The following is a 72,089-nucleotide window of genomic DNA, read 5'->3' as shown; positions in this document are numbered from 1 at the left end:
AGTGCCAAGCCTCCAACGGTGGTGATAGGGCTGCTTACACACACTCTTGGGAACCTTGCTGACCTACTCACTGCTTAGCAACTGGAGACGGCCCTGCTTGCATTTCAGGCTGATTCTTTTTAAAAGATTTAGCTTCGTTGCTGACTGTACTTCTACTGACAGCAGAGCCCTGCTCCTAGACCTGATCCCTACTGTTACTGTCTTTGGCTCTGTGCCTTCTACCGAGGAGCAGCCACCAGTTTAGTGAGTGCAGTTAGTCAGATATCCAGGTCCTATTCTCTTCACTAGTTATTTTTTGTGGGTCCTAGTCTATATGAGTTAGCTGTCTTTGAAGGCTGATTTGAATTTCAGGTTCAGTCTCGTAGAACACAGTCTACTTTCTCTGGTCCTCTGTCCCAAGGTGCTTTGATTTTATTAAAACAGCTAAATAAACACCACAATTACCTTTGAGCTTTTCTACACTTGACGTAGAGTTACATTTAAAAACCATTCAAAATATGTACCTGAACCTGTCTGTGGTAGCCTGTTAACCCCCTGATTCTGTGATGTTCCCTCTGTTCCTTGTCCTAGCCTTGGCCACTCCTTCAGTTTCTCCCTATTTCCTCCTGTACCCCAACCCTGCCCAGGGACCACCCTTGAGTTCCTGACAAAAGCACCCTGACCCCGGTGTCTCTCTCTGCCACCGAGGGCACTGGCACAATATGTGAATAAAGCCATCTTACCACCTTCATGAGAGACCCTTCTCTACCTCCTTTGCCATCCACTGCGTTGTAACGCTGCTGGCTGCCGGAGCCAGATCGAGGGGCTGTCCGAAATGGACTCCGGGATGTGACTGATCGCACAGCCCTAGGAAACCCCGCTGTGCTCTCAGGGAGCTGCAGCCTGCTAGGCAGAGTCCAGCAGTTACAACACCTCTTCTGAAGATCTAGCACAGCTGGTTTCCAAACTGAGCTAAAGAAATCAGTGTGGTATCTTTGTGGGTAGGACCACAGCATAACTGCTTAAATAAACACAAAGACAGTTTATGTCATCTAAACAAACAAGCATTTCTAAAGCTCCAGAAAACTAAATATATAATGTTTTAACCTGACTCAGAAGTCATCCTTTAAATACTATGGATCAAAGCCTCATTGTAAGAATTTCTCCAGCTTTGCCTAATGTGAAATCCTGTTTGAGGAAAAAAAAAAAAAGGCTTTTGTATTACCTTATCATATTTTTTGTCTTTTTCAGGTAAGTAAAGTGACTATGTGCATACAGTTTAAAATAATATTACCATGTAAAAAAACATTCAATCTGTAACTGAGGTAATCCAAGTTTTTAAAACCTAAATTTAGCACCTATAAGGTAGAGAAAAATGATACATTATTAAGAAATAAGTGTATATCATGTAGCAGTCTTCAGGCTCCACCAGACCCTATGCTTGTTTTAGGCACTGTACAAATACCAAGGATTTCCCCCTCTCTCTCTAGGAGCTTACAGTCAAAACCTATAGTGCTGCTGGTTATTTTCTAGAGGAAGCCTCTAAACCTGCACAGATACTGACTACAACACAACTCAGTGTGCACAAAAATGTGCTGGGAATCTCTCGCTCCTGGGGCAGGGCCATGCAGGGCCAGACCACACAGAGATGAGATGAGCTGAGCTGAGCTGAGCTGAGATGAGATATGAGATGAGACAGGCAGACACATTAGGTTGAGGAATACCCATAACAGCTACATCAGCATCTTCTTTTCTTTTCCAAGGGCATCAGAGAACTGGGAATTGCCTGAAGAGAGGGCAAAGGCTGGATGTCTTTTCAGAAAAGACACCATATTCTCAGAGGCATCAGGCAGAAGGAAGCAAGGTGGTGTTCACTACTCTACAGACTAGGCAAGAACAAGTAGCTGAGCAATAAATAAAGCAATTTGCACATGTAAATGAGATATACAGTAAGTCACTTACCTTTCATGGAACTATCCAGAAACAGAAGTTGAGAATTTAATATTAAAGTAATTTTTTTAATAATATTAATCAAACAATTTTAAGTACCACAACAAAGCATTTAGCTTCAGAGGAAAAGGCATTTCCACAGAACTCTTTTAGGATTATGTCAGTTTATGAGTCCTTACCCAGACACACAGGATGCCTTCACAAATTTTGTTTAAAAGTTATGCCCTCTCAAGTGGGATTGTGTTCCTTTTTTATCCCATTAGTTATGAAAAACACAGGCAAGTATGAATACAGAGACACGAACTTTTAGATCAAGTTCATGATGCAGGTTTCTGAACCTTTTAATGCTTTTCTGAATGGATGGGGTTTTTTGTCCAGTCAGTATTGATCCTTTCTGTGCTTTCTCTGAGGCATCTGATGCACTGCCTTCTTTCTGTAACTGATCCTCAGTTCCTAATGCCTGAAACAAAACACAGTATAATGCTAAAATTTGTTTGCAGCCATCCAGAGGGACCTTGATGGGCTCAAGGTGGGCCCCTGCAAACCTCATGGAGTTCACCAAGGCCAAGTGCACCTGCACTGATGTAATCCAACACAGACAAGGGCTGGGAAGAGAATAGATTGAGAGCAGCCCTGTTGAGAAGGACTTGGAGACGTTGGTTGATAAGAAGCTTGGTATGACCCAGCAATGTGCCCTTGCAGCTCAGAAAGCCAAACACACCCTGGGCTGCCCCAAAAGCAGCGTGGGCAGCAGGGCGAGGGAGGGGATTCTGCCCCTCTGCTCTGCCCTAGTGAGACCCCACCTGGAACACTGCATCCAGCTCTGGGGGCCCAACATAAAGACATGGACCTGTTGGATAAATCCAAAGAAGGCCGCAAACATGATCAGAGGGCTGAAACGCCTCTCTTATGAGGAAAGACTTGAGAAAACCTGAGTTTGTTCAGCTTGGAGAAGACAAAGCTCCAGAAAGACCTTACAGGAGCCTTCCAGTATCTAAAAGGGGCTACAAGAAAGCTAGAGAGGCCCTTTTTAACAGGGAGTGTAGTGATGGGATAAGCAGTAACAGTTTTTAAATGGATGAGAGTAGACTTAGATTAGATATTAGGAAGAAAATTTGTGCAGATGGTGAGGCACTGGAGTAGGTTGTCCAGAGAAGCTGTGGATGCTCCATCCCTGGAAGTGTTCAAGTCCAAGTTGGAGGGGGCTTTGAGCAACCTGGCCTAGTGGAGGGTGTCCCTACCCATGACAGGGGGGTTAGAACTGGATGGTCTTTAAGGTCCCTTCAAACCCAAACCATTCTGTGATTCTATGATTCTATCTGATCCTGTACTTTCAAATGATGAACAATTCTGAATAAAAACTACAATTCCTGTCAAGTAGAAGAAAGATTGATAAGAGCTGAGTATTTTTGCAAAGCCCAATTAAGTACTGAGTTTCATTAAGTCTTCTCTACATTCACTGAAAACCTAGACATTACGCTAACACACATAAGCAGGGTGTGGGGGTGTGGGTGTGTGGGTGTGTGGGTGTGTGGGTGTGTGGGTGTGTGGGTGTGTTTTAGCCACATATTTTTTTTTTTCATTATTTTATTATGTTAAACTGTTATGAAAATATACAGAACTAAGTTAACTGAAGAGACCTGCCAGAAAGTCATTTTAAAATGCAAAAATTATATTAAAAGTCTTAAATTAAAGGAGGATCAGAAAGTCACTGAGAGGGACTTTCAGTGCAAGGAGGGAGCTAAGAAGAATAGGAAACAAAATTTATAGCTATTTCCAAGTGTAGGCCTGAGAGAAACTGCTTGAGAAGTTCAGGAGATAGCTTGGGAGATAATAAAAATATTCAAGATAATGACTCAGACTTCTGAAGTTTCGTAATTCAGACATGACTTAAGATGCTGTGGATTTGTAAAGGTACTTGCATAAAAGATTTTGAATTTTCACAATGAGAGTGGGAGGCATTGGAGCAGAGGGCTTGAGGAGGGTGTGGAGTCTCCATTTTTGGAAGTATTTCAAAGCCAATTGTACAAAGCTCTGAGCACCTCTGCCCTGACCTCAAAGTGCACCCTGCCTTCAGCAGGGGTTGGATTAGATGGCCATCTCTAACCTGAGTGATTTTATAATCCTATGACTTAGTTAACGTTTCTTCAGAACCAAATTCAGGAATGTCTCAGGATTTCATTTGGCAGATCAAAGTGAGAGCTGATTCAGGTACCGATGCCACTTTTAACCACACAGCCTCTAGATCTGGTAATTTTGGACAAGTACAGTGCAGTTCTCAACCATTCTATCAGTGAATTCAAGAACAGGGTGCCGAGGATCTCAGTTTTGTCTCCATTCCTGAAATGACTTAAACAACTGATGCATCTTTTCCTAATAAAGAGGTGGGGATTGTTTTTCAGGATAGGGAGAATTTTGGCGCTGCTAAATTATCGTTGAAAGGGATTATAACTTTAATTCTCATCTTATATTGATGCGCACTTGTTGCCACACAAGTCTTGGATAAGGAACTTCTTCTCTCCAGTTGCATCTCTACCAGTGTACAACAAGGAAGGGGACCTTTTCTGGATGTGAGTGAATGAATCAAGGGGCAATTAATCTACAGTAGATTACCTAGCAAAGGTAGGACTTTAGGTGCCAGCAAGTGGGTTTTGATTTTAGTCTGGTGACTATGACGTAGTCTGGAAAAGTAGTCTGAGAGGCAATCAACTCCACATCTTCCTTTTTTCCACAATCTTAATTTTTACCTTCACATATACTTTATTTTTAATGTCATACTTCTGAAAAAAAATTGTTTAGAACTCCTGTAATTTACAGCTTTGAATTAAACTTGAACATTTTACTTAATATGAATTTTTCCTTATCTGAAGTTTAGCAGTCTTCAAGGGAGCTTTTTTCCCCTGGAGTTTCTTCACTGAAAAAATACTGCAAAGCTGGAAGTACCTTTGGGAGCAATTCAATCCAGTTAGGTCAATGGTGCACCCTATGATAAAATCTATGAGAAAAGCTACCTGCATATTGACAAGCTTGTAGTAAATTCCATTCTGTTCCATTAATTCATTATCAACTTGTTCTGTGATGACACCATTTTCAAGTGCAGCTGTAAGATCTGCATTTTGAGCCACTGAGCTATGTGTAGCATCTTTTCCTGACCTGGAAGCAGTGGAATTGTGGCTCCAGATGAACATTTTCAGGCACATATAACATTTCCTCTCTTCATATTAGAGTTGAACAATAGATTTTAAAATGGTGTTCTAGTAAAGATCAAAATGGACAGCTGAGGAATTTGAACTTCACAATATTTTTAAGTTTCTTCAAGGTAAACTAAAGCAAAAATGTAACTTAAATCAGATACTGCAAAATATAGTTTCAATGAAAATATATGTTAAGGTACTTAAAATCATACTTGTATTACTCATACAGTTTTTTCCATTTTTTAAATTACTCATAAACAAATTTTAGAAGTATGTAGTTTGTCATGACAGATGTATTTACAGGCACATTGTGACAGTGTCTGCTGGGATAACTTTGTATTAATATCGAATGATCCAAGAAATGACTACAAACTTCATATAATTCAGTTTAAAAATCTTCACTAAACATTTTGAACTGCCAGAATATAAGTGGATTACTATGTTTTCCAATTATGAAATAAAAGATAAAATTGTAATATATGGCATGTTGTCCATGAAATTCTAGATAAACCTGATATCTTTATATTGTAATATGATTTTAAGAACTGGAAATGACAGCCATTCAAACAGCCTATAAAAATATGTATGATTTTTCTTGGTAGACTGAGAGATTCACTGTATCTGAGGTGATACTAAAAAGCTAAAATCACATCAAAATACAGAAGAAAATCGAGTTAACATCCTTCATTATAAAAAGCAGAACGTCCCATCCACAAAAACAATAAATAGAGATTCATCAGAAGTTGGGTAAAGCCTGCAGGGAAAAGAGTCTAGTCTACATTGGATGTAAACCTTCTGTGGAGGTACATGTTGAGCACAGTGAGGAAGAGAAAAATTAGGCAAGAGGAGGACAAATGAATGCTTGGCAGACAACAGGTTAGCTTTGTCTTGCTCAACATCAGCAATCAGAGCTAGTCTAGTCCGAGCAAGCCTTTCTGTCATGCTCTGCCAGAAATGTCAATAGGAGGACATATTTCAAAGCCGTGTGGGGGAGGTAAGAGGCTAAGTAGCTTGTTTAAACAAGCTCTGTAAGTTTTATATTGCAGCACTTGCTTGGCAATCCCACCAAATGAGTCAACCAGCAGTTCTCTGCCCTGCTGTCTCTGGGATTCACTTTACAGGTCACGGGTTGGGAGGAAGATCACTGTGTGTGCCAGTGAGCATAGCTTCACAAAATAGTGTGAATTATGAGGAATTAGAACTCCTGGACAAAGAGTCCAATTCTTGCTGAAATTAGTGGCAATTAATTGTCAAGTAATTAATTGTTCAAGTAAACACTAGGAATTAAAAGATTTTTGATAATGAGAAGGCAGATTAAGTACTTCTCCTGTGACAGTATCTGTTGAAAAAATGTTCCCTGAACATTTTGTCCATAGAGAAACTGCAATCATTACTGAAACTGTTTATGCAATGGTGAGAATTTGTCTTCATCCAGACCATAAGCATAGATGCGTAGTAAGGTAGAGAAACAGAGGGGGGAAAAAATCAGCAAATACGATTGATTCAGACTGGGCTATAGGTGGAATTGTTCTGTAAATGGTTCATAGACATGCTTAGAGCAGACAGCAAGGTTGGCTATTGCTTTGAATTGTCTGTGTGGTTTATAAGTTAGGTCTAGACAGCAGTCAACATGTAGCAGCTGCTCTAGAAGAAACCCCCAAGCTGTTTTTCAATTACTTTGCTGGGACCACAGGGCTCCCCAAAACTGCTTGGGAATATTTAGGTCTCAGCACACATTGAGCTCTGCAGTGCTCTAAAGACTAAAGTTTGTTTGGGGAGCCTGCTGCTGTTCAGTTCTACCCATAACATCATTAACTGAATTCCATGGGCACTGACAAAAACACTTCAACACTGACCAATACTTACCTGGCCCAGTGCTGCCTTCACTGCTGATTCACTCTCAGTATCCTAAGCTGATGTTGCCTCATCAAGCAGAAGAATTTTAGGATTGTGAACTCTATGAAAATTGGGAAGTATCACAATGATACCATACCAGAAGGCCAAGGCATATGAGGTATATATCAAAAAGAAAGCAGTTCCTGTAGAAATGTTGGCTGAAATAGCCTGTTTGATAGCAATGCATTTGACATTTTCTATTTTTTTGGTATCTGATGTCAGCATTTCTGTCGACAAACAGAACAGGGAGCCCGGACAGACGTTCCAGGAGCCTTTTATTACTTATTCTGTTATCAGTCTCACATACAGAGTTGAGACAGAGATGGTACAAAGTTCATGCTGTCGCAGACATCCAAAGGCTTCCTGGTTACAGAGCATTCTTAAAAGCTTCTCAGCCAATAGCATGCTTCTAAAAGTTACAGACAACTGTTTTAACCAACCCACAATAGTGCACGTACACCTGTTGTACACAATAGTTGCTTGTTATGCCTCATATAATAATACACAATATTCCATTATTAAGCTTAAACTTATCTATCTTACTAAGCATATTTTTTGCAACTTCAAAACCTATCTCAGCCAAACCTAAAAACTCTAACCATTGTTTTAATGTCCTTGCTTGCTGTATAACTGTATCTTCTTCAAGTTTTTGCAGCCAAAGCTGATCCCTAAATTCTTCTGCTTTATTCCTATAACCTGCTTTTTTCTCACACCTAAAAGCTTTTTCCACCTTTTGTGTTTCCCCACAGTTCCCCCTCTCAGTACAACCATAAAGAAACCCTCTTAACTTTGTCGCTTATCAACTACCTTGAGTTTCATAGCTCCTCTACATAAAGGCACTTCTTCTGCTTGCTCTAAGTGGTGCTATTTTACACCACTGTGATTTTAATGCTGTGAAAGGTTTGGGTCTATTTCAAGAACGTAGGTCAAATCCAGCGTTAGTTGTTTTGTATCGTTTGAATAGGTCTCGTCCATTCCAAGGCCTTAATTCAAAGCCTTCATCCATAACGGCCTGTGTAAGATTCTGAGAACTTTCTGTGATCCCTTTTCCTACATCATTCTCTTGTATGACAAAAACTTCCTTAACAGTTTTGTCTGTCATTCATCGCACACACTGAAGTATACAAGGCACAACTACCAATATCACCACTACAATCATCAACACATATAAACCTGCTTTGCAGAGCTCCTTCAACCAAGGTGAAGAGCTCCATCCCTCAAACAAACCGTCTAGCCATGATCCACTGTCTCTTTGAATTTGAGACTTAGATCTTTCAGCTTTTGTATACTTTTGTGGATGGATTCAGAGTGATCAGACAAGTTCATACAACACAATCCTTCAAATTCTTTGCAACCATGTCCATGTGCCAGTAAAAGGAAATCAATTGCTGCTCTGTTTTGAAGGGTAGCATGTCTAACACTGTTGATGTCAGTCAGCATATCACTGATGGCAATGGATGTGGCATTGGTTTGTTTACTCAGCCAACATCCTACTTGATCCAATTGCTTCAATCCCATTGCTGAGGCAAGTTGGGGTACTAACAAACCTGCTGAAACCCTTGCCACAGTTTTCCAGGGTCTAAACTCACTGTTACAATTCTCACCATATGGATGAGCAGATCTTTTCCTTCTATGTTTTTCCCTGACGACTGTTTTAGCATTGGGTGCTAGCACAGTAAGTTGTCCAATGCTGCATGGACCACCTTCAAGGTGTGATGGAATGCCTTGCCAAGCCTTACCTCTGCCAATGGACCAATATCCTTTTGGTAATTGCCATGGATATTGGTTAACTCCAGAGCATCCACCCCAACTGCCTGAGTAATTACACCAAAAACTTGAGTTTTTGTAGACAGGGTGATTAGGAGTGACATTGTGTCTGGGAGGATCTTTCTTTTGCTGATTGTTATCTGAAAAGGTAAGGTATAAGTCCATTGTCAAGGAGCCCAGAATTTCCAATTCCTGGGGTTCAGCAGTTGCTTTGGGGAGTTTTATGGTCCAAAGGTCCCAATCCCTTACGGGATTGCTCCCGCTAGCAACTTCTCCTGGTTTGCTGTTAAGTTGCTTTTTGGTGAAGGGATCATGATAGATGGGTATTGGCCAATCTTTAACTGGCACACCAACTAAACAGGTTGCAAAAGGCATTTCTGGGTTCAAATTAGGCAGACATATGGTATCTGAGCCTGCTGCTTTGGCTAAGGTGACCCAAACATTTGTTTTTGGTTGTACCACAGGAAAATCTGTGTTGCAAAAAAGCAAGCAAAGCTAACAAACTCCAATAAAACACTTGATTTTCCTCCATTCTTTTTGAGAGCTACTTTTTGGCAAAAGACTTTCCCATATATTGCAATTCATAAATTCTGTTTATATTTCTTCCCCAAATGGCAATGGTAAAAGGTGGCAATGGCAAAGGTGAAATTTCCCCTTGCACAACCAATGAGGGGACACACTTTTACTGAACACAATGGATACCAAGCTTTTGCCAAAGAGCTCTACGAAAGCAACAGTTCACTCATTTATTATTGACATGAAATCAAGGTTTGCAAATTCCACGGGTGAGCTAGGGATGTCGGGCGTGACTCGCAATCTCCCTGTTCGGCTCACGTCTGCGTGCCTGCTTCTTCACTCATAGAGTTGTCAGAGGATTCTCGTGTGCAATATGGTTTGACATTCCTTGCAGGGACCCACTTAGGTCCTGCACCTGTGGAAACACAAGTACACCATTTGCCCCAAGGTCCAAAAGGACCTTCAATGTGCTGTGTCTCAGGATTTCTAATTAAAACTGGGAATTTCTCTCAATTTTGCTTGTGTGTTATTTGAAAAATGCCTAAAAATTGGTGGATCAGGTTCTGCAAAAGAGCTGTTGAAAAATTAAAAACATATAAAGCTTTACTCGACTTCATCTGTAGTGTCGCCTCCACTCCCCCCTTCTGTTGATCTAAAATATGTTTTAGGGTGTGATGTGTCCTTTCAGTGATTGCTTGACCTGTGGGAGAGTGGGAAATACCAAAGGTGTGGTGAACACCCCGATCCATTAAAAGTGTGGCCAATTTTTGGGATATGTATGCAGGGCCATTGTCTGTTTTGATTTCTTGGGGTATGCCTAGTGAAGCAAATGCTTGCAAAAAATGTTGGCAGGCATGATTGGCAGTTTCTCCAGTATGAACAGAGGCAAATACCGCTCCTGAGAACATGTCCACTGACACATGGATGTTTTTAAATTTCCAAAAGGAGGGGTGTTTGGTGATGTCTGTTTGCCATAACTGCAAGCTTTGCAAACCCCGTGGGTTGACAGCTCCTGTAGAAACGGGGTTGCACAAGCTGACAGTCAGAGCAAGTACTAATGATGGTTTTGGCTTGACTTTTAGAAATGTGAAACATCCTCACAAATGCTTGTGCGTTTTGGTGGAAAAAGGCATGACTCAGTTTTGCTTGTTCAAAGATGTTTGGCAAAGTGTTTGAAACAACCATTGTCAGGTTATCTGCTTGTGCGTTCCCTTCTGCCAGGAATCCAGGAAGTGAGGAATGACCTCTAATATGAGCGACAAAATATTGGTTAGTTCTGTGTTGCAAAATTGTATAAAGACAAAAAAAAGCCCCAGAACATACAAGAAATTACCCTTTCTTCATTGTGTATATGCATAAATTTCTCATGAAATACATTGAAGATGTATAAAATATTTTTGTAGACAGTAATCCAAGCCCAAGAAAGACGTTGCTAAGAGTAGAAGAAAATGTATTGACTGCCTTTCTACTTGTGATATACTGAGCAATTTTATCTTACTGTAATTACAGATGAACACACAGAGAAAAGGTCTGCAACAATGGGTTTTCATTTCATGTGTCTTAGAAATTAAAAAGCATTGAGATGAAAATTGCACCAGGGATGGCCTTGAAACTGTCACTCAGCCTCAACCTTCAGTTAAAAAACCCACAAAAGTGCATGGTGCCAAAAGCAGGATGACAATGTGAATTGGGGTATCTTAATTACCACATCTGACCTGAAAGGGAAAATGATAAGGAGGGAGTGTGCTTCTCATGGTGATCATGAACTCTTTATTCCAGAGTATTGAATAACCTGGCCAACAAAATACCAGTTCAGTATCCAAGATTTTTAGTGATTATTTTCAAATTGTGGATAGAGACACGGGGCTGAAGAGTTACAACAGAGACAGTAAGCTGAGAAATTGCACTTTTATCTTGACAAAATTAGCACAGGAAGCTTGCAAGCAAATCCTAACAAAAATAATAAAATCTGAAATAAATGACAATAAAGTATGTTATGAGTTAGGGAAGCAAAGAATTAACCAAAGAATTAAGCAAAAATTACTTTTCTTTGGTACTTTTTTTTAGACTAGACCCAGTAAAACTAATCCATTGGGACTTCATTAATGCCTAATAATGCCAATTTATCTTAGAGCCATGAGATGAATTATTAAACACTAGTCGTGAAATAATAAAAGAACAGTAAGGTAAAAAAGAGTTTGAAGGAAGACAGAGGTGTTCAGCATGGAGATGTAATACCCAAGGGAGCTGACAACATTAATTCTTCAGTCTTGGGATTTATTGCTCTTACTTAAATTAATGACCTGGGCATGCAAACGATACTCATGATAATGACATTTTCTGATGGTACAAAACTGAGAGGATCAGTACAGAAAACCAGTGAGAAGACCAGGACAAAAGAATACCACAATATCTTACAGAATTAGATAAATTATATTGGAGAGTAGCAGTAAGAGAAGCAGATGAACCATAATTATGTGAAATACAATATGACAAAATCAAAGAAAAATATGACCAGTGAAAACCTATGCTGTATGAGAAAACTAAAATGACTTAATTTGGTTGGCCTCACAAAATGTTGTCTGAGAGAATCTAAGATTTATTTCTATAAACAGCACAGGAGTGTAAACCCACAGGAGGGAACTACTGAGCAAAGGCTCAGTGCTGGTCCAGGAAGAAATTAATATACAGGAACTGTGCATCTATTTTGTTGGAAAGAGATGTTCAGTCTTAAAACTAGTAGAATACTCTTCCTGAAGCAGTAGAGTTAAAAAGTTCCAGTCATACATTAGTTTTCTACAAAAACAAGACCTGGTCTCAATAACAGGGAAGGTCCTTCCCACTTCCGAACCCTGAGGGAAGACCTACGTCAGGTGTAGTGCACTCATGGCAGGAAGTGGCTAGCAAAGAGTGCCTTGAATGAGCAGGAAAAAGAGATAATGAGAGTTATGAGAGTAGTGAACAGCACTGGGTGATCAAAGAGAGATGTGTTGAACTGGGAAGCCAAGTGAAGGTGCCCAAAGATCTTCCTTAGCCACCTGAGCTGGGTAACAGTGGCAGCTGGAGCATAAAGGGATATGCAGGTCAGGGGATGGAACATGTTTTCTGTGGGTGGCACAGTTGTTACTGAATTTTGAGTTTCAAAACTTGCTGGGTTTTGTGGTCACACTGTTTATATTTAGTTAAAATATCAAAACAATGGCAAGACTGGTATTTCGTAATATAATACAAATAAATACATGTGAATGCCCTTGGTTAGTTAGTGTTATACTTGGGGATTTTTTGCCATGTGACTTTCTTTTTGTTTTGCAACTCTCATTGGGTTTATGAGGTCTGTAAGACCATATTCTCTTCAGGAAAGAGACTGCATCTCTGCATGATTTGTGATGCTTTTTTAAACTACTAAAAAGAATGTAAAGACAAAAAATCTACAGCAAAAATATATTAGAAAAATGAAAGGTCTCTTTAGCCACCGTTATAAAAACAGCCAACATATGGAAACTTTGGAGCATTTTATCTGAGTCCATGCTGGAGGGACTGCTCTTCTTCAGCTGCACCAGTGGTATCATGCAGCTATTCACACCTTTCTGTATATGGACAAGGTCTAAATTCACTGAGAGACAGATTGTATTTTTAAATCTTACAGACACCAAATGGGATTACAGAAGATATGGCTCACTAGTTTATTGAAAACTCATATGTTTTTCATATCTTTGCATGGAGAGCTGATGAGAATTCCATAACAGGACTGAAGGACAGAATCACAAGTGTCAATTTCCAGGTTTTTGTAAAACCAACTCTAAATTCAATGTAGAAGGTAGCCACCACCTGAATTAACATTGCATTTCCCCCCCTCTTCCTTCTTTAATCTTGGAGATGTGACTAAGAAAACCCAGCTGTGAGAGATCTCTCCCCCAGGGCCTCTCTCAGAACCAAATGCGTGGCAGTGATTTGTGCATTGGACTATACCTTACTCTCCTGTGGTCATCACCCACTGACAGAAGAGGGAAAGCATCAGAGGAAAGGAAGAAGGATGAACAGGAAAGTTGCGTCAGGAAGAAGAGAAACCAGGTTGCAAATCAGGCAAGGCTGGTGGCAAAATGGGAACAGGGGAGTGCAATGGGACAATGAGGAGTGAAAGACATGGGCACAGAAGAAGAGTAAGAGTAGGAACACACACAAGCCATCTGGCACAGACTGGGATTAGAGTGGAAAAATGCAAGGTGCTCCCTCACTCATAAAATGAGGTTAGCTCAAAGACATAATAAAAGTTGAATTCCTACAGTTCTGTGAAATATTTATAATAAGATTAACCAAATATTGGAATAATCTTTAGAGAACATTCACTTAAGATCTCTATTACAAGAAAAGAATAGCCATGGCTTGAATGAAAACTTTCCTATTACCTGGTCATTTCTTCCTTCAGCTTTCCCATCAGAGTGTAAGAAAAATTTCTTAGAAAAATTCACTGATGTACCAATACAGAAAAATTTGCCACAGAGTTTTACAATAAGGATTGAACTATGCTATATTTTATCTCTAGAAATAGTCTTATGGCTGGCTGTATTTATATTTAGAAAATCAGTGTTGTCTTTTCAGAGTTTGATAGTGTTGGTTGAGGAAGGGAGGAAAAGCTTAAAAAATTAAAAAAATTTCAACAATCAGAATGAGGTTTGGTAACATGAGAGCTCTTAGAAACTTGGAGGAACTCAGTGTTTTCCTTTCATTATGAGTTCTCAGGGTGGCCTTTGAGGGTCTTACAGCAATGCAGTAGCAGGAGGAGGTGGCAGAGGAGAAGGGGAAAGCTGCTCTCAGAAAAGCAGGGAGAAGAAACCATGGCAGTACCTGAGCATCCACTCTCCAGCTGCCTGTGGCTGTCCTGTAATTAACTATCTGCAATTCCTAACAACAAAGGGTTGCCAGTCCCTGGCTTTCACCGAGTAAAGACATGGCTTACTGTCATGATGTCAAAACAATGTTCTGTTAGAAACGATGGCTTGTTGGTAAGAGTGAAAAATCAACCCTCTTTTTCCCTTGGCAGACAAACCCCAAATCTGATTCTTTCCCTCAGGCTGCCACCAGAGGTCATAAGGATTCCTGTAACATTCCTTTTGTCGTGTTATTGTCATCTTCGAGGCATGGGAGACTTCTACATACTCGTTGTACAAAAGTTTATGAAGTTATGTTCAAGCATTTTTTTATAATTATTTACTTCTTAATACAGCTTGTGATGTATTCAAAGGTATTGAAATTGGACCCATCGCTGCTGCTTCTGCTACTGGACACAACAAAGAGTAGTGTTTGTGCACATACATATTCACCCACAATGAGAAGTTCATGGGTGTGTTATCGGGAATTATTTTCTTCTTGTGAATCAGTCTTATCCTAGAAACAGAATTTTCTCAGTGTAAAGCAACAAACCATCTCTGTGTTCTCCTTGCAGCCAGCTAAACCAATTACACAGTTAAATTATTTTTAAATTATTATTTTCATTTAGGTAATATGAAAGTGCATTGTACATATTTTTTAAAGTCTGTGGTATATTAAATTGAACCAAACTCTGAATTTCTTGTCCACAGCTGCAAAATCAAGCAACTAGGAAATGCTTTTATTTTTTATTAACAGGAAAGACTGAATTCACCTAGTATAAAATACTGATGTTGGTGGTAAGATGCCTGTTGTCACAGGTGAACAGTTTCACTTTAATATATATGTGGCATTTTAATACTCTATTTTTAAAAAATTCTTTATCGGTTCTGTAAAATTTAGAAGTCGTGAAATTCAATGTAGAATGATAGTGGTGTTGAATGTAATTTCTCTTAAAGAAGCAAGTCACTCAGAAAAATGGAACTCAAACTCTGTATCTGGAATCAAATTACCCAGACTAAATGAAAAGCTCTTTGCTCTTGTAATACTCTGAAATATTTTTAATACATGGGAAGATTCTTCTTTATCCTTCTCCTTTATCTTAATAGATTTTGTGACAGATTAAATTAGGAAGAAATAAATGAAAGGCCTTTGACTTGAATGCAGAGATAAACATTATCTACCATCATGGATTGCCTCCAGCAGGTCTGCTTGACATAGTAGAAGCTGGGAAGAGCAGTTAGTGTCTACTGCCTTAGTCTAGGTCTTAGGAATTGTGACTTTAGAAGACGTGGCAGCAATGCTGGCAGGACTGTAAATTGATGTGCTAATCCCTTAGGCAGGAAAGAGAATATTGCTGTTTAGGTTAGAAGAATACTGCATACATTGAGTTGAACAAGACAGACATGAAGAAGTAAAAAGAAAAAAGACAATGCAGATCAGTGTAGCCATTTTCTGAACAAATGAGGCCATCATGTGGCAAATTAAAGACATGGCCATAGGAAGAAAAACTTGATATACAGAATAGAGTAATAAAGAAGAAAATACACACCTTTCATCATGAAATCAAAGGAAACTGGTGTTAAAGATCAAACACAGAAATTACTTTGAGCATTTCAATTTTTCACAAGCAATTATAGAGAAATTTTGAAAGATATTTTGAAATTTTAGAAATTATTTTTCAATGAAATATCCTTAGATGGAAATCACATATTTTTTTTCTACAGCTAAAATCTCATAGGTAATAGTGGGAAAACATGAGCTAGGAGGAATAATCATATCTTCAGAGGAAAGATTTCAAAAGTCTTCATATGAGCACCAAGTGAGCAACCAAGCTTCTGATTATTCATCAAGATCCTCAGGAAATTGCAGGAAACAAAATTATAAACATCTGCAAAACTAGATTGCTGTATGCTTCATTGAATGTACCATTAACAAGCTGAACAGGGAAATATTAGCATCCTGAACTGTAATTCACAACTCTAATATACATGAAGAGTAGTGTCTAAGTTGTTTTTGATTCAGCAGATATGCAAATAACTCTGATCTTTAATAAGTCGTCTTCTTTTACCGTGAAGAATAGACAGATACATGTAGATAAATCTTCTGTAGACCTACCCAAAAGAAAATCCTGGGAAAACTTAATTTAGATTAGGAATTCATCTTATGGATGGAGAAATGTGTCATAATTCCGTAGTGCCTTTTCTTACCTGTCCCTTGGAAAGTGTGCAAAAATTGTGTCGTTTTTTGTTTGTTGAACAACATGGAAATGATGTATTGCTTTACAACACTATTAAATACATGCATATCAAAGAATGATCAAAGAGTTTCTACAACAAGCAAGCACACTGATTAATCCAAAATGAAAGCTATACAAAATGTCATATATGTAGAAGGGAAGGTAAGAAGAAGTTAATCTTGGGGAAAGATGAGAGTGCCTAGGAAGAAAAAAGTGTGTTGCCAGTGTTAACCAAACAGATTTTCACAGCCCCAGCAGTAAAGAGAGTAGATAAAGCTGGTGGTCACTGTGCAGCTATACTACTCACAAGGGCATGTAGTGACAGGACAAGGGGAAATGGCTTCAAGCTGAAAGAGAGCAGGCGTAGATTAGGTACTAGGAACAAATTCCTTACTCTGGGTGTGGTGAGGCGCTGGAACAGGTTGCCCAAAATAGTTGTGGGAAGTCCCATCCCTGGAAGTGTTCAAGGCCAGGTTGGATGGGACTCTGGTCTAGTGGAAAGTGCTCCTGCCCACAACAGAGGGGTTGGAACTAGCTGTTCTTTAAGGTCCCCTCCAACCCAAGTCATTCTATGATTCTATAGTAGCTTCATTCTTTTGAAGTTCTGCTCTGGCTTTTTTATATATTGCTGTAGTGAAAGCTGTCCTAATTATTGACATTTGAAATGTAAGTGGGAACCCACAGTTCCCGTGTCATACAAATATACATTCCTTCTCCCTCAACATTGCTTCATTGTAACATCTTGCAAATAATGAGATAACATAGAAATAAAACTATTCCTGTTTGTTAGATGATGTAAGGACCACACTTTTTTATCTTAGAACAATTGTTTGCTGTATTAAAAAAATTCTTAACATATTTGTCTCCTTTACTAAGCAAATGAATGACACCATTTCTACTCAGAGATTATATACGTTGACACAATACTTACATTTAAGTTATCTAAAACATCAATGACTTTAAATGTCAGGACATTTTAAAACAGCCCCATACGATTTCTAGTTTTTCCGTAAAAATTTTCTCTGGCTTGGTGAATGTAAGGCTGCAGCCAGTTTTTATGGATCTACTTTTATGAAACATTATGTAATGCAGGATCTAAGATGCTTATTTTAGTAGAGCACTCATTCAAGGTGTGATTCATTTACTCTACACCAAGACATTAACAATGTAGGTATTTATGATAATCATGCTCACACTCTCTTACGTAGAGATACAAGGTTGTTGCTAATCTGACCTGCTAGTGACAGCAACTCTAGAACAGGATGAACTTCATTGGCCAGACCTTTGTTAACCCTGTAGAGGACAGACTTGATTAGAGAAATGACTTAGATTTGAATGCTCACTATGTCCTGCCCTAGATTTCTACAGCAACAGTGTTATGATACTGATCTCCCTCTTTAATGGAGTACACCCAGAATGAAATGTTTACAGGAATAAGCATGCAAAGACAAAATGAAATGTACTCACCTTTCAATAACCTCTTGTGTTCTGCTATTTTCCTTCTTGTTCTCTACTTTTGATAGCTCTGCAGTCCATGAAATCCACAGCAAAGAATTTGAAGTTGCTGCTGGTCCTGTTTCTTACTTTTTACTTTCAATTTACTGGATTAAAATAACTAGAATAATGATACCATCCTCTCTTGGAAATTGTCCTGGGGTGACTGTATGGTACTGTATGTTGTCTACCCTATGCCAGACCTGAATCCTGTGCCTTCCTGTGTCTTTAAGCTGTTTCTCAGAAGAGGGGGGAGAGAAGCCAGGCTAATTTTTCAGAGCGGTTTGTATCTCAAGGACATGTACACTCCCCTGTGTTTTCTCACCAGTGTGGCAGAGCAGAGCAAAGAACTCTTCCTGCTTTTCCCAGCCCTCAGTTCCTTTTCTCAGCAGAGAGACCGAGAATTAAATTCCTTCGCTTTTTAGCTAGTCTGCTAGCTGAGGCAAGAAAGTTTTTCCCTGGGACTTCGGTTTCTTCTTCTCTTCTGGACTGTTCAGCAACACCAGAACATCACCAGAAGGCCCTACACCGTGGCCTGGAGGGGCCCACACCAAACCCCAGCTCCAGAAAGAGAGAGCTGAGCCACACATACAAAGGAATTTGAATTTTACCAGGTTCTCTCCACAGCAAGAGGTTTTATTATTTAGCATTATTCTTTTTTTCCCATGCCTGCATGCACTCTGCTTGTTAAGTAAATAACTTCTTTTTCACTTTCCTCTGAGGAATTTCTTCCCAAACCTGTGGAGGAGGGGCAGCTGAAACCTGCTTTCTTTGGAGGAGACGTTCCTTCCAGAGCATTTCCCTTAATTTGTCTCAAACCGGGACAGAAATACAGAATGAATTTATGATTAAACTACATTGTTCTAGACAATTTTTCTAGAAGACTGAGTACTTAACAATAACAGATATTTAGACTGTCCATAGATACATTTACAATGTAGCTCTTTCTGCACAAGAATTGCTAATTGAATGGTTTTGCCCTGTGTTCACAAGCAGTATGTCAAGTTTCTTCTTTCCTCCCAGTTGTCTTCTTTCCTTTCAATGACAAAATCTACGAGTTAGACTGGATTTTGAGGGAGGAGTTACAAAGGTACAAATAGACTATACACCTTGAGAGATTAACTTTATGTCTCTTTGTGCTGTGAATGATTACAAGGATAACTCATTAACAAATGTTTAAAGGAGATTTTAGTGTCTTACAGAAATTAATGCTTACAGTGCTTTCTGTTTCCCCACAGTCAGTGGCATTTGCTTGCAGAGTCGTTAGGATTGCCAAGGTGGTGTCAATGCTGACACCTCTCTAAAGACTCGTCCCAAAGATAATGGGTCTAGAGGCACAGGAAATGTGTGGGAAAACATTAAATTACCTCCCTTCAAAACAGTGAGTGCTCTCAAAAGAACAAGACAGAGGAAAAAAGGCCTATTACTTCAGAATAACAGCACATACATATCATCCTGTGTTTAGAGTGCTTATGGGCAAAGACAAGAGCTGACTACTCCAACAAGGAGGACCTAAGAGTTCAGACAAGTGTCTTGTGACATCAAGGGGAGCCAGAATGATCAGAGCCCAACTGAAAAGGCGGAGCTAATGAGTAAGACCTCTTATGCCCCTTGGAAAGGTATGGTAGAATTATGGTCCTTACAGCAGAATTGTCCTAGTTCAGTCAATCCTTCCTTTGGGTAAAGCATTGCAATTTAAAGCTGTATGAATACAGTATGATGAAGGACACATTTTTGTAGGTGTCTTTGTCTGTTCTTTTGGCTTTGTGCCTATAAATTACATGATGAGGTATTGAATGGTAGCTCAATTGTAGTACTATGGCTGTTGTGGTGTTCTGAAAAAAATTCTGAACAGGATGTAATTGTGAGCAGCAGCAAAGCTCTTCAAACATTTAGAGTGGATTTGAAATTATTATGCAAAGTTTTGTATAAGTCTCAGCAGATACTTCTTTAAAAATGTAGAAGAAAAGAATGGGGAAAAATAGATTGTTTTCGAAAGTTTCTACATTTGACATGAATTTCTGAAATATATTTTAAACTATATGACCAAAATTTTTAAAATTGGTTTTCAGATGTTTGTGGTAAAGTATTTACAGTGCTATCTTTATTTTCTTGAAGAGCTAAATTGGTCTAGTAAATAAAGCATCTTTTAAATGAGTTGGGGAAATAATCCAGTAATTACTAACCCAATAAGTAGAAACTGTATAATCAACAATTTAAAATTCTGGTTTAAAAACTAAATACTAACATCCAGAATTTAAAAAAAATCAGTTTAGGTATGTTCTTAGTTAAATCTTCAGACTATAATGTTGAAGAGTTTAATTCTTTTTGAATTAAAAGAATTTAAAGAAATTGAAGAATGTTTAATTCTTACAGTTGCAAGTATAACTCATTTATATTATTATGCAGAGTAATAACCTTATTGATGGACAAGAACCTTATTGCATCAAGCAACGCATAAATAGGAAACAAACAAATTTGCCAGTCAAATTGGTTTTCCATCTAAGACAGAAACAAAAGAAAATAGGTATGTGATTCAAGAGGAATACAATGAGACTGCATCAATCAACATTCTGCAGAGTGTTATTACTACATGGTTGAGCCTAACTGATGAGCCTATCTGCCTGCAGACTGGCTCTGTGTGTATAAATATCTAGGTGTAGGTAAGACAGACCATATGTATAAATCTCAGGGAATCAGAAATTGGTATGATGGGAGTGTGGACAATTGATTAATCAAGACAGTTTTAAACTTAAAATCAAAACTTTACTGCATAAATATTCACTAACAAAATACATTTCTAATGTTTAGTTATTAATAATTATTAATGAATATTACTCCATAGTCAAAGCAGTTAGCCTTTAACAGCCATCCTATATTAGCAAATAATATACAATATCCCAGAGCCGATGCCAAGAATTCAGCACCAATGGTTACAGTCCTTGCGAGTCTCAGTCACGGCAGTGATCGGGTTCAAGAGCTCTTCAACCAAGGACACTAACACTGAAAAGGATGCCTTCCTTCCCCCTCCTCCAAGTCCAAATCCAGGATTTTCACCTTGTATAAAATATTGCAGTCTTTAGAGAGTTCTTAGTCCTTGACCTCTGACCCCTAGGATGCTGAGAGACTTGCAGATAGTACTTTCCCAGGCTGCAGCAGGTGCCTTGTCTTGCCCATCAGTTGTGGTCTTGGGTTTTTTTCTTATCTGCTGTTTCATTCCTGTTTCATTTCAAGCAGTCTTTCTCCATCTCTTAAGGTTGCAACTCTTCAACAATCAATAACCATCAGTAAGGTACTTACAGTTCTGGGACCTTTGTTTTCAGCCTGTGCCCATATTTTCAAGGCCCTTGCTGACATCCCAGGCTAAAACTCCACATCATAATAAGAGACATCTGGCATCAAGCTTCAGCTGACTGCAAGTTCTCGTAACAATTGGTAACAAGCCTAATAGGCCAGGACTGACTGTGTCTTACACAGGCAAAGTGAGGATAAGGCTTGAGGTTTATGTCTGACAAGAGCAAAACTATTTTTACTGAGCATGAAAATATTTCCAAATTGCTTACCAGATACACTGGATTAGTGTGACTTTTTTGTAAGAGTTCAAAGCAAGCTAATATTAATTACAATTGGCTTAGCATGCTTCTACTTTCATGAGTGCAATGGGCATCTGCTTTGGCCACACAGAAAAGAGGTTTGAATAATGAAAACTAGTAGTGAGAAACTGATACACATTTACTTAGTATTTCTTGTGTTTATATGACTTATGAAAGGAAGAAAGAAAACCATAAGTATCAAGACTGTTGATATTGAAATAATTACAATGATAAAAGTAGCCACAGTGACAGTTCAGAGATAAGTACTGCCTTTAATTGAGATGTTGCATTACCCACTTTGAACATTGACCAGGGAATAGTAGATGCCTTTTTCAGCCAGAAGCTGCTGATGGGTGCCCTGCTCTACCACCTTGCCATTCTGGACCACTGCAATCTTGTCAGCGTTTTGGATGGTGGAGAGGCGGTGAGCTATCACGATGCACGTACGACCTTCTCGAGCTTTATCCAGAGCTTCCTGGACAATCTGCACAATGAACAAACCAAAAGGTGAACTATTTGGGCTGCTCTTGCGAGATATACCTCAATTGCTGTCTGTAAACATGTATGACAGTGAGGGAAAGGGAGTATCTGTTTCTCAAGCTTCTTGATTTAGAATTAGCCTGTGTTGGCAAAGAGTCCGAACTGTTAGAGTGGATGATGCTGTGATAGTTAAGAGAGTCAGAAGGAACCAGGCTCATTACTGAGATGCATGGCAGGAAAACAAGAGAAAATGGTCTTAAATTGTAACAGGAGATGTTCTGGTGGGATATTAGAAAAGGATTCACTGCAAGGATAATTAAGCATTGAAACAGGGACAAAAACATCTCTAATTGAATCCCTTCGAGATTTTCAAGTACCCTACCAGACACAGCATAAAGCAATCTAAATTTGAGTTCAGTATTGGCCTTTGTGTGAAGAGGAGGTTTAAATGGGGACCTCCACAGCTTCCTTTCATGACTGATTAATTATATATGGAAGTTAAGTCAATATTCTTGTGTCAGCTGCTGTCATACTAGTTCTCATGACTTCACAGGGAGTCTCATGAATCACATTTCTCTTAAAGCTAGCACTGTCAGAAAAATACCAAAAATAATCTCTGCTTTCTTCTATTTATTCCTTAAGTTTATTAATGCAGAATAAAATATTAAATTTCAATATGTAACCGGCACATAATCAAGAAAACGATAAATCATGGCATTATTTAATGACATTTTCCCCTTAAACCTCATCTTTTCATGCCTAAAATTGATCAAAATTTAGTAGAAAGATTTTAACTTTCCAGATTATAATATATGATAAGATATTTGCCTCATTAATAGCAAGTATTTTTGTAGAGTCCCTGTTAATTTTCTACAGCTAGATTGTACTTCCGTTGTACCAAGATTACAGCTTTGGGCTTAAAAAAAGAAGCAAATGTTTTAGCAATTTTCACTTGAACTTTTCATTTTAGCCATTAATATGTAAAGGACCAGAGAGCAATGGGAGAAGAAAGAAAACTTATCAAAGCCAGATTTCACAGTTTCACAGAAAAAAAAGTTCTCTGGCAGAATCTTCCATCTTTTTGGCTTCTGCAGTTTGTGTGTCCTGATTCAATTTTGATAGAACTTTCTCAGTTGAAGCCTGAAGACTCCTAGGCTAAGGAATGCATTCTTCATAGCAACTTCAATCTGCCTACTGCCATACAGATGTAAAAAATACTTTTTTTTTCCCAAGGAGGGGTAAGACATTTATATTTGTCTATTATTAGCCTAAATATGTAATTTGCATAAGATACCTTATTTCCAGCTTTTGGCTTTAAACTGTGGGAGTAAAAACAGTAATCATAGTACAAAAAAAAAAAAAAAATTAGATTCCAGATTTAGATTCAGATTTAAGTTACCTTTTCACTCTCTGTGTCTAAGGCAGAAGTAGCTTCATCCAGTAGCAGAATGTGGGGCTTACGTACAAGGGCTCGGGCAATAGCAATACGTTGCTTCTGGCCACCAGAAAGCTGGGTTCCCTTGTCTCCTACACGGGTGTTGTATTTCTGGAAACAAAATACTAAGTTCAGGCTATGAATGAAAATCATTTCTGATGTATATTGAAGCATATAAACTCTGACACCAGACACCCATAATCTGCATATTCCATGCCAGTAGCTGTCTGAAAACAACTAGCCAGAATTTCTATCTGCCACAGATCTAGAGATCTTTTACTAGTAGACTTCTTTATAACATCAAGTGTTTAATAAATTCAAAGCAATGAGGCCCTCTAAGGTTGAAATAGGTTATTCTCAATCAGAAGACACAACACCAGAGGTCAGTGAAAGTTTGTGACAATACTGGGGTTCAAACTCAGACAAATCATGTCAAGTGAGATAAGAATTTAGGGGAAATGTGATTAAATTTTTAGCCTTTCTGAATACTGGTAATTACATCTTCCTGGTTGCTGCATGGGACAAAATTTTGTGATGGCAGACCCTTCATCTGACCCAAGATGTTCAGTCTTACATTATTATATGTTTGTCATATATATATATATATATATATATATATAGGTGAAAAAAATTCTTAGTAATTTTCAGACCATAGGAATACTAGAAATTTAAATTCTGACTAGGTGTAACTGGAAGAAAAATGTAAACTCATCAGTCTAGCGGAATCTTTTACATATGCTTGAGACAGACAGGAGCTTAAAAAGAAATGTTCTACTTTAAAAACCCCAACCCTTACTACCAGCTCTCAGTTAGTTATAATTGTGTGTTTTCTTCCCTGGGACCTTAAATGTTCCACTCTCCACCTGACCGTGGAATCTCCCAGAGTGAAAATAAGTATGGTAAACACAATTAAGTAAGGAAAATATTTAAACAATAGTTTCAGGTCTATTTTAATCTCAGAGAATTATTGTACCCCAGTTAATTATAAGGAGACACAATTTTCCCTACCACTGTAGGTCATGTCCAGTTCTGAGAAGGAGAGAAAGGGAATTACTTACATTTGGCAGTGAGTCAATGAAGGAATGAATATTGGCTTCTTTTGCTGCACTAACAATTTCCTCAAAGGACACCTGCCGACTGTTATCTCCATAGGCAATATTTTCAGCAATAGTGAAATCAAACAGGATTGGTTCTTGTGAGACTATACCAATCTGAGCTCTCAACCACTGGATATTCAGTGCCTTTGCATTTTTACCATCAAAAAGCTGAGAAAGCAAACATTTTAAATTTTAGTCACATGGCTATATATATGAATTTGAGACCTGCTGTAAATTCATACACAGAAGCCATGTAATTGCAGATCTTTCCTTAGTTCTTTCTTACCAATTACAAGCCCACATAATCTCTTCCCCTCCTTCTCATCTGTTCCAAAATTTTCTAATTCATAAATGTGAGAACAGTCCCTTATGCTGCCTCAGTCCTTTTCTTTACTTCAATATTTAATTAGGATTTTGAAGACAGTGGAAGATAGGATATATAAGCTAACTTCAAAGAACTTTGGGTAAAGTTCTTTCAATGGTTTCTTCAGCAGGAAAATATTCCTCTATTTTGCATCTATAAAGAAGAAATTTACTTCTGTGTTCCTTAAGATGTCATTTGCACCCAGTTTTCTTTATTGGCAACTCTCTCATACTTCTGCAAAATTTGCCTGCTGAATTGCTACCATTAGATAAATGAAAACAGAATTTTTTATTATTTCTTTTATGTATCAGTTTAATAATTACATAAGTCACCTTAACTTGGACACAAATATACCAGGACATTGAAAGGGCTGTTACATCTCCACTGGAGTGACCCAGTGCAGCGCTCACGCTCTGTGTTGGGTGACGTGATCAGCTGTCTAGTTGAAGAATTGCCCCCTTCATAGCATGGCTATTGGAGGAGATTAATCTAACTTCACAGTTTGTGCTAGAACAGTCAATTGTCAGCCAATATAACTTTTTCTTCAAAGGAAAAGGTGTTATAATGAACCTTAAGTGGATTCAAAATCCACTGAAATAAGGGAACTTTTGTGAGCAGCTGTTTGGACAGTTACTGCTTTAAGTTAAACCCCTTTCACTCAGTTCACAGAGCAACTCAGCTTGAGAATTAGTCCAACGCTTTTGTGGTTTCTATGGTTTCTGTGCTTCACCCTTCAGTAAACTGTTGTTGGTTATTTATGGACACAAGGTCAAAAACATTGGTAAGGAAGTTGTACTTTGTTAAACACACTTTTGTGGCACCTATGCTGCTTCTTCCCACATATCATTTTGCTACACTGGACCTTTTGGGGCACTTTTAACTTCAAAAAAAAATCTTTTCCATTGCATCTAGGCTTTATTTAAGTATTGGTTTATCTTCTGTGAGTATCTCTGCAGAGACAAGTACTAAAATCCTTCTTATTCTCACCTCATTCAGGCCAAAATGTGTGTTCTTTTTCAGACAAGACCTCTGAGCACATTTACTTCAAAGAGCAAAAGCAATTAACAGTACCATTATGTGAAAAAAATTGTAAAGTTGCTGTATAACTAGTATAGGAAATCCTACATATATTTTAAACCAAAATGACTGAAAGTATTTACAATCTATCACTTGATAAGCAGACATACTCATAAAGATTTCATACTCATAAAGTTTCTAACAAGTAAAAATTTTGAAAAAAAATACTTTTGTCAATGTTCACTGGTTTTTTTTGAAAGAACATAGATGGCAAATTCTATTACTAGATTATACAGAAGTCGGTACAGAAATCGATACTAGATATAGAAAAGTCGAAAGTTTATCAGCTTTTAAACTGTTCTTATTATAAAAACCTCAGGAAATTTGCCCTGAATTCAAAGCCATCATTAGACTGTGGATCAGGCATATTTTTATCACACAGATCTTTGTTAATTCATTGTAATGTGGGAAACCAGGACTTATATACATCTCATTTAATTAAGGAGACCCAATAAGTCACTGCTGATCTTTAACATTAAAATACTTAAAAAATAAAACTAGAAATATCTATTGTACTTATCACATCACATCAAACCAATTAAGAACAGCCTCACTTAACCTGTTGACATGTTCTTGCAAAAATACTTACCATTTCTCCATCAAGTGGATCATAAAATCTCTCAAGCAGCTGAACAACTGTGCTCTTTCCACAGCCACTGCTACCAACAAGAGCCAGGGTTTGTCCCTTTTCTACTTTCAGATTCAAACCTTGAAGGATTTTGACCTCTGGTCGGTTTGGGTAGTTAAATGCCACATCTTTGATTGTTATATTTCCCTCAAATGTTTCCTATAATTAAAATAGTTACATCTGTTACATCTTTAAGACGATTTCACAGATGATTAAAACAGAATTGCAGAAGTATCCCCACACCCCCAGAAATCAAGAGAGAATTTCAAAACAAATACCCTTTTGGCTCTATGTGCAAAAGCTGGACTCACAGTAGAGAACTTGGTCCATGTTGTGTTCAGTTAGTGTCAAGAACGTGTTGTGATAAGGATGTAGTCAGAAGGAGAGGAGGAATCAGTCTGAAGAAAGTGAGGAGGGTGCTGTCCATATTACCAATAAATAATCACCCATCACACATGGCTTACTTACAGGCTTGTCTCCTTCCTCACTGTAACTATCTATTGAGGGCACTCTTTCAAACAGCCGAAACAAGTGGGCTGCTGATATCTTGGCTTTGGCATAGTCTGGAGCAAAAGAACTGGTTTGTCCTAATGCCATTGCACCAAATACAACAGCTGAAAACACTCTATAAGAGAAATCAGGAAAAAATCAGCAGACAATGAAGAAAAGTACAGTGGAAATGTGGCTGCAGTCAACTTTTTCTTTTACTCAGAGAAAAAGAGGGCTAAATTTAGTAAGAATGAAGTAGTAATCAACTATTATTGCTTTAATTATTAATTTAGCTCCAGAAATTTCTTTTTACCCTCTTTTAATGACATAAGATAAACATGCCTGCAACCCAAGTTCAGTGTTTTCATACCTTATTAGCAGTAATTTCTTTAATTGTTAATTCTGGTTAGTATGTTAACTCTCAGCTGGGGTATGAGGAAAGGGGTCAATGGATGGCAAAATTGTTACTCTAATCCTGTTCTATCATCACTGTGGTTTCCTCTCTACGGTTCAATGATCTTTGGGAATCAGTGATCAATTTTTAAGGCACCAATGAAAATAAGAATTCAAGCCTGTAACAAGGTGACAGTAAAGTTTTAGTTTTCTACTACATCTCTGCTGGAAATAAATTGCAGGGTTTACAATACCAATAAAGGTTGAAAACTATGCTGTTATTGGTTTGCGGTGATTTTTATATCATTTTATGGAACTTTATGTAATTTTACAGGCTACATTAGAATAGTTTAAGAACCTGTTGTCTTCAGCTATTCCTTATTGCCACACACTATAGAAACAAAATCATCACCAAGAAATGGTATTTGACATATGACACCTCTTAGCCTGTTTTAAGGCAAAGTAAAATAGATCCATTTCTATTAATTTTGTCCTTTCTCTTCAGAGCTACATAAAGTGATCTGTTTTATTCTGCATTTGAACAGCCTAAAAGGGCTCACAGTTTTTGCTCAAACCTCCCCTTTCAAATTTAACTGGAAAATCACTCAGCTGGCTAGAGATGTTCAGCTAGCACATGGAATGCAGAAACTTTCCAATATCTTCTGGTCAAAATCAGCTGTGTTAACTATCTCTAATGAGGTTGACAACAAAAAATCAGTATGTTTGACCTTCTTGGGTATTCAGGTCACTGATAATCCACACTGGTAGGATCTCAGTCTGTCATACTTGTTTCCATAGCCCTGTCTTGAGCTATTACCTCTTAAATTATAAATTATTTTTCTGGACAGACAGAAAAAAGATTGCAAAAGAGATACTTACAAAAATACACTTGTAGACTCCATGTGTTCATTTACCACTAGATAGGCACCAAACCGGAAACAGCCAGCATAGGTAAAGAACATCATTGCTTGTGAAAGGGCAAAACAAAAACCAAATATATGTGCCTTCTTCACAGAATTTCTGTATAGAAAGAATGCATATTTTCATCAAAGTGTGCAATCATACTGAAGTCCTAGTATGCAAGCAACAACTGACTTCAATTGATACTTTTAGGAATGGAAAGTTTACGTACACTGAAACATTAAATAAAAACACGTCTTCTCTCTCATAGGGCAATAAGTTCCTATTTATACTAGAACAACAGAAAGATTAAAGTCTTGGAGCAACCCCATCAATGTCAACCCTCTGAATGGTTAGGAACTGTTCAGCAAATTGTGAGATATGAATGCAAAACCCAGCAGCCTGAGAAAAAAGCTAAGTAATATCTTTTATGTCCTGCACTGTGCTCTAACCACTCAATTATTATGGTAGATGTGTCAGTGGCACCCCTGCTTCTTTCCCATTATGTCTGTGTACATATACTTTCATTTCCTTTACTTGTCTCATGGATGTTTGAAAAGGAAACATTCCATTCTGGAATAAACAATACTTTAATTGGCAGAATCTTTTTAGTTGTTTACTTTAAGACTTTTAAATTTTGATTTAGTCCAGACAGATTTATATTACTTTATTTTCTACCCCAAACCAGTGAGTAATTATTCAAATGCTTTCAATCTTACTAACACTTTAAAAAATGGCTTAATGGAATATCCAATTTACATGAAAAAGGTTTTAATTAAATATCCAAAACAATTCAGGTGGAAATTTAGATTAGACGACTTCGAAGGCTCACTTAAAACTAAGATTTTTCCAAACCAAGTGACACTGTAATAGAAGATACCAATATTATAACAGAAAATTAATTAAATAAAATTATAAAAAATATTGACTGGTGATGGTTGCATTTGTCAATAAAAATATGCAAAATATTGACATTATTTCTGAGATAATTAAATTATACATTAAATCATACACTCTACAAAAAAATCTATTTCTGTTGAAGTAAGTGTTTGCAATTTATTACAGGTATTTTTTTAGCTTAGTTATTTTTATTATACCTGTATGGTACAATCAAATGTTCTCCATACATCGACTCGAATTTTCTTTCTCGGGTCAAGCTAACAACAGTTCTAATATTTTCTATTGCTTCTGTGGCAATCTGCAATAGTAAAACAAATGTTTTAATCAAAAGCTAAGATTATGTTGCAATTCCTTATTTTAAATTAATAAAAATATTCTGTTGGAATACAATTCTATATTTTTATACTGGTTATTTAAATCATAGACTGTTGATATAAAAATAAGCATTTTATATTTTTCTTTTTATGACAATGAGATTTTCTTACAATGCTCAGAATTTTCTGATAAGACCTCTTTAATGTTCAACACATAACTAGTGAAAAACCATTTGACAGCAATGACAGTTATGGAGAAAATACTCAACAAGAAAAATGGCATATTAGCATTCAACTTCCAGTCCACTGAGTTTGGGCTAAAATCAAAATGTGCAGGTTACTTAGGTGCCTTAGTGCTAACTAAGTGCTAACTTAGATCTCAGCAGTAAATATTTGCTCTGATACATTCTTTAAGCTTGCAGATTCTTTAGACATGAGTCATTTGTATACACAAAAAGGCCAGGGGAGATTCCGATTAGATATTAAAAAAAATTCACTGGTAGGGTGGTCAGGCATTCAAATAGATTGCCCAGGGAGATGGTGGAGTCTGCAAATGTTCAAGAGATGGATGTGGCACTTGGGGATGTGGTTTAGGGGTGATTATGGTGGTGCTGGCTTGATGGTTGATGATATTGAAGGTCTCTTCCAACCTTGATGCTTCTGTGAAAAGACCCTCAAGGCTTTAATGCATTTTGTTAAAATATACATTTCATGCAATATTAGTTTAATAAAGACCATAATGTAAGTTTTTTCAGTAACCTAAGTTCAGCAACTCTTTGCAGAAAACAAATTTTCCAGGTGGAACACTATTTTTAGTGAAAAAAAAAAAATTTGAAAAAATATTTTTTAAAAATGAAAATTGAATAAAATGCCTGTAGACCAGTGCTTTCTTAGGTGGCCTTGAGAAGGGAAACTCACATTACCATGAAAAGAAAATATTCTTTAGGTTTTGAAAAAAAATATCATAGATGTTTGGAACATCTGTGTTAATTCTTCACAATATGCTGCACTAATAAAGTCTTTAGTGTCTATTCCAAGAATTGTCAATTATTTTCTGTCACATTTTAAAAAAAAAACAACATGAAATATATGTTCATCCCTTAGAGAGCAGCAGAAGAAATGTACCCAGTTGAAAGGAATGGAACAGAATTGCATGTCCTTAGATAAATGATTTTCTTTTCAGCAGCTTTTAAAAACAGTACGACATAGGAAGAGATTTTAGAAAAGTTTTACCTTGAAGAAAGCAATATCTGGAAAGTGATGAGATAATTGTTCCCAAAAGGATTTTTGGAATGAAGTGACATTAAATGTCTTCATTTAATTTGTTAAACAAAAGTCTAGCCTTCTTGCTTTTCAGTTTTCATCTCTCTCTTCCACTCCAGAAACAAAGGAATGGCAAACAGAAACCAGTGGAGATATATATATTATCACCACAAACATTAATAAGATGAAGGAGGGAAGAGAAAAAAAGAGCAGTGTAATAAGAGAGATGACATGCCAAAGAGGGTTGACCAAAAAAAAAAAAAGTCAAAATGGAGATGGTTCCAAAATAAGGAAAACAAAGATGAATAGAAAAGGAATGAGAAGAGAATATGCCTGAATAGTGTTTAGCACATTCTGAGATTTATCAACTACAAAAATATTAATAGCTTAATAACATAAGTCTTTGATTTTTATTGAAGAGGTGTGATGCTCTGTAGGTCTAGTAGTGTAACTGGCTGTCTTTGGAACTTACATATTGTGAAATGTTCTGTATTTGGAGTAATACATCCATTAACAGTGCTTTGTAAATATGACCGTATACATTATACAGAAGTAGATTAATTTCTCTAGACCCACCTTTCCTGCAGCTTCCAGCTCTTGTTTATCTTTCTTAGCATGCCCAGCCAACATTTTCATTTCAATCATTCCTGCCACTGCAATGATGGGCACAACAGCTAAAAGTAGCAGGGTCAGCTGCCAGCCATAAACTAATGATATAATAATTCCAGTCCCCAGGTTGGCTATGTTTTGGGCAATTAATGCTAGTCTGACACCAGTTGCCTGGAGAAAGAAAAAAGGCATCTATTACTAACATAACTGCATTTTAAATAAGGAAAGCATTTTAACCCACAAAATTCCTGATTCTCAAAACACTGCTTTGAAAATCTTAACTCAGTTTTGCTATTTTTCAAAATGAGAGTTTCTTAAATGCTTTTGTAAAAAATTATCTAGATAATATTTATTTCTTCTTTCCCCATATTCTGATTAGTTAAGTTTACTCTGCAATTTCTAAATTCTGCTCTTGAAACTGAACAAACATACTCATATTTACATCTAAACATTAAAAATCTGTCATATTTTGTAGATCATAGAGCTAGCTTTACAAGTCATCACATAGAGCCCAATGAAGAAGAAAATTAAACATTTAACTTTTCCTATGGAAATAAAGCCAAAGATACTTCAGAACTCTACAGTTCAAAAAAAACCAGCACATAACTTCATATAGCAGTAAGAATTCACTTAAGCATACACAAATAATTACATTCAGTGTACTTCAGCATGATATTACAGACCCCTGAAAGTACACAATTTACTTTTAAAGGATCTCCAAAAAGTAACAGAGAAAAGGAAGTCTATTGCTCACAGTTCTTTTTTTTTTAATAAGAAATCAAAACAATCAAAAAAATAGCAGGAGATCCTACACTGAATAGATTTCATTGCAAGTCTTTAGGTGAATAAGACCTCTTTAAAAAGACTTCTTAAATAAGAGATTCCCAATAAATTTGTTCAGTAAGGAAGACCACAATACAGCACAATAGTAAACTTGTCATAAAGTGCATCAGTGCATTCTCTACCAGCTATTGTTTTATAGGAAATTTTAGTTGTCAAAATCGACTGTTACCCAACCAGTCAAACCCAAGCTGCAACTTCGCTATATACTAAACCAAATATGAAAAATTCCAAACCAAAATTTTACTTACTCCTTTCACTTGAGAGGCATCATTAGCAAGTCTTGTGGTTAATGCTCCAGTGCTATTTTTAGGATTATCAAACCAGCCCATATCCTATAAAAAGAAACATTATTTTTAAGACCAGTGTTTGGACATTTCAAATAAACATTTCAAATAAAGTAAATCTGGTATGTGGCAGTGCCTCAGTTCTGCATATTTAAGTAAGTTTAATTCCGTCATTGCACATTGAATATTTTTAGAAAAAAGTGTAATCTTGTGAATCCTCCAATGTACTCATTATCACTGCTGAGAAGGAAGGAGAGCAGCTGAGAGATTCCCCAAAGCAAAATTTACTCTCTCTCACTGCTGCTCCCTCACTGAATCTCCTTGGAGGAGAGGGCTCTTCAGTCACACTCCCTCATGGTTGCAAAGCTGTTTGGGGAGGGGTTAAGTGTAAAGCATTTTCAGGTTAAAAACAAAACATTCATTGCTTTGTTTCTTCCCATATTGAAGAGGCTTATTTGGAAGAGAAACACCAACAAACAAAATAACAAAACCCCTCAACCAAACGAAAAACCAAACTGGTCTATCTGATCAAAGTTAATTGTTGGGATCAGGTACACAGTTTATGATTTATTCACCATGTGACCAAATATCTGATTTAAACTTTCATGTGTAATATACATCGAATGAAGTCCTGGTGATGTATTACAGGCATTTGTGACCTCAAGACTCAATTTTAAGATTGCCTTTTCATTAGATTTTCAGTATGGCTGATGTATAAATTGTAATTTTTCAGACTACAACAGTTTCCTGTCACACTGAAAACAGTCATGTTCACATGAATCAAATTCTGTGTCTACATGTAGCCTTATGTGCAAGACTTAAAACCCATAACTATTGTACTGTGTATTTCAAAATCTAAAATACTGATCCTGAAATCATACAAAATTAAGGCAATTTTAGAATTACTTTACAACATTATGTTCTATTTATATTTTAATTTTCTGAAAGTGGTTTTACTTTTCAAATATACAACCTTATTATTGCATTAACAAACAGCAATTATAGATTTGGGGGCTCTTGGACAGAGATTTCCAATAAATTAAAAAAACACATCTGTACACATCACAATTTACATCAGACATTTGAAGTAAGAGTTACAGTGTAAGTTGTGTTGCATTTCTTTAGGGGAAAAAGGGCACCAAGAAAGCAAAGCAGGCAAATGAATAGATAATGGGATACTGCTGGTGCACATCAACTTGTCAGGCCCTTGTAACTTGGCTGTAAAACTAAGTCTTTGCAAGGAGTACATGAAAAGCACTTGTATTGATTTAAGACTCTCCCTTTAAGGATACTCTGCATAACCACATGTAACTAATCAAATTGGTTTCTAGTCTGATTTAAACAATCTTCTCTGTATGATAGACTGATGTAGAATACAGTTATTTTATACCAATACAGTAAATTATTTTTAAAACCCTGGAAATCAAATTATTTATTATCTTTACCTGTCTAAGCATTGCTTTAAATGCCATGAATCGAAGCCTCATTGTAAGAATTTCTCCAGCTTTGCCAAATGTGAAACCCTGTTTGAGAAAAAGTACAATGCCTAGTATTACACTGTTTGTGTTTATTCAATAAATATTTTACATAAATTGCCTCTACATTGTCAAAGCACAAAATATTGCAGTCCTGCTTCACAAAGCAAATGTAACAACAGGCTTAATATACATAAATTCTAGGTTCACATAGGTTCACAGTACAGACATTAAAATATTATTTTTGAAAAAATTTAGGGAGCATAGCAATATTTCCCAGCACTGCTTCACCAGCATGCTTTAAGAAGAAGGTCTCTAATCAACCCTCTGACTTCATTTGCATGAGTCAATCGAAGTCAGATTTAAACAAGTAGCATTTAGGCCATTTAATTTTAGATTAAAGACTTTGTGAGGCAACCTGGGTTCACTGAAGTCAAATGCATCCCTCAAATTTAAAACATTATCTGAACATTTATAAACTGAGCAAACCTATCACAGCCCTGTACTACTCAGCCTTCTGTACTCAAGGCCTTTTTCGCTTGTGCAACAAGACAAATCCATAAACAAACCAGCAGGTTTCTGCAAGAGACTGTTTATGCTGCTGTCCCAAGCGCACATTACTATTTCACTCTTAGGCTCATTTAACAGATAAAATTATACCAACATGTTCAGAAATTATAAAGCAGACAAAATATGACAATTTTAATATGATTACCATATTTTTTTTCTTTTTAAGTGGCACTATCATTGCAGGTACAACCATTTGTGTTTCAGCAGGAGGAACTGAATATCAGCATGATGAGTGTTACCTGACAAACTGGGCCTGGGAGCCTTTGGGGACTCCCATAGGAACAATATGGGACATTCCTTTGGATGAGGAAAGGGCTAGGGAAGTAAAAAAATGGAGAACTAAGGCAGGAGATGGATAGATTTTCAATTACTAACAGATTCAAATAGGAAGGCTTGAGGGTGAGAAGGGGTGGTAGAATGTAAAGGCTGGAGGGGTGGCCTGTTACTTGGCAATAGGAAAAGAGCAAGAAAATTCAGAGTTTCATTGCTGAGAACTGTTTGACTGATGAACAAGAGAGGAAGTTCTGAAATTAAGAGGTCTGAATAGGTTCGAAAGCCTCTTACACACAAGAAGCTCTAAGTCAAAAAAGTTTCAGCACAAGACACATCTAGAACCATAACTACAGTTTCTGGTTTGAGTTGGAGGCATGTATTATAAAGATGCAAATTTTTAGTATATTTCAGGTCTGGTTTCTAAAACATGAATAACAATTGTAATTATGTTAAGTTAATAAAACGTACCTGAAAAAAAAAAGTAAAAAAGGAAATGATTCCAATTACTAAAAATAGCAGTGAATATAAGTTGCTCTTTTCTCTTAAGATGTCCTTGTCAGTTTCTGAAAAAATCTATAAAATAAAATTGGACACAACATTTTTAAAAAATTAACTAACAATCGAAAATACTCTCAGGTTTCTCAATAACTATTTTTGGTAGTCAATTGCATTCATATAAAATTTGAGCGTATGTTACATAATATTTAAAGTATAACAGGCCTATTTCAGGTTGTAGCAAGATTTTTAGGATTTTGTAAATTTCATACAACTTTTCGGATTTTTGCAAGAGTGCTTCATCCACTCTTCAGCTTCATTATGCAGTGATTGTTTTAAACCTAATTTTATTAGAAATAAATTTTGTGGGCTTACAGTTTTTTGCATACTTTATTCCAACTTACCCCTATAATTTCGGAAAATATGACTGCAAATGCAGGTTGTAAACCTCCATTGATAATTGCACACAAGGTTCCAGCTACAAAGTATGGCCATTCAGTTTTGTTCAGCTTCATAATTTTCAGAAATGAAGCTGGGCGTAGTTCTTCAGCCTTAAAAACATGAATTATGTTAGGACAAACAGGAATGTATTTGGAGAAATATTAAGAAAATGAGAGATTAATAATCAATTTCCTATTCCCAGAATCTATTCAGGGGAAGCAAAAATTATAGTTTTTAATAACATGAATAAATGATTGTACATTTTAAAAATTATTCTAACACAAGGAAGGAAGAGTTGTACACTATATTTATACTCTTGTCATTTTATATTAGTCTATCGATATAATTTTAGTTGGTGAATACTTTGATATTGGTCATTGATGACTGAACTACTCATTCTGCGCATATTGCTGTGTGTAATCCATGGCTTGATTAATTCAAGTAAATGTTCATTAAGAAATTTATAACATCAAACTAATTCCTGTAAATATGAATGCAATCGTATTTTTGGGGGTTTTTTTTTGCAAGTTTTGTTGTAAGAGTTGTTATGTTGAGCCAAATACTCTGTTTCTTATCCAAAAATGAATGTTTAAACTGTATAGACTAAACTGGTATGGTATGTAAATATGTAAGTATGTTTCTTTTAAAGGAAATTTATTTTCAACAATAAACTCATCACCTTTGTTACAGATTTTTAAATTAGCATTTTATTTGTATTATCATTTATGTTGAGAATAAAAAAGCAAGTTCTGAATATTATCAGTCAAAGGCTATTTAGAATTTAAAAATTCTCATGTTTTCTTCATCCCTATGAAATGTCTCCTTCTCCTCATACCTTTCTTGAGCAGGAGAATGAATTTAACGCGCTTTGTTTAAAGGAATCAAGTTCACTAACAGCTCTGCAGAGATACTTACAGGTGAAGTTTTTTCCTCATCAGGACCATTATTTTGCTCTCCTGGCTTTTTCATGCTTCTCCGAGTTGATTGTCTTCTCAATCCTGTTGTTAAGGATTCTTCAAATTCTGGTTCAGATCCACTGTTTTTGGCACTATGTGCATTCTCATCATCTTCTGATGGTGGAACTTCAGCTTCTATTGCCTAAAAGTGGGAAGAACGTGATGCTATTACATATGCATATATTACTTCAAAATGATGAGGTAATCAAAGTAAAAGTAACTTTGTTTCAGTTGAAAGAGATACAGAGGAAACAACATATAATGCTTTAAGGAGATATGAAAATCTGTATAATATTTAATAGAGCTCTATATTCAGATCTTTATTCATATATGAGTTTTGCACCTCTCGTGAAAATTCTTATAGTAAGTGGAGGATGTGGGACTGACAGTAGCTGCTCTTTTTTAATGAATTAAACTAAAAAAGTTTTAAATTGAGGGTAAACCCTTTGCACTCTTCTTGGGTTCTTTTAGAATGAGTTCTTGAGGGATATACAGTTTATTCATGAAGTGATGAAACATTACTGCCTTTACAGCAGAACACACTTAACAATTCTTGACTTTAAATGGAATAAGGAAGTTCAGCACAAAACTGAGTCAAAAAGAGATTTTGACTGAAAAATTAGAGCAGCCTGGAAAAGAGCCTTACCCATGGTGGTACTTTTGCTAGTCTCTTTGACAGAATAAATAAATGTCTACCCACTCCTGAGGTATTTGATAGAAACTGGATTCAAAGTTGCCTTCAATTTGTGTTTCTTTTTTTCCAGGAATTTTTTTTTACTGCTTTTTGCACTACTAATAAAAATATCTTCTTTACTTGCCTTCCATTTTTTATTTTCATTTTTCATTGTTTTTAAATTTTCTTTTCTAAATTTTGTATTTCCTCATTTTTCCCATTATCACATTTGTTCAGATACAAAGTAACTTTGAATCGAAGGTAACCAAATGTATTCTCATATTCTATGAAGAAATATTTTAATTGGTCTGGTTAACCTCTTCAGTCTGACTTACTGAGATGGCAGTTTCCGTTTCTTTAATGGACATAGTGATTATGCAGTCAAACAAAGTTAGAATGAAAATCTGCTATAACCTAATGGTCACCTGGGACATTGGGATGCACTTATCAAAGTATTTTGGTTTTCATTTAATAACTAATACATTTCTGAAATTTATTATAATTTGCAATCTCTTTTTCTCTGTCTGTGTAAGTTAAAAACATATTTTTGCTGTCGGAATAGCTGGATTATTTTTCTTTTTCTTCTATTCCTACACATTTTTTTCTTTAGAAAGAAATTCAGTACGAAGGATTATACCTAAACACCTTACAATATGCATGCTCTATTCCTCCAGTGTCAGCTACTGTATTTTACCTTTTATCAGACTAAGAAAAAGCAATGGAATAGCAAACTACTGTAGTCATCTGTTCTACATTAACTGCACAAAAGGAAAACATAAAATAATCTTTTAAGTTTAAATATTTAGAGGATTAAAAATGTACTATCCTGGGTTTAAACAAGTCTTGTACCAAAACTAGTGGTCTCTCTCACATTGCTACTCTCCTTTCAAAGCACATGGGTTTTTGCTGCGAAGACAATATACTGCAGAATTTCTCATACTTCTGATATGACTATGGATGCACAAAAAAAAAAAGAAAATGAGGCAACATCTAGAGAAAAAGTACCTGCATGTTAACAAGTTTGTGGTAGATTCCCTTTCTCTCAAGCAATTTAGCATGATTCCCTTGCTCTGTGATAACTCCACCATTGAACACAGCTATCAGATCTGCATTGCGGACTGTTGACAGTCGATGAGCTACCACAACCGTAGTGCGTCCTTCCCTTGCCTGAAAACAGCAATATTTCATGTGAGTATTTCTAAGTAAATGTAAATAGTGTTCATCTTCACAGCAGAGTTGAGTAGGACCTAAAAGAAACATTTAAAAGGTTCGCAGAAAAATATAACCTTCAAAAAAAAATTTAAAAATGTATTTCAATTAGTACCTTAAAACAGAAATATAATCTAAAGCTCAAAGTTTAGTATTAGAGACCATCTTTCACTGTGGCACATAAATACACCAAACTTTGGTTGTAGGAACCCAGAGTGCCAAGAATATTTCTCTGCCTGTTTTTAGGGGTTCTTACCCCCCTGGACAACACTGGTTTAGCTTCAAACCTTGGAAAAAATTACCAACAGTCAGACAACAACTAGAAAATACAGTGGTGTGAATTAGGTGATAGACTACTATGTAAGATTGTCACAGGGTGAAAAATTTAGAGGTTTTAGGCTTCTCTTTGTAGTAAATAGGTAAGAGTAAAAAATATCAAAATGAAGGATTGTTGTTGTTCTCTAGACCTTCTTCTCCTTCTTCTACCACTCCATATTTTGCAGTAAAAGTAGTTTGGATTGATTGGATAGAAAATTCTGCAGTTCCTAGTCGTGTTACTGAATAATTGGTAAGAAAGTAAAAATAATGTACGTTTTTAGTAACTATTGGTCAAAATGTCTTTAAAAGGCTGTGTAAATCTTGATAATTGGTCTTTCTCGCTCTCACTCCAACTTTTCCTCCTTCCATGCTGTACCTGGGTCACACTAGTGGCTCAGTTTCTCTGATAAGACTTAATAAACAACTATCTAGAAGCATTGAAACTACAGAAGACGTCTCGATTCATCTTTTAAGCGCCTTGCAAGGACTTTCAGCAAATTCTCTCCCATCAGGAGACACTCGATTTATGGCATGCTAAAGTGTCATTTGGTCACAACTATCTAAGCAAAAATCTCAACACATAAAATTTTAGAATGTTACAAACCCTAAAGTTTTTTAAATGCTAGAATTTTTCATATTTAGGCCCATAGTTGCCCACTTGAACCTTAAAATCCATGGCGAATTTATACTCAGCAACATTAGAAAATATTTTACACTCACTTTTAGAAAAAAAAAGTGTTTTAAGTTCTAAGTCATTGCTAACTCAAACGACTACAATAAAAATAAAATCCTCTGCAATTTCATGTGAATTGTATTTCAACTAAGTACCTTTCTTTGGATATTTATAAGCATATTACACTGAATTTTTCAACCACCACAGCTTGTCATTTTAATTATGAGGCTGTTTTAAAGTGATCAAGCAAATTTTAGTTTAAATAATCAAAGTAATGATCCCAAGCAGTGGAATTCTGTTGGAACCTGGATGGAGTTCATCTTCAGTGATGACCCTCAACAGTCCATACTGGGACTCATATTATTTAAAATCTTCATCAGTGATACAGATAAATGGGATTGAGTGCATACTCAGCAAGTTTACAGGTGACGTCAAGCTGAGCAGTGCAGTTCATTCACTTGAGGGAAGGGACGACATTCAGAAGGTCTCTGACAGGCCTGAGGAGTGGACCCAGGGGAACCTCATGAAGCCCAACAAGGACTGACAACAATATGAGTGGCAGTAAGACAGATGATGGAAGAGGATGGTATTTACACCATGAAAATATTGATTTAAGCTTAATAATGCAGAAAATATGACTCCATCTTCTAATTTGAAATAAGGTTTCTCTTTGTAATACCTGTAGGAACTCAAAAATTCTCTGTACAAAGAATATTTGCCAAATCAAAGTTTATGTTTTGTATTTTTATAGGTCTCTATTTTCAACAAAAGTTCAGGAAATAAGTAAATATTAGGCTCCTGCTTACATGCTTCATTTTAAAATACTACTAACCTTGTCCAGTGCTGCCTGCACAACTGATTCACTCTCAGTATCCAAAGCTGATGTTGCCTCATCAAGCAGAAGAATTTTGGGATTGCGAACCAGAGCTCGGGCAATTGCTATTCTTTGCTTCTGGCCTCCACTCAGCTGTGCCCCTCTTTCTCCAACCACAGTTTCAAACTTCTACAAGACAAACACATGTATTGAAAACACTCGGTGGCACAGTCTTTCCACTAAAGAAAGATGTCAGTAATGCCAGTAGTGCCAGTAACATCTTCTCCTTCCCCTACAGGAATAAACACCTACTTGGATAAACCTGACTAATCATTTGTGTTCCTGGAAATCTAGTAGTTCTTCAAATGACTGAAAAATCATTTCCTGAAGATAAAAAATTAATATTATTCTCAAAAGTTATGAGGAAGCTCTGCATAGCTCTGCATATTCACAGGTCCAGGGATAGCTTCCTCTCTTAACAAGCATTCCTTCTGAGGAACTATTTGACACAAGAAGGTTTAGATGAAATTATTTCAGCAGGAGAGCTGATCTGCTTACATTGGGTAGCTTCATGATGAAGTCATAAGCATTCGCTTCCTTGGTGGCTTTTTCAATCTCTTCCATGGTGACATCCTCACGGCCATAACGAATATTTTCTGCAATAGTAGTGGCAAAGAGCACGGGCTCCTGATTCACCACACCAATAACCTCCCGCAGATACCTTACGTTTAAGGTCTTAATATCGTGCCCATCAATTGTAACCTAAACAAAAGAGAGCAGACAAAAACTGTTTACTAAGTGTTTTGATGAAGGAACATCTCTCTCCATTCTGGCATGTGCCATTTTAGAGGAGACTTTACCATGTCATTGGAACATTGACAAGGGCAGTGAGGTCAGAACTAGGCTTTCAACAAGTGTGACACGCAGAGAAGTCATCTCACGTGAGGTATCTTACCGTGCCTTCCTTGGGATCATAAAATCTCTGGATGAGCTGAACAGTTGTACTTTTCCCGCAGCCACTGCCACCAACCAGGGCCACTGTCTGGCCAGAATTAATCTTGAGATTCAAGCCCTTCAGAATCTGTCCATATAAGAAGGTTGGTCAAAAACATAACAGTATTTAGAAATGTCAAGGAAAATTTGAAAGACTGCAATAAAATAACCTTCATATTTCTAGCACAATCTGGTAAAAATAAAATTTATAAACATGCCGGTTTAAATTTTGGATAACTGATGACTTCAGCTTAATTTTCCTTATAATTACATCACAGTTGGTTCAGTATCAAAGTATTATACAACACACTTCACAGTTACCTGTCTCATGAACCAGTTCATATGACAAAATAATACTACTACTACCCATAACTAAAATATAATATACAAACAGTATGATGCAATATTTCTGTATTATGTTGCCTCACCTTTTTCTTTAATGCACCATGGAAACTACAGGGAAGCTATGTAAAAGTCATAGTTAAAAGCTGAGTGTATTTCCTTTCTGCCTATCAAAAGTAAGAAAGATCACTTTATCAAGGTCAGTGATTTTCCTTCAAGGTAAGGAATGAAATAGTTACATAGTGCAAAGACACTGTCCACAGAAATATTTTCAGGAATCATTCATACGTTATCTATTGTCACTGCATTAAGACTCTGAATATATGACAGTGCTTTAAAAAGGAAACTTATTCTCTGTCAGGACAAATACAGATTCTGATCTCTATTCCATATACAGCAAGTCGTTGCTGGATCTGCTTTCTTTAACTGGTTCTGACACAGTCATAACAGAGCTGCATTGCAATTATTTTAAAACTCACTATCTCATTATTATTACTATACACAAACACTTGAGTTAGGATTGCAAATTTAGATTGTGATAGAAATACCTATTTATGGTTTTTTGCATAGCCACACTTATTAAAGTTTTAGACAAAAAAATTATTCAGGAAACTTAATATGTTTAGCTAAGGTGGAAATAAATCCAGCTAAAATCACTGTGATGACAAGGTAGTTTTATACACATTAGAGAATCAACCTGAAATTGTTACATTTTCAACAAAACTTATGTGATTTTTTAAATGATTTTTTTTCCAACACATGATCCACATATTCAGCTGTAATATATATATATATAAAGTTTCATTTACAGTACCTCAACATCTGGTCTGGATGGATAATTGAAGTAAACATTTTTGAATTCTAAGTTCCCTTTTATGTGGTCTGGTTTGTAACCTGTCTCTGAATAGCTGTCAATTTGAGGTTCCTGTACAAAATAAAATACAAAAAAACAACAAAAAACCCCAACATTTTTTTCATAAAGAAGTTATTGAGAGCACTATTATTCTACAGAAATATTAAATGTGTTTTTTAAGTAATTTAGGTGAGATTCTGAAAGATCTAAATTGCGTAATGTTTTGCTCCCTCACTTGCTACATTGATGATATGCTCATTTAAGAATACTTTTTATAATTTCTCCATTTAGCTTTTGTGTGTATTTAGTTCCTGTCTTTAAAAAGAAGGATCTCTTACCTTCGGAAGAAGTTTTGTAATGATAGTGAGGGCAAAGATACTCACATTGTCTATTATATTAAAGACTGTATAGGCAGCTCCTCTTGCACTAGCAAATGCCTCTATGCTTGGAGCAGTCTGTCCAATGCTGAAAGCTCCAATCAATACAGAGAAAAAGACCTGAAAGAAATGTTTACAGAGGTATATATTCACTCTTATTTAAGCAGAAACTTATATTTATTTATTTACATTAGGTATTTTTGGGTAAGGAGGTTCCATGTCTGTTAATGGAAGTTTAAAGACTCTAGGATTAAAGCAAAACTGAAAAGGTCTCTCCTAAACAGAGAAAAACATTAAGAAAAGGGCTTTTTAAGGTTCAGCTGAGAACTGAGCTACTGTACAACATTAATTTTGCAAACTTATTGAAAAAAAGTGAAAAAGTGACTCAGACTTGTAAAATCTATGACAAAAAATTTAGAATTGCACTTGGTGTCTCAGGATTTATTGTACTAATCATTCTTTGGCCAAAGACCAGAAAGTTTATTACACATCTTTCAACAGAACGACAGATATGCAAAACACTATCATTCTGCTTTCAAAGTGACAGTGAAACAGAAGCATAGAAACCCAAGTTCTCCATCACAAAGTAAAAAAGGATCGTTCTGCTTCAATGAGAGTACAAGCAAACAAGAAAAGCAGAAAAAGATAAAAGAAAAAAATTAACAATTTTCTCAGAATAGCACAGTTTATTGCTTTCAGTTAGTATCAAAACAAAAGCAATTAAACCACACTGCTCAGAGATTATAACAGCCATAGTAGTTAGAGCAAAGTCTGTCACACCCATCATCCTGAACAGGGGTTATTCACAGATTTTACACATGATGATGCATCATCCATGTTACAAAAACATCGTTCGGTGAACTACAACATAGACAATTTGCAACAGAGTTTGCAAATACTTTGAACAGAATAAATTACACACAAGGTCATGAACTTCACTGAGAGGTTCCATATGCCAACCTGTACAAAAGGTTCAAAAGAGCCAAAACCACTTATCAGAGACAATTTTCACAAACTTCAGTGGTTCATAAACAAAACTGGTAGTTTAAAATATATTTAAATATATGCATATGGTCACCTGGCTGTGTTTCATCATGGTTAACAAAGTTATTCTTCTTACCCTGTTTATTTCATATTTCATACAAAATTAGAAGGTTTCCACATCAAGAGAAGAATTTAAGTTATGACTTAAGTGTTATGGTTTTCTTCCTTCAGTTAGATGGTGACATATTTCCTAGTCACAAGTATATTTTTATCCCCCTCAATTTCTAAAAATACTGAGAAGTGATTCCAAGCTCTCATGGTGCAAAACATAAGAAAAACTTTAAGAAAATTATCTACTGAGACCACACAACAGCTAAAAAAAAGGTATTTGTTTCTGCATCCTGAAAATATATCCAGCCCTCTGAAAGCAAATAGCAACTAGAAAGGGTATTGTACTTCAGTTTTTGATTGAACTGTTTCTGTATCAGTCCAATCTTATGAAAATCAGAAAAGATATAGGGATAGTTGAAAATAATGTATGTTTTATTTGGGTTCATTTAGATTTTGAGATCCTATAGAAGCAACATGTAGGCTTTTGTGGTGAGAATCTTTTTGTTAAGAAGGGATGCTACTTTGCCAGTTTTTAGACATAATTCTCATTAAAGTCAAATAAGTTCCCATTAGACACTTTATTGTTTGTTCTTTATTATTTCTCACTGTTACTGAGAATTTACTCATTAATACTTACTGTAAGAACTTTGCCAATAGTGTAATCCTCAGTTAAGATCAAAGTAGTTCCATACCAGAATGCCAGTGCATATGATGCATATATCAGTAAGAAAGCAGCACCCATAGAAATATTAGCTGTAATAGCCTTTCTTATTCCAATCCGTTTAGCATCTTCTAAATTTTTATGGTATCTGGAAGAAAGATAGAAGTTCAAAATAGACTCACACTTATACCACAGCATACAGCACCAAAACCTCTGTGGATGAATTAGAAACAGAAGGTTCACAAAGTACAGCAGTTAGATACATAAAATATCTAACCCTAAGACTGTACAAAGGTAAGCCTGGCAGTCAGACACGGAGTTTCTAAGGTAACCCCTAAAAAGACCAACATTAGTCAACCTGGTATATAGAAATAAAAGGGCATTGCATGTCAGGGACTGGCATTTAAGTTCCTTAAATAACCTGCAGGTCAGTGAACTTTCGTTGTGAACCGCTCAAGATAAAAGGTTAAAATATATCACAAGATCTATATTTTACAGTCTAGTGGAAATAGAGATATTGTTCTTTAACACCTTCACAACTCCTGAGTAATCAGATTACCAAGGATATCATCATCTCTTCCAGGAGTAGGGCCTTCTTTTGTCTAAAGCTCTCATTGTGTGATGCTTGAAGTGATATGAATACCTTTTAATGCAGAGACAATATATGGAGTCTAGAAAAAAACTGTCTTTCTACGTGTAGCAAACCTCATAACAGCCCCTAACAGACAATCTCTCATTATCTAAAAGTGCAGAAAGCGCATGACTTCCAACAGAAAACACACAAGAAAATTTGAAACAATTTGAACTATTTTAAAATCCGCTGATGAGAGCAAATATTGCTCTTACCTTTTAATTTCTTTTTCCTGTCCTCCAAAAGCTATTACAGTACGGATTGCTGCCAGAACTTCTTCTGCAACAGCACCTGCTTTTGCATATGCAGCTTGTTCTTTGTCAGTGAAAGCAGAGAGAACCTAATACAGAATCAAATATTTTGAAGTAGAAAAACCAGAATTAAGTTCAAGCACTTCACAAGGGCTTTTATCACAGTTAGTTTCTTTTTATTATTAGGCATGGGTGCCCAATGTCCAATATCCAATTCCTGAGTGTACTGTGAAGTCAATATAATAATTCCACATTACGCATTGTAAACAACTAGATGCTGGATTATTTGCTCTGCTTTCACCCAGTGCAAGAGATAAAATGACTACTCATAGTGAGCTGGTATGGTTCTCCCCAGGCAGATCTCCTTAGCTCATTCTACCCTCTGGCTACCTTAGCCAGAGGGCCCTATATCTGAGTCTGTGAAGACATGGCCACAGTCTATGAAGACTCAGCCAGTAGACATATATGGCACACACGTCTCTAATCCTGCCTTTTCTGCAATATACTCACTCAAGACAGAGAAAGCTTTCATGATCTTTGAAACATAAGGGAAATGAAACACCATAAAAATCTGAAGACTTTCAAACTACAAAGATAAGTCACTCTAATCCCTTGGTAATTTGGTCCTTCTCTCATCTAGATCTGTATAGAATTTCTTAGCAAAGCTGTTAACAGCTAAGAAAAAATCTCTGTGTCTGAGACAAAGGTTTTTTCTAATTTATTCTCTTATTTTCCAGGAGGTGCAATTATTCCTTTCAAGAAAAAAAGTACTTATATGAATGTAGTTAAACAATTACAGGTGTAGATTCTACACATATGTCTTGCTTCCTTCTCTGTATGTGCTATACTAGCAGAAACAGCTTTAAATCAAACAAGTCTGTCCAATCTATGGGAATTACGATGTTCAAACTATATAGAATCATTGAATTATAAAATGACCTTGGATGGGACCTTAAAGATACCTCGTTCCAACTGCTCTGCCATGGGCAGGGACACCTTCCACTAGACCAGGTTGCTCAGAGCTCCATCTGACCTGGCCTTGAATGTGAGCATACTGATAGTTCATCAAAGAGTTTATGTACATAAGTGTTATCTAAAGCTATAACTGCTCTAAGCAACACATTCTAACATTAAGAATTACATTATGTGTAATTTCATTATCTTCACTAAGAATTTCATTATCTGTCATTAATATAAAACCTGACACTGTACATATGTTAACCTACCTTTGCCCAGAGGGCTGCTGAAAGTCCCAGGACAGGACTAACTGCGAGTATTACAAGGGTTAACTTCCATCCTCTTATGAGACCAACAATAAATCCTACCACAAATGTTGTTAGTGATTGAACAAGCAATCCCATCTTGTCACCTATTCCTTCATTAATCTTGGAGACATCACTGAAAAACAAATTACGTACAGAGAGGAAGAAAAATGTAGAAAGCACAAGAAAGGTTTCCAGTTTTGTTACATGGGCATCTGTGTGGAAGACAATCTTTATTATTTAATTATTTCTCCCAATAACAGTTTTCTTCAAGGTAAAGCACTACATAGTGTGGCCAAGAAAACTTTCATATTTTTGTGAAACTATAATGCTATAAACCTGCTTTTGTCTGAAAAAGTTGAAATTCTTTCTGTAGTGCAAAACTACTATCACTTTCTTAATTCCAAATTTTTGATCTTTTTGGTACTTGTGGCTATTTGGAAATTAAAGATAAAGGCTTTAATGTAGGCAAATTATGCAGTTAAAGCTGTTCACACTGCTGGGCTGAGTCAGCACGTTTATCAGTCCTCAGTGTGCCCAGAAATTAACTAATTTCTCTTCATGGGGGTAATACAATAGGCTGGGCTTTAATCATCCTCAGAGTTCTGGGGAACCTAACAAAATACTTTCCTATTAATTGTATATTACCTGGAAATTTCCACAGGTTGCTATTTTTCCCACTGATGCCCATATGAAAAGTTTAAAAGATATGTATTGAACTGGGCTTTGTTGAACATTATGGGGTTTTGTTTGTTTGTGTGTTTGTTTTTTCAGAACAAAACCAATTAAAATAAAAATTCTTTATTTAAACAGCATTTACTGAACTTTCCTTTTTCCATCTTGTAGGGTAAGATTTAAGTTTTGATGGGGAGTGTTGATAGCAAAACCCGTAAGAAGGAAAATAGGATGTAACTTGATGAGTGAAAGGCAAACATTTAAACCACAGTCCTGTATCAGAAATATTAGAAATTCAGTCCCTGAGAGTCTCCATGAGAAAATTTGAAAACTTCATTTCACAGTGAAATAATTTAATTTAAAAATAAAAATTTGTAAGTCCTGCATGTTTAACAAGATAAAATAACATTGAGAAAGGTATAGGGTACTTACTCTAAAAGACGAGTGTTAAGTTCTCCCACATCATTTACATCAAACCATCCAATTTCCTGTCTCATAATTGCATGAAAAAATTTTTCTCTGATTTTTTTTATTTGCCGACCTGCTGCTAAGGTCCAAAATGAAGTTTGCACATAAGCAGCAAGAAGAACACCAGCTGCTATTCCAGAATAGTAGTATGCATATCTGTAAGAAGAAGGAAAAAGCAAGATATTCTGAAATCGATTTCATTACCTTGCTAGTCTGAATTTAGCATGATGCTCACTTTTTCTGTTTGACCTGAATTAGGGATTATATGCTTATACTAAAACCTACACCTCACTGTAAAACTTGCTGAGTTTTCCATGAATAGCACTTAATGTCAGAATAACCTTTTTTTTTCAGTTTAGTATGTATTTTCTCCTAAGATTCTTTTGGAACTGTATTTCAGATACAATACCCTTGTCACCTAAATGTGTCATGTCCAAAAACTCCCTAGCATTTTTAACACACATAGACAGACCAAATCACATATATCAATATTATACACACAAATAATAAACATGCCTGTCTGTATAAAAACATAAACAAACAAACAAATAAACGGATGCAGTGAATATTTCTTGATTTGAGAATCCAGCATCATTATATGTACATCTACTGCAAGCAAATGCCATTAGATCAAAAATTCTTTGGCTCTTTTATTCATAACTGATATTTTACTTCTACATTAATTCAGCCCTGTGCTGTGATGTCAAATCTAAACCAGGAGTGTGTCAACCATTATATTTCTCAAACTGGAAGTAAATTTCACTCACACCTTTAAAATGTTTAAAAAGAATCAAATCAATTTTGATTTGATGAAGAATTGACATCAGAATCAGTTCTAATTGAACTTGCAACAGAACTGAACCAAAACGATGTAACTTAATGGATTCTTTTTGTAAAACACAACTGAAATCAATGATTACTTTATGATGCATATTACCCGTAATTATAAGAATAATGCATCTACCTAAAAGTGAACAATTAGTGAAAAGTGTGACTCTTATGACCTTTTTTGAACTCTTGTGACCTTTACTCTTTTACTAAGTTATGCATACTGATTTTATAGAACCTTAACATGAAATTCAGCAGGAGCAAATTGCAGGAATCTGTGTGCAAATGCTTTGCTCTAAGAAAGAGAGAATGGCTTTGCAAATTAAACTTCTCAAATTTCATTCCAGTCTTTCTTGTGGCTATAGTACCATACAGTTTAGTTAGGGACTTTGAAACTGTACTCATTATGAAATTCACTTAATCAAAACTGTTTATAAAATCAGGTTAATGCCTAACAGAACGCTGGTTAGTTGAATATTGACCTCAATCATATTATGCTCCATTAAAACTCCTCAAACAAAAAAAAAAAGCCTCTCAAACTAAACCCAAGAACACTGATTCTAAATTCAGCAGTAATTACTTTAGACAATTACTTTATGATGCTACATCACTTCAAAGGATTGATTTATACTTCAACTTTGTTTCCTGACAAATTGTATCAAAAGGGATTCATATCTTTGCCAGATTCCATGCTGATGAAATATATTCTGTAAATTCACTGCTGCAACTTACCAGAGAGTAAGTGCTCATCACATTGTAAAAGAATAGTTCTTTTTCTTTTGAGAAATAGTTGGAGTTTAGGCAAACTGTTTGATTAACAAACTCAACTAAATCCACATGTATAGTTCAGTACTTGAACATACCTGTGTGAGAACTCTGTCCATGCAAACAGTTTCTATTATTATTTGACCTGCTGGCAGGTGTTCCTAGAGAAACAAGGAGCTGGTGCAAAGAGCTTCTTATCTACACCAGTGAAAATGCTAACTATGGCTCTGTCTAGAAACTTTGGCAAAGAACACCTATTCCTGTGCTGCTAGTAATAAATTTCTCAGTAAAAAATTTTTTTCTAAAGAGAAACTAGGGCTGCTTTTTATTCATGCTTGTACTTTCAGAGTTAATTCGTGTTGGTTTGATCCTGGTTGGATTCCAGGTGTCCACTGAAGATACTCACTTCCCTTCCTCAGCTAGACTCGGAGGAGAAAAATATAATTAAAAGCTCGTAGGTCAAGATAAGGACAGGGAGAGATCATTCACCAATTAAGTAATGGGCAAAGCAAATTCTACAATTTCATATGTAGCAATTTTGTAGTAACTCTTTTTGCAGTTCTTTTGGAATAAACATGAGACACACTTTGAAAATGTTGTGCAACTAGGTATCAGGTATTTACTAAACAAAGAACAGCGTAACTTCACCCATGCACACATTATTTAGTTTGCAATTCTGCCTTCAAATTTGTTTTCAAATCACTGGGAACAAGTATATTCCACTGAAGGTTTGTATGCATTAATTGCATTCATGTCAGAGACTGACAGAAATGTTGCAGCAAGAAACTCTCCTATAAAACATAATTGCCAATTCGCTGTCAATTCATTCTCATTACATTCACGTTCTTAATTTCTAAGAAACAGCCTTCTCCTAACTTGCTCCTGTATTTTATGGTAAAGAGTTGTTTGAGTATGTTTTGGTTTGGGGGTTTTTTTAGCATAAATAGTTGTGGTATATTTAATTACAAAAATTAACTACTGAATCTAAGTAAGCTTACAGTCCACTGCTACTAGAAATTTTAATGCACTTTGATATAAGCAAGAGTTACTACAGCAAATGCCTTATCTCCTCCTTCTCTTCAGAAAAGGCAACTGCCTTGAAGAGCACATCAGACATTTTTCAATATCTAATGAGCAACAGAGTTCAACCTGAAGAAAAGAACCTCAAGTGGTACAAGATACCCATAAACTTTAGACATCCTGCATAAACCAAGTGTATGGACAATGGTTAATAAGGCCCCTTAACAAAACACACTTCTTAACAGCTTATGTTTCTTCTTCTTTGATCTTTTCTTTATGGAGCTTTGTAGCAGAAGCACCTACTGGCTATTGTCTTCTGCTGTTTTCAGGTTTAGAATGCTAGATTTAAGGTAGCCTGTAGTCTAAATCTGCACTTCTGCAGTCCAGATAATTTCACAGAATTGTTTAGCTTGTTAGAGACCTCTAAGATATTTGAATCCAACCATTAACTCTGCACTGCCAAGTTCATCACTAATACATGTCCCTCAGTCCCACATCCACAAATCTTTTAAATACCTCCAGGGATGGTCACTCAACCACTTCCCTGAGGCATCCTGTTCCAATGTTTGACAACACTTTCCAAGAAGATATTTTTTCTAACATCCAGCCTCCCCTGGCACAACTTGGGCCACTTCCTTTTGTCCTATTGCTTATTAATTGGGAGAAGAGACTGACCCCCATCTTGCTACAACCTCCTTTCAGGTAATTGTAGAGAGTGATTTAGCTGAACTTGATGCTTTGGCAGCAAAGTAGGTACTATCTGACAATTCAACTTTTTTTTGCAAGTGAATTACCATAGCTCAGGGAATTAACAGATGATAATCAATAATCTTTTATCATAACAATTACTCTTTATAAATTCAGAGGAAGAGAAGGAAGAAGGAAGGCAATGCAAATTTCACTGGGATACAGAGCACCCCTGAAATGGGGGTGGTGTGGGTGAGAGCATGGGAAATTGTTGGGAATGGCTGGGAACGTTCAAAAATCTTCCCAGGGCCTCAAATAATTTCACATGCCAATCTTTAGTTACATATATTATTCAGTCGTTGCTTTTATGTTGTTTAAAGTGTGCAAAACATCCTCAGGAGAAGAATGGCTTGACTAGAAATGTGTACCTACATTAAAAAAAGAAGAGGAAATACCAATTTTTAATTACCTTGTCATATCTTCTTCCAGCTTTTCAAACATATTATGAGTGAAATTCATTGAAAAGTTTCCTTAGAAATGAAGAGGAGAGTAAATACTTTTAATAGAGCAAGATTTAACAAATTAGTTTTCCTGCATGCTGTTCAGTATTTCTGGAGTTGCTACATCTCCTTCTAAATCAAGTTGATTTGAAAGAAAGGAGGAAATTTTAATACACATCAGTAAACATTACTAATACAGTGTTAGTCATAACTCCACTGACTACAAAACTACATCATTGTAATTTGAGATTAAAAAGTCTTCCTGAGCATAGACACATAGAAGAACAGAATGGTTTGGGTTGGAAGGGACTAGGTTGCTCAGGGCCCCATCCAAGCTGGCCTTGAACACTTCCAGGGATCAGACATCCACATCTCTGGGCAATCTGTTCCAGTTTCTCATCACCCTCATAAGGAGGAATTTCTACCTTTTATCTCATCTAAATAGTTCCTCTTTCAGTTTAAAGCCATTACTCCTTATCCAATTACTACAGGCCATTGTTAAAAGTCACTCTCCAGCTCTCTTGTGGCCCCATTTCAGGTACTGGAAGGCTGCTATAAGGTCTCCCAGGAATCTTCTCCAGGCTTAACAGCCCCAACATGCTCAGCCTATCCTCATAAGGGAAGTGCTTCAGCTCTCTGATCATGTTCATGGCCCTCCTCTGGACTTACTCCAATGGGTATCCTTGTTATACTGGGCATCCCAGAGCCAGATGCAACACTCCAGAGAGACATAGAGAGGGTAGAATCACCTCCCTCCACGTGCTGGTCACAATTCTTTTGATGCAGTTCATGATACAACTTCCTGGGCTGCAAGCCTACAATGCTGGCTCATGTTGGGCTTCTTGTCAACAAACACCTTCAAATCATTCTCCTCAGGGCTAACCTGATTCCTGACTGCTTGGACAGGTACTCTGTATTCCTCCCAGGCTACCTTTCCTTGCTTCCACCTTCTCCAGGCTTGCTTTTTGTGTTTGAGTTTGTCCAGGAGCTCCTTGTTCATGTTCATCCATGCAGGCCTTCTGGTGTTTCTGCCTGACTTCTTTGTTGGAAGGCATCGCTCCTGAGCTTGGAGGAGGTCATCCTTGAATATCAACCAGCTTTCTTGGGCCCCTCTTTCCTCCGAGGCTTTATCCCATGGTACTCTACCAAGCAGGTCCTTGAAGAAGCCTAAGTCTGCTCTACTGAAGTTCTAGATAGTGAGCTTGCTGTCCTCCCTCCTCGATGCCCTGAAACTCCACCATTTCATGGTCACTGCAGCCCAGGCTGCCCTTAAGATTCACATTCCCCAGCAGTCCCTCCTTTTTAGCAAGAACAAGGTCCAGCACAGCACCTCTCTTTGATGGCTCCTCTATTACTTGGAGAAGTTATCATCAACACAGCCCAGGAACCTCCCGAATTGTGTATGTCTGGTGATGTTGTTCCTTCAGCAGTTATTGGGGTGGTTGCAGACTCCCAAGAGGATCAGGGCTTGTGAATGCAAGGCTGCTCCAATCTGTCTATAGAGGACCTCATCTGCTTGGTCTTCCTGGTCACGCAGCCTATAGGAGACTCCCACTACAATGTTACCCCAACTATAGTGTATCTTGAGTACAATGAACATGAGCTACTAATTTGCATCATATTTTGGCATTGTGGTTTCTGACATCAGTATCTCCTGTCAAGATGCGTGAATCTTCCTGTCTCTTTTTTAAATATGAGCCATTGTTCTTGTCATAGCTGATATATTCTTACCTGTAAAATTTGTGTCTCCAGAAATAACAAAGCTATCAGTCATATCACCAAAAATTATCATCGCAAAAGGGAGACTGCTTCCATGGGCTACCGCCAGCAGAGTGCCTAGTATCATTAATAATTTATCTGACCAGCTGGAGTATCGAAACTGTAAATGAGAAGAGAAATTTATTCTAACTGTTGTATTAGAATGCTAACTGAATGCTGTGTCTACAAAGTCAAGAAAGTAAAGAAAAAGCTGTCAGTTGTACACCTACTGTCACAAAGCTACAACTTTATCTCTTTAGAAATACAGTTTACAAAACAATTCAAATGTACAGGTATAAATCCTTTCTATGTAAGCACTTTTATACTATAAACTCTCAAAACCAGAGAGATGTGCCATTTTAATGCATTAATATCTGCCCCTGGATAAGAAAGATCATCGGAAAACAAGGCATAAGAAATTTACTCATTTTATATTTGCCATTTAAAGTTCAAATTATAAGAAGTTTTAATGGAATTATGATAATTAAGGCAATAATTGCTTTTACTGTAAATTCATTATTATGCAGCCAGAAAAACTGTCCCTAATGTACCAATTATAAAAATGTATTGAAATCCTAAACCCTCTTGCCAATGAACTTAATAAAGTTTGAGCTCATCTATTATTCTGTACTATAAAATACTAAGTTTACTGATGTAAACTATAGTTGTATGAAGTAATTGTACAAGTGCAAACTGATACAGCAAAGCAAAGAAATTGGGCATTGGCCAGCATCACAGACTATAGTTTTATGTCTGTTATTTGCAGTATCATTGCTGTATGTTACACACAATAAACCTACAAAATATAAAATATTTCAGTATTAATAAAAGAGGACCTAGGATTTACTTGATTAAATATTAAAAGATTGTCTTTTAAAAAACATACAGAAAATTTTAAAGAATCTGATACCTTTTAGTATACAATTTTTAATTTTAATTTTCATCAGTGCCATGGAATTGCCCTTTTCTGCTGACTCAGGTGACTGAATAATGAATGATGGGGATAATTACTGTGATTAGTACCTGACTCCGGTAATTTAGAGGACAAGACCACACATAATCATAGGTACATGGTCACCCTTTTCATTGTGCCAGAAGAAATGACTGAACATGGCAATTCCTATCTTTCACAAACAAATATCTGGTATAGGTATGTTTAACATGATAAATTTCTAAGGGAAGACTCCCAAGAATCCTTACCAGTAATAAGACAGCTTCTTTAGTACAACTACATCCACAAAAAGAACTGCTTGATTTCTATACTATAGCCAATATTCTGTAGTATCAAAGTATTTGGTAGAGACAGCATTATATATGCAGGACACTAACATAATTGTAGCTATTTTTGATTACATTTTGAAATGTGCCTGTGTGTACATATACATACACACATATAGAGAGAATAAACCTTACCAGTGCTAATGGGCTGACCGTCTTAGGTTTTTCCCCTTTCTTCTGCTTCTTCTTTCCCTGGCTAAAAAATGGTGTGGCAGTTTCAGTGAATTTAAAAATGGACCCCACTTCACAGAAATACTAATTCAACATATTAATGCCTTTCAATTATATTATAGTTATGAAATAACTCTACTGCAAACAATTGTGCAAAATTAACATGATTTATTGAGCATTCTTGAGATGTTTGTATTTAAATCTTCAGCAATATAAGTAGCATCACCTCCTAACTTCTGTAAATTTAAGTCATGTTCTTCCCAGTTCACCCCTTCAAGGATGAAACAACACCAACGGGGTTGGTGGTTCCACTATCTGGTCAGGGAAGTTGTGAACCAAAGCACTGTATAGCTTTCAAAACAGAAGAGAGGAAAACTTCGGTACATAGCAGATCGGGAATACATAAAATGTTCAAGATATGTAAAATGTTGATTCACTTGCATACTAAAAATATTAAGATAATTTTTTAGCAGATGACATAAATGCATCCAAGATTTCCATTCCAACATAATTTTTGTCATATTTTAGAATTGTTTTTCAGTAAGTCTCTAGTCAATGCTGTGGACACTTAGTCCTTTAAAGGAAAAAAATAAATAGTCCTTTTGCATGAAATAAATGTACCAATCAATGCTACCCTTACTCTTACAAAGTTTTCTCTTACTAGGTTTTCCTAACAAAATAAGGTAAAATAAGATTTAAAATATGAAATTCAATAAAATATAAGCCAAAGTAATGGAGTCTAATAAGCTTCAATGCATTATGTTTACAATATTAAAGAATACTTACTGTTTGTCTTCAAATTCATGACCCTGGCTGGATGCAGCGATCTCATGACTATTTCCATCTGCAGTATACTTCTTTTCATCTTCAGAAGGCATTTTAAATTTATTGAAGATAGTTTCCTGTAAAATAATATTTGACTGAGGGATACACAATCTTAAGACAAGGACAGTAATCTCAACAACCATTTGTTTGAAAGAAAAATATGGACTTATTACGATCAGTAAAGTTATTAATATCATATATTGCAAGTGAATATTCATAATGCACAAGTATAAGCATATTGAAAAAAGTCCAGAAGTTTGGAGTTTCCTTACAAACATCTATATTCTGTATTTGTATCCATTTGATAACTCTAAGTCATTCATTTAATCTCATTTGAATGACATGAGAATGATATTTTCTGCAATTCAGCACAGACATACAAAATAAATGAGAAATTAAATGTTTATTTAAAAGAATATGCAGTTAATTGGATTTGTCCCAATTTTAGTTACTAGTGAATTTATAAAATACCTCTGATTTAAAAAAAAACTCAAACTACTGACATACCGTGAAAGGTTGCTCCTGGTTTGTGTCCAGTCCTCTGAAAAAGTATTCTAATGTGAGCAGAATTAATATGGTTAAGGACATGCAGCATGATTGGACTTTGCTTCTGTTATGTAAGACAGAGATAACAAATAGCTTTCTCTTGGATTTTTTCCCACTCCAATTGCCTCGCCTATTTTGGATAATACAGCGTATGCACTTTGGACTGCACGTCCCTTTTCCTAAAGGCAATAATACTAGCCCTCGAAAGCATGCATATTTCATTGTCACCTGGGAAAACAAGCCTGAATACTTTATTCTTCCACCAGAAAACATTCCCTGTTATAGGTACTGTTGTTTTAATTATGGCCCTTAAAACTCAAAGGAATTCCTCCTTACCTTGTTAGAGATGTTGCTGAATGCTCGGAGTAACTGTTGCACTTAAGGATGAATCCATTCTTGAATACACGGTGAGAATGAAACCAGGTAACACCAAAGCATTGTTTTAATCTTTTGCTTCCTTTCCCATCTTCCAAGTCTAATCCAGGAAATCATTACCCACCTAGCAGGAAAGAAAACAGGATTTTACTATAGTGCATATAGTTTCTCATTTGAGTAACTGCAGAACAGCAAGACGAGTTTCAGACTCAGTTTAGAAAAGTTTTGGAAATAGCTCTGGTCAGCAGAAATTTGCCCAATTAGTATTCTTCTGATTTTTGAATGTGTGCTCATATTCTAAACTGTTTCAAAAGGGCCATTTGTTTTATTGTGGAATGTATTGTTTTTATCAGTATCTGTAGGCACGACTTTAATGAAAATAACAATTATTTAAAACATTTAAAATAAATTTATTCCACTTCTTAACAGTAATTTCAATGTATGTATTAAAGTAGACATGTTCAACACTTTTACAGACGTAAAATTTATGAGAAATTAAATAAAAATACTTGTCCTAGAAGGCAAGTAGGTTTATACAAATTTCACTGCAGGTCTCCTATCACTTTACTCCCACAAAACTTACTTAATCTGATAAATATCCAGAAGAAATTATTTTTGTTCCTTATTGTCATGCATGCCTGTAATCTCAAAATGGTGGTGAAACAGTATTTTTATAAGGTTTTGGAATAGAGATAGTCTTATCAGATTGAGGATTACTTTAGAAAGGGTAGTTTTGCATTTCCAGTCAAGCAGAATATAAAGGATTAATAAGTATAGGTATTACCTGCTTATGAAAAGTCATTGTGATATATTTGTATAGAAGTCTATCCACAGCAGTTAATGGGAACAGTGGATTTTAACTTGTGTGCCTAAATTCTTTCCTGGACGTGATCTTAATGGACTGGTCCCATTATTTCAGTGGGAACCAAAAAAACTAAAATGAGAAACTTTAAAGAAAAGTCAATCGATCAAAAAAAAAAAGGAATAGTATATGCAGTTCTTTCACAACTGTTTCACCTTAAAGGGCAAATAGAGAGAACAGTATGAGATCTGTCAGAATGTTCTGTTATCTCATTGCAATGTCTCGATGCTATTGAAGTGCAATCATGATAAGAAACGGAAATAGAAATAAAACAGATGAGTGATTTTTACCAGAGTCTCTCTTGCCTGCATACAGTAATGCAAAGAAAATGAAAGATACCTGGTTTTATAACACTAGGAGCTGAAGCAACTAAACTGATATTAAAAAGTGGGAAAATAGGGAAAGTACAGTATTTTACATCTATTTAGTAAGATACAATATCCTGTAATTTCTTTATAGCTTTTGTACTTTGTTCAGTCACATAGTTCCACAATTTCAGAGAATTTGAAATCAGAGAAGATCACTAACTCTTTATTCTAATCTCTTATATCTTGTTTAAAACTGATAATTTGGGTGAGAATATATAATTTCAGGCTGAAGAGATTAAATCCGTAAAATAAATCAACAACAGAAGAATCTGTGGCATCACCATGGCTCATTACCTGAGTATAAAAAAAACGTGTAGGTGAACATAGTAGCTGGTTCACAACCAAAGAGGTACAAAAACATCTAGAAACAACATAGGTGCCAGTCAATCTAATCCGAGGAGAAATACCTTCTCATCCAAAGTCTGGCGACTGGTTTTGCCCTAAATACATTAGCAGGATTCATAAACCCAGTGTTTGAAAAATACTGTCTTCCCTCAGATCAGTTATTTGGTTAAATCAAGAGTTTACTCTCGGTTTCAGCCAATCTTTGATGTTATCAAGGGGGATTTTCTAGTTCTATAGGCAGAAGACTTGAAGCATGAAATCTTGTATAGACATTGTCTGTATCGAGTAGACATTGACCAGATGCTAAGCGAAGATGTCTTGAAAGCAGAGTGTCCTGATCATTCAAAAGTTCATGAAGAAAGAAAACATTCCTTTTTTTCTGCTTCTATGTACTAGTCATAAAATATCTCACAGAAGAGGGATTTAAACAGAGATGACCAATCTATGACCTTTGAGCTACTTAAGGCTCATAAACAATTCAATATTCCTTCCCAAACCAGTTTGTTATGCTATGATTAGAAGAAGCAGAGATCTGGTGATGTGGGAACTGTTGGACAATTCAAATCCCTTGCTGCAGAAGCAAGTAAAAAAAGGCTGATAAACAACATCCACCTGGACTGTCTGAAGCTCTGCCACATGTCCGTCTCAGCCCTATCCAATAGTGGATCAGTGGGATTGTATGAAGAGAATGACAGCTGCAGCTCACAGAGCTCCCTCTATTGAGTTATGGGGTAAATGTTTTAAGAGATTTTAGCCAGTTGAAAGTTCTCTAAAGTGACTCATCGGACCAGGTAAGTCTGCCTCGTCTAAAGCAAAGCCTGTACAAGAGGAAAACTTCTAATTTTACATTAAAAATTGCAAGTGGTCTTAAGTTTGTTAGACCTATTGGCTAACTGCTTCTATGCTCCATTTCCCTTCACAGACATTGTTTAGTTGAAGATAGAATAACACCTCTTGGATATTATTATTTCTGTGAAGCTCTGCATCATCAGATATATTTTCTATGTGAAAATACTTATACATATTCATATGGTTTACTCAGTCCCCTCTTTATTAAGATAGTAGACAATTTCCCTTTGTTCCTGCATTATATTCACACATCTTTTTTAGAATTTTAAGCATAAATACTTCTTACATGTTTGAAACACGACCATAGGTCCCTTGAAATATTCTGTCAACATTAATTCTGTTGACTGAAGCACAGTTAATTCCCTTCTCTTATGTGTTATAAATGCATGGTTTGAATAATCTCTCTTGGGCACTCAAGGACAATGAGAGATTGTATTGGTACAATAAACTAAACCTTAAAACCTTCTTTGAGTCATTGCTCTTACAGATCATTCACCAGGCTTTTCAGTATAACTCTGCTATTTAAGTCATATTTTGCATGATCATAACATAATTTTTGAACCACAGTTAGGTATATATGGATCATCCTATACTGTACTCACTATTAATTATTTCAGATTGTTTCCATCTATTTAGTTATCTAAATTTACTTATCCAACACCCTTCTTGTGTCAAAATGTCTTAATATTTTATTAACAAACTGATCATGAGACAGTTTCTAAAACTGCAGGAAAAGGCATTTGAAAAAAATGGCTCTCATGTTTTGTGGTGAAGTTTCAACTACTTATGCTTCTAAAAAATAATTTGTGTTGAGAGAATCTCATCCCACAAAACATACATTGTATCTGTGCATTTTTTTTATCTGATGCAGGCCAGCACATCACAAACTGACACATGATATTGGAACTACTGACACAGAAACTTTAATCTAACTTTGATATCAGAGATAAAACGTTCTGAAATGATGGCATGATGCCTTCAAAATTTTCTAAACAATATAAAGAAAAACTAACCTTTTTAAAATATACTTATCAATAAAAATAGCAAACAAGACAAGAAACTGAAGCAAATACTTCAACAACTGCATATATTGTGGCCAAAGAAAATCCCACAAACTACTTTTTTCTTCTATTCACTTTAAAGATGGTGAGTTGGATTTTCCAATAAGCACCAGGTGAGCAAAATGCTGGAAAGGATTGTGGGAATTCTGTAATGATTCCTCAATGACATTCAACCCTAGCACAGATCAGAACACCTGTGAAGAACCTCTGATTTACAGTACTAGGAGAACTCCTGTTCTACTTTAGCAGCCTCTTTCCTGTTAATCAGGGCTGGAAAAGAATAATACTCTGTAAAGGAATTTTGCCAACTTGGCTACCATTCTATCAATGAGAATCGTTCTATGTGAAGGGAATTATTATACTGTCAGAAACTGGTAATTTTGTGTTCCTTTAACTATGCTGTATGCTCAGCTACAAGATAATGCCTATTGTAGTTGCTGGACATTTTATTTTCCCTGGACAAAGCATGAGAACAAATCAAGTTAATGTAAGCATCCAGTTTCTGTTTGCATTTAAAAAGGAAGTCTATTCCGAAAAGCATGTTTTAAAATTACAAGACTCCACTCTTATTATCTGTGATTTGATTTGGAGTTAATTGTTTATTCTCATAAGGAGGACTACCACAAACTGAAGTAATGTCACTTGATTCCTATTACTAATGTGCCAGTTTTCAGCTTTACAAACTCAGTCTTGTTTCTGAAAACATAATCTTTACTTGCTGAATAGTTGCATTTAAAGTTATATTATTACTACAGTTATAACAGAAAAATGCATTTAAAGACATATAGTACAGAACATTGGACTTTAAAAATGTTCAGGACTTTATTTCACAAATGAAAACTGATGGGAAAAAATAAACAAAATTACTTTTTGTGCAGGTGGAAAACATTTTACCCACTTAAATCTGAATAAAACATATATTACTACAACATGTCCAGTTTTTGTCCATATAACTTTTCCAGGCAAGGATATGCCTAGTAACATTGTAACAGGACAAGTAATCCTTCCCTCCCTGAGTGTCTTTGATTGGACAGCCACCTTTTGCCATGCACAAAGAGCCCTTTGTACACTGAATACATACAGCTTAAAAGTATTCAGCAGTTACTGATTAGTTACCATACATTACCATGTTTTGATAACTTGAATTAATGAAATACTAAAGTGGGTGTTGGTATGTTCAGTGCCCTGAATCAAGAAACAGGAAAAATCTTTGATGGCCAAGAAGTCCTCAGTGAGGTGGGGTAGAGCTGGTTTCTACTGCCCCTGGAATGGATCTTCATTGGGATTGAATTGCTGTCTTCCAAATCCTTGCTTTTCACTTAGGATTTTATTTATTTTCATGATGATGTTTCTTTCTCTTGAATCCTTAAACTGCTGCTTAACTCAATTTTAAGAGTCTTACCTGTCTGCAACCTTTCTTACCTTGCAGAAGCCCATTTTATCAACTTCTTTGCAGTTCTTGCTCCAAATTAAGAAGTTTCCTCAAAAGTCTGAAAGATGGTTACACTGCTGTGTCTTGATCACAGACAGCTGAATGCCTGAGAAAGGAGTTTACAAACTCAAGTCACTACATACGAAATATATAACAGCATCAATATTATATTCTATACAGAAATCAAAGCTATTGACTTATTCCCTTGTACAATATTATTCAAAGCCATATTTTATAAATACTTGCATTCTATTCCATACTATTTGTGAAATGTCTAGATTACACAGGAAATTATGAGAATTAAAAACCTCTCATTCAGCTTCTTCCTAGTAATACTGATTCCAAATTTTTATTTATTTCTACACCTACAGTTCATTATATGTGGAAGACATACAATGTCAAAATGCCATCCTGTCCACCCTCCTTCCTTCAGATCACATCAATCATTACACATTATGTTCTCTACAGGTGTTTCTATTCTGTACCTCCATAGTTAGTTTCCAAAAGCAAAGATGGAGAACTTCAGACTATCTGAACTACTTGGAGGTTTTTTGTATATTTAATATGAATTGTCCTCGAGATAAGTTAGAGCTGTTATCCCTTCCTTATCCACAACAGATAGGAAGAACTTCCACTTCACTTTGCAGTACTTTCAAAATTTTAATGCTGCTTTCACAAGTGTTGTCTGTCCTCTCTAGGCAAAAAAAAAAACCAACAAAAACAAAACCCCAAATAAACAAACAAACAAACCCACACAAAAAAAAAACCATCAAAAAACGTTTCTATAACCCTTCTAGGCAGAATTGGCACAGTTGACATTACTATCCTCAGGACCCAAAATGTTTCACAGCTTTTGTTTTTTTATGTAAAGTAGCCCAAACTGGGGGTTATTTCAATAATAGCCAAATATTTTTAAATTCTGTAAGTAATTTGACTTCCATTTTCTGTAGCAGTGCAGAAGTACACTTACTTTATTTAATCTTATACATTGGACTTTGTTACTGTGGTGAAATGAGCAAAAATAGTCACTTCTTTCAGTTCATGTCATAAGACATTGACTATGGCACCGTGACCATGTTCTGCTTGTTAGTCTTTAACCACAGCCAAATTGCTCTGTTCCTTTTTGATGTTTACTGTAAAACAAACGATTGTGCACTCCAAGGTAAATGTGTTTCTACAAGCAATTGGATACAGTGCAGACACATGTTCACAAGCTCCAAACCTTTCAAGTAGCCATAATCATAGACAATAGGGCTAATGCTCCCTCACATCATTTCTGCTTCCAGAAACATCTGCTACATGCCACAGCTCTGCCTTACATGTCAACACTAATGATCCCTGCAACAATCCAGGGAGACTTAGCAGGAAGATTCCAGTTATGATATCAAGATATGTCTGCATGTGATCATTTTGCACAAAACACTTCAAAAGAGACTGGAGAAAATAACCCCCTCACCATGCAGGACTTCAGCAATTCAAAAATCAGATTTCACTATTTTGTGGCTGGCTATATTGTGGCTACAGTTACTGAAAACGCAATTACCTGCAGCCCTTCTAGTGATTCAGACTAGATGCTCTAATGTCTCATTAATCCATCTGCATCTTCTCTTAACTTCCCATTTCGCTAATTCCATAAGGATCTTTAACCTAATTTCCATAAATTCATCATAAGATCATTAAAATGTATTTTGATTGCAACCAAGTTTATTGCTCTACCCCCACATATTATGCTTGTTAAGGGAAAACCAACATTTTTCCATATACTTCCCACTGAAACTTGAATTTATTAGACAGTTGCCTTGCAAATCCAGATTTCAGGGTATCTTTCTTGTTTATTTCTTACTGATTTCTAAGTATAAACTTCGTGTAAAAGTGACATAACATACTAAACAGTAATGCAATCAATGACATTTAAGAAGTGCTAATCATGGTCAAACTCATATGAGTAATATTAGTAAATATTACTCATATAACAAAAAAAGACCTTCCTGCCAAAAAACTGCAGAAAGCACCCATACAAGATGTTCAACTAATCAGCAAGCCTCAGAGGTCTTCCTCAATGTTCCTCCCCTTCTCTGTGTGGACAGCGAAATCACAATATGATTTCCTATTTCCCAGACAGAATGGGAGATAAAGGCTGTAGGTCAGAGCCAGAAGGACTGTCAGGTAGCTCCCCAAGAAGTTGATATTCATGGGGACCCTTGAACCACAAGGCTTTGGACAGTGTTCCAGCACCACACAATGATAATTGAAGGAACAAAATGGTCTCTGCTCATATTCTAACTTGCTCACCCTTTGCACTCTAGACATCCTCCTCTCTGACTCAGCCGTGTCACGACCTCTGCACAGTTTAAGCATTCTGTTTGCATGCAATGACACGTGACCCTGTGTGAGTACCATGATACTAAATGTAATTCCTTGATTTCTTTTTATAGTCAACAATAAATTATGAATGATTAACAGCTCACCCTGACTGAATAAGGTGTTCAGAGCAGTCCCGTTTCCATATCATCATTCACTGAGAGCAAATGAGTTTTTTAGTATGGAAAATGTTAAAGGAAGCAACTCTCAGCATCTCACTTGAACACCTAGTCAAACTGAGATACCTCCTACTGTAAGAAGTCTGCTCTTCTTGTATTCCTTGTCTGCACCTGGCACACAAGGAATTCTGTTCCAGTAGAAATTAGAGAACGTAATGCCAATATCCTAAGGATCCAAAGATTCCCTGTGGGCAAGGTATGCTTGTTAAACGTTACAGAGATTCCTCAATGGGAGCATCCTCTGTGGTTCTTTGAATAGTCAGCACTATGAAGCAGAACTAAATTTGGAAAATTGATCTTCTTTAAACTACCTCTGGTGAGTATCTATGGGACTTGGCATGAAAACAAAGCCTTTTATCATACCAATAGAGGACAAGACCTGGCAGTGACTCCATGTCATGAGCCATTTGCTCATGAAGACATAGGATTTTTTGTGGTATCTGAGGACAGATATATTGCTAAATTATCCCACATCCTAAAGAAGACAGATGATTTCTGCAGTGATCACACATGGCTGACAATCAGTTCATGAAGACATCCACTGAGCTGGAAGTTACAAGCAGGCGTGACCAGAACCAGGCCAAGTCCTTTAAGGAAACTGATTCCATGGCATGGTGCACATGAGAGAGGAGAACTTATCTGCCTAGGTTATTTATGGAACACCTTGGCAACACATTAGCAAAGAAAGATGCTTATTACTGTATGTGACAGGACCAGAAGAATTTCTCACACACCAATTGGATAATCTAATGTGTATATGAAATTGTATGTTTACAAGAACAAAATTATTGAAATACAGTACTTCATTTTGTCCAGATATATACGTGACAAAATCTCTTTCTGAATACTGCTGTGGTGCATTGTTTCACAGGACAGACTTACCACATACTTTCCTAATAGATTTCCACCTATATTCATATTTTGAGTAAACTGAACTATTCAAGAGTGGTAGGTCTGTCAGGGAAAGCATGTGTACATGTTTTCTTAAGGGCGAAAAATTGAAGCTAAGTCTAACTCATCATGAGTGCATGGTCTTTTCATGCACTGTGGGTTGGATTGTGTTATCACACTTCATTTGTTACAGAGTTTATCTTGTTCCATTAAATCCGTCATCAGATTGACAATATCCTCTCTTTCCCAAGAGGGTGAAGTTGGGCAGGCAGAATAATGCTTACCTCAAGGTTTCATAGTAAGATGTTCCCCATAAACATTTTAACCCCAAGAACAGTAAAAGTTATCTTGTTTCTTTTTATGTGCCACCACTATGGTAGTCATCAAAACATCGTTTGTGCTACCACAATACTCATAGTGGTGGCTATTCTTATAATGGTAAACTAAGTAAACTGATCTCCTCCCATCAGATCACATGGATACAGATAAGGAGTTGATCGTCATGCCATATCAGATCACTCATACATACATTAGTGTTAAACCATGATAGGAAATAGAGGAAAAGAATAATTACATTTTTCACCTCTGAAAATCCCCTTCTACATAAATATTTAGATGAATACATGGAAAAAGAGGGGTGAACAACAGAAAAGGAGAAATATGTACGTGTATCTTCTATATCAGCAAAATATGAGTGGAAATAATGGTGAATGTTACCAAAACATTACCTTTGTTGTGCATCAGTTTTGACCTAGCTAATAATAAAAACATTCAGGCTTTGTCTCTCTTTGGATCTGGGTGTATAGTACTAGTCTAATGATGTTTAAAAGTGGATTTTCAGTTTCTGATTGTTAGGCTTACCTTATAGCTTCTGAAGTGAACCATTTACTAACTTGAGGACACACCCTGAAAGCTATACCGTACAGATGGATTTCTGCACACTCAAAAAGTCTTTTCACTTCAATACCAGTCGCCCAGAACACATACTATACATACAAGGATATAAGGGAAACTCAGACCCCAACTATACTGAAAATTCAGGTAAAGTGACAACTAAATAGGCTTTTATGATCGAGTTATGAAGTTAAAACCAAAACAGTGGTAAGAAAGGAGTGTACCCTGCTGTTTACTCCTGCTTGGGTTGTGCTGCTCCTAAGACATGGAAAATTATTATAACAATAGCAACTGAACTGACTGAAGAGTGAACAAAAGTATTTGCTTAATACTTGAGGCTACTGAATTCAGAAACTTTTTAAATGGGGCTTTTGGAACTCAAGGATTAGCTTTACTTAACTAGTAAATATTGCACAGCCTCAGAACGGAGTATGATTATCAGCTACACTGCAGGAACAATTTCCTGTAAGAAATTTAGTAGGCATATGTCTCAGAACAGTTATCTGAGCAGTAACTGGAGATTTGGCTAGCAGGTTATTCTACCTAGAATGTTATGAGATTGTAATATAATGTGAATCCTGGAAAAATTGTTGGTATTGGCATCTGGGAATGTATCTGATCAAACAGAACCGGCTTTCAGGTAGCAGTGGTACAAGAGTTAAGTCAGCAAGAGTAATTATGGGACCTGTGAATCAAGCACGACTACAATGGGAAGAGCTGCAAATTCAGCTTCAGCAGGTATAGACAAGGAAAACAGACAAGGTAATGAAAGTAAGAAAGACTACAAGGAAATCCCAGTCCTGTGGATCTGATAAAAGGTCCACATACTGTAGACATTACAGACTGTAATTTTCAGAAATACAGTCCTAAATGACTCACAGCCTCCATTTAAAATAAAGATAAAAAGAAATAGAAAAGGGAAAACAGTCCTCAGAGTGGGTTTAGCTCTTCATGTAAAAAGAGGTAGTAATGGTTAACTGCAGAATATCCTTGGACAACATGATAAAAACTTCATTTAGTGGACACCAATGAAACTGCAGGAAGGAAACATGTTAAAATTTGAGAAAAAGAGGCAAGGATTTGAGAAAATGGGATAGAATACATAAATTCCTTGCTGGCTCATTTTGTCAAGCTAATCAAAAATCATGAGGAGGAATGAAAACTAGAGAAAATAACAGGTCTCTCTCAGCAAAGCCCTTAAACATCATCTCTTCCTCTCAATAACAAAGACTAGGGACACTCTGCTGTCTACTTGCCCCTGGTCTAGTGGTAAAATTACAATATAACCAATGGAAATGGCCAATAACAATATTAGTACTGGGTGGTCAAGGGAAGAACATTAACACTAGTGCCATGATGTTAATTGATACTGTACTGTCAATAACCACTCTTCAACAAATATTTGTTCCAGCTCTAACCCACAAAAGAGGGAAAATGATAAAACTTACTGCATTATATGCATGAAAGGATGTTCAAGTACCTGTGTTAAGATATCTGCCTGAAGTTAATAGCTGCCAAGTTCAGGAGTCTCCTTCTCCTGTTCCTTCAGGAGTGGGAGGATCCCTTTTAGGAACACCAGGGAATTATTGGCACAGCCTTGTTGAAACAAAATGGATTGGCTGTAGATTTTGTTACGGATGTTTGTGAAATTGGGCCTGACCAGTGGGAGGTGAGGGTGGAGTGATTCCTGCAAGTCATTGATGCTTTGTTATTAAGAATCCGGAGGAAGTTAAAACAGTGGATATTTGGGTAACAGAATTTCCTCAAGTTTTGTATGTCTGTAACTTAAAATGTGAAAAAATAGAAATTGTGTTTTAATGGCAGAGGAAGGACTCCACCATCAACAAGTTTACTGGAAAGCAAGATCTTAGTACAGAGACCTATTATTTTAACATCCCATTTGTCCAGGGTTAAAAGCAATGGAAAAAAGCTAAAAGTGAGTTTTTAACACTTAAATAAGGTAGCCATCTCTCAGGTTGGTTGTATGCCTGAAATTTGTGTAACACTGAGCAGAATATTTGACTGCTATTTTGTTACTGATTTAGCCAGTGCTTTCTTGCAATTCCACTAACAGAGAAGAGCTGGTAACAACAAACATTTACTTGTGAGAGAAAGCAATGTTGTTTTATCCATGTATCTCAAGACTTTCAGATCAAACATATCACATATGCATGAAATTACCATCAGAATGTGTTATGTTATACCATACATGAGTAATCTGTCAGTACATGGAAAAACTGAAAGTTTGGGAATATACTCAAGAAGTAGTCAGCATTACTCAAAACACAGGCTTCAGAGCTAGTCATGACAAAATTCAGATACAATCTAAAGTGAAATATTCAGTAATAGTTTTAGGTAGGAGGAATGGCATCAGCAAAGGGTAGAACTGAGTATGAGAGTCCATGCATGTAAAAATTGTATTAGTTTCACTTTTGGAGCTGCTTACATTTTCATGACAATCATATTTGCAGAAATGAGAAAACTACTAATCAAATTAGTGAAGAAATCTCACAAACAAGAATGGAAAGAAAAAAAAGAAGTGAAACTGCACTAGTTCAAACGCTGGGATTTAGATGCCCATTATTGCACTCTGTTTCATGTTCAGCTGGCCACTACTGATCTACACAGTGCTGTTTAAAGAACACAGAAATAAAATGCTTTTGCTTCAAGATTCTTAAGACTTGTGGGGGAAAACTCTATTCTGTATTAAAAAACAGGTTTAGCTTTAATATAAGCAATTAGCTTTGGGTATACATCGCTAGACGCTATTTTGCAGTAGTACATATCACACATGCTCCACTAAAGTACATATCACACATGCTCCACTAAAGTACATAATGGTGGAAAAGTACAAACTGGATATGTATCAAACCTAGGCTAGCTGGATACACGCTGTATTTTATAAATAAGAGCTTTCTGTAGAATAAGGCAAGACTTTATCACTAGCTCTATAGGGCTTTTAACCCTATAGAGTTAAATATAACTGGAACAGAAGTGCACTTTACCTGTTTATGTGTCTCTCACCAGATAAAAGCTCCGTTATTGACTTCGTGCCACAGGTTATTCAGTGTGATTCACAAATGGCTCCAGTTTTTATCAAAAGGATGGAAAATCCTCTATTAGATATGCTCGGGAAAATAAAAAGAGCTGTTTGCCTTCACTCTGCACAAGCAACAAAGACACAAGCTCTGCTAATGCTGTTAAAAGAGAAACCTAAAGGAAATGACCGAGCTTCATACTTAGTTTCATGCCGGATACATCAAGCTTTAACTATTTGGCTACCAAAGTAGATTAAAAATTACCTACAAACACAGAATGGAAATCTGGTAGCCTCTCAGTCATGGAAAGGAAATCCTGAACATATGTTAAAAAAAGCAGAGAGAAAAAAATATGCAGGTCATGTAAAAGCCTACCAAAAGGAAACATACAGAGGCAGCAATATTTGAATAGTCAAGTATACACCCTTGCCAAGGTTGTGGTGGTCCCAGTAGACTTGACATTTGAAGAAACTCCCAGCTTGCAAACAAACCAAATAAAATCATACAAAGCTCGGTATAAAAAGATAGTGCAACTTTACAACATGAAAATGAGGAAATTGAGGGGAGATTACTATAGAAGCTGGTAGATAGGTGAAGCATAGAGAGTATAGTGTGGCCAGGTAAAAAACACTTGCACATAACGAGCACTATGTACACTTTCAGTAGATTTGTTTCAATAGGTGCATGAGCAAGATCATGTAGGGGATGCTTGAATGCAAAAGGGACTATTAGAAGGTAGCTAGTTGGCCAAACATGAAGACAGATGGGTACATAATGCTCAGTTTATGCTGTGGCGAATACCCCCACTTGGAGAAAAATAAAATTAAAACATAAGAGAATTCATGAACCATTGGTGCTGTGGTTTAATTCCAGATGGCAACTAAATACCACACAGCTGCTTGCTCACTCACTCTCTGCCCAGTGCGATGGGGAGCAGAACTGGAAAAAAGTGAAAACTGGTGTGTCAATGTAGGAAGAATTTAATAACTGAAGCAAAGTAAAATATAACAACAGCAGCAATAATAATAGTAGCAATAATAATGAAAGAGAGAGAGAGAGGGAGATAAAACCCAGGAGAAATAAGTGATGCACAATACAGTTGCTCACCACTCACTGAAAATACTCAGCCCGTCCCTGAGCTGTGATCAGCTCCTCCCAGCCAATTCCCCCACTTTATATGATGTTCTGTGGTATGAAATACTCCTTTGGGCATCTCGGGTCAGCTGTCCTGACTGTGCTCCCCCTGCCCCCAGCTTCTTGTGCAGCTCTTCACCGGCGGAACACAAGACACTAAGTCCTTGACTTCTTAGTAGTAGTAAGCACTGCTTAGCAACAGCCAAAACATCAGTGAGAAACATCAGAAGAAAATGATCTCTCTCCCAGGCAAACTCAGGGCAATGGGCTAGGACACAAACAGGCTACAATAGAATTGGTGTAGTCCCATCTTAATCCAACATACCATGCAAAGTGGGAGTAAACATGGTTTCCTAATTCTAGACCCACTGAGAAAGTGGGTTTAGGTAGTTCAGTAAAGAAAGCTATAGCCAAATGAGCCACCATGCAGGCATTTATCATTGTATTTTCCAGATACAATTTAAACCAATAAATTTATTTGAGACAAGGAACATGTATTCCAGGGCAAATCATCAAGGAATTACATGGAAGCCTGTGAAGAAAAGAAAGGCTCCACATTGCTGTGAACTTGCAGTTCCAGGTAAATTGAACGGCCCAATGGGACTATAAAAATAGCACTAAGCCAAAAGGTGAAAAATTACAGAAAGATTTGGGATATTGTATCATCTTGTCGTTATAATGACCCGTGAGCCACAGCTTCTCCCAAGTTCATGTGATTTAGAGTTATGCCTGGGAGAAAAAAAAGTCTGACTAATGTTTTGACTGAAGAATGGCTACTGATCCTATCTAAACACATGGAAAGAGATTAATGTTGCTACAGAAACTCAGATGGGAAGGAATGCTCAATGCATGAATAAACAAACAACAACAAACCACTACTTTGTAGAATGGCAAGGAGGATGAAAAGCAATGTTGCATATTTTCCACACAAGTTTACAGTCTAAACTGCAAATGGGATGGACTAGCTCCAACTATAAACAAAGCAGGATCTTATGTATATCAAGAAAAATCCATCAATGGAAAATAGCCTAAATAGTTCCAGTTTCGATTTTAATTATCACAAGGTAAATAAGCTAACAAAAGCAAGAATGTTATGTTATAAATGTTGCTATTAAAATTTAAGAGTACATAAGGGAAGTTGCTAGCAGAAAGGCTTTTAAAGGAAGCAGCATAAATTAATTATTAGATTTTGTCTGAGTGAAGTTTGTCTGTTTTTATTTTTATTATTATGTTAGGTTCAAAATCGTGAATATTTGCTTGCATAGCAAGGGAAATAGTAAGCACCCTTCTCTTTGCTGATAATACACCTTACCTGTAGTGACAATAGAAAACTCTTTTGTATCAAAGATAATGAAAACATTAGATACGTGTCTCCATTACTTTAAAATTGTGGGAAACAAATGTGAGGGCTAAACAACAGCATCTATGTTCCATGATGCCAAAAAAAATCTTGGGATTTTAACGATTGTCTTTGATTTTCAGGGAATGTATTATGGGGAATGATTGTCTCTGATTTTAAGGGAATGTATTATGGGGGCTTGAAGCAGCATACAAATTTAACTTGCATATATTATTTCTATTTGCTTGGTTAAAAATCAAAGTAATGCACAACAATTGTGATGAAACCTAGACAACCTCAGCCACTGAAATATGAGTGGGAAACACCAGAGATGCTTAAACAAAGTGGAAAAACCAAAAGTGAAGTAGAAACTAAAATAAAAAAAAAAAAAGAGGTCAAATGTTTACTTCACAGTTTTGTTCTTGTTGTGGTTAACTCTTTTAACCAAAGATTCCAGTTGAGAGACAATTCAAAATTTTGGGTACACAAATACTACACAGTAGCAACA

The 72,089-nt window shown here is 36.4% G+C and overlaps 1 protein-coding gene across 1 annotated transcript; it reads right to left on the bottom strand.

Annotated features, from left to right (window-relative positions):
* Positions 1-20,645: 20,645 nt before the first annotated feature.
* On the bottom strand, positions 20,646-69,280 carry ABCB1 (ATP binding cassette subfamily B member 1). The gene is made up of 30 exons (XM_042043762.1): positions 69,076-69,280; positions 61,736-61,851; positions 56,790-56,952; positions 55,869-55,984; positions 55,047-55,107; positions 53,607-53,754; positions 51,845-51,905; positions 48,040-48,231; positions 46,897-47,068; positions 45,635-45,759; positions 44,765-44,936; positions 43,039-43,152; positions 42,617-42,727; positions 41,423-41,548; positions 41,026-41,229; positions 40,486-40,656; positions 38,459-38,620; positions 36,740-36,922; positions 35,788-35,934; positions 35,357-35,461; positions 34,016-34,093; positions 32,535-32,618; positions 31,411-31,614; positions 29,455-29,555; positions 28,337-28,477; positions 27,044-27,200; positions 26,537-26,734; positions 24,468-24,674; positions 23,374-23,520; positions 20,646-21,978 (listed from the first exon to the last, which is right to left on the bottom strand). Exons 4-30 carry the CDS (start codon positions 55,958-55,960, stop codon positions 21,784-21,786), a joined length of 3,858 nt encoding a protein of 1,285 aa, XP_041899696.1. The 5' UTR covers positions 55,961-55,984; positions 56,790-56,952; positions 61,736-61,851; positions 69,076-69,280; the 3' UTR covers positions 20,646-21,783.
* Positions 69,281-72,089: the final 2,809 nt, after the last annotated feature.

Source organism: Corvus kubaryi, unplaced genomic scaffold (assembly GCF_017639235.1).
Source record: "Corvus kubaryi isolate FWS band 111438036 unplaced genomic scaffold, C.kubaryi_AGA036_p1.0 37398, whole genome shotgun sequence".
NCBI classification, from domain to species: Eukaryota; Metazoa; Chordata; class Aves; order Passeriformes; family Corvidae; genus Corvus; species Corvus kubaryi.
The sequence above is the reverse complement of the archived record's forward strand: the minus strand, read 5'-3'. Positions and strand labels throughout refer to the sequence as shown.

What these genes read in the sequence shown, in the direction of transcription:
- ABCB1 (XM_042043762.1), bottom strand. Translation starts at nt 55,960, where the DNA reads ATGCCTTCTGAAGATGAAAAGAAGTATACTGCAGATGGAAATAGTCAT. An exon ending in TTTTTACTTTTTTTTTTCAG is followed by an intron (nt 34,094 to 35,356) that starts GTACGTTTTATT and finishes TTTCTCAAACAG; the next exon opens with GGTTTCACATTTGGCAAAGC. An exon ending in GTGAGGAAGGAGACAAGCCT is followed by an intron (nt 26,735 to 27,043) that starts GTAAGTAAGCCA and finishes TTTTAATTATAG; the next exon opens with GAAACATTTGAGGGAAATAT.